The sequence below is a fragment of the Pongo abelii genome, chromosome Y (genome assembly GCF_028885655.2).
Source record: "Pongo abelii isolate AG06213 chromosome Y, NHGRI_mPonAbe1-v2.0_pri, whole genome shotgun sequence".
Taxonomy (NCBI): Eukaryota; Metazoa; Chordata; class Mammalia; order Primates; family Hominidae; genus Pongo; species Pongo abelii.
The window spans coordinates 15,553,664-15,625,752 of record NC_072009.2 but is presented as its reverse complement, the minus strand read 5'-3'; the positions used below and the strand labels follow the sequence as shown (position 1 = coordinate 15,625,752).

General features: G+C 44.2%; 3 pseudogenes; 2 read left to right on the top strand and 1 right to left on the bottom strand.

Moving 5' to 3' along the window:
* The window catches only part of LOC129053436 (RNA-binding motif protein, Y chromosome, family 1 member B-like), a 10,288-nt pseudogene extending 7,484 nt beyond the window's left edge, over positions 1 to 2,804 (top strand).
* Positions 2,805 to 27,743: 24,939 nt separating this feature from the next.
* LOC129053210 (troponin T, fast skeletal muscle-like) lies at positions 27,744 to 38,379 on the bottom strand (annotated as a pseudogene).
* A 3,234-nt stretch (positions 38,380 to 41,613) lies between these two features.
* Positions 41,614 to 51,898, top strand: LOC129053429 (RNA-binding motif protein, Y chromosome, family 1 member B-like; annotated as a pseudogene).
* The last annotated feature ends 20,191 nt before the right edge of the window (positions 51,899 to 72,089 follow it).

The following is a 72,089-nucleotide window of genomic DNA, read 5'->3' as shown; positions in this document are numbered from 1 at the left end:
GGAGATAAAGAAGAACTTTTGTGTACAGATTTCACATTCAGTAGTTCATGGGTTGCACTACTTGTGTGTGTGTGTGAGACAGATTGAACAAGATGGGTAAATGTACTTTCTTTGGCTGAGATAGGACACCATATGCAAACTTTAAAATCAGTGTAAATTTTGACGGTTTTATGCATTTTCCCTGTGTCATTAATAGTCATCAGTAATTCACATGAAAAGGAAGATAACAACTAACTAGTTATTTCCAGTTAAAAATGAACTGTTAACCTGAGAATTAATGTTTAGCTTAAACTGTGTTTAAGAGGAACTGGCCTTTTAGGAGCCAAGAGATTATACAAAGCTGTAAGCTATGCTGAAGGTGTCATGAATGTCTGGTAAATCAGGGAAAGAGAAGGAGAGTCATGGGAGAAATAATTTTTAAAGTTGTTTTAGAGTAGAAAAGATAGTTCTTCAAATTTTCTGTACTTTACGTAATATGTCATCATGTTAAATTAAAGGTCCCATTTCACGTGGAAGAGAGAACTATGCAGGTCCTTCACGCAGAGAGCCATCCTCCTCCCGGAGAAAGAACAGTACCTCAACAAGAGATGATGCTTATGCAACTAAAGATAGGTAAAGGAAAATTGAAAAAATAGTTGGTTTTTTGTTGTGGTGATGAAATGCACATACCAAAATTAAACATCTTTGGGTTAACAATTAAATGGCATTAAATGCATTCTGTGTTGTGTAACAACCACCTCTATTTAGTAAAAAAAAAAAAAAAAAAAAAAAAAAAAACATTTTCATGACTCCGGACTACAGCTCCACTATCAGTTAAGCAGTCCCTTTCCTTTTCTCCCTTCCCGCTGCCACCAGGAAACATCAATCTGTGTTCTGTTTATGAACTTACCTGTTGTGGGCATTTCCTTGTAATGGGCTCAAACACTACACGACTTTTTTGTCTGTCTCTTTTCTTTCTGCTGGATGTCCTGAAGGTTCGTTTACGTCATCGCACTTCACTCCTTACACAGGCTGTTAACCCATTATTTTGTTTGGGTTGTTTCCACCGCAGTATTTCTAGGCACAAATATTAGCTTGAGTACACTTACTCAATTCTGGCTATGTATGTGTGGAGTTGCTTGATCATATGATAATTATGTTTGTTTTCTTCAGGACCCACCACATGTCTCCATAGTAGCTGCCTCATTTTCCATTCCAGCAAGCACTGTATCAGGGTTCCAGTTTACCTACATCCTCTGAAAGACTTGATATTTCCAGCTTGTTACAATTTATAGGCATTCCAGTATGTGGGAAGTATGGTATCACATTTTGGCTTAGAAATGCATTTTCTGAATCCCTAATAAGGAGTATCAGTTCCCCGTACTTTTTGGGTATTTGAATATATTGTACTTGAAGAAATGTCTGTTTAGATGTCTGGCCTTTTTTTTTTTTTTTTTTTTTTAAAGTTGTAAACAGGTTATGTTTTGGATACTAGAAGTTGATCATTTAAAATTTGTTTCTTTAAAACTTATGCAAGCATAAATCATCGAAGTTCCCGAGACACCAGGTGTTATGCTCCGCCACGTAAAGACTGTGCATGGCGTGATTATGGTCGTTCTCTCCGTGATGAACATTCTTCTAGACGATATGGGTACTATAACATTTTCTTGTTTTCTCCAATATACGTCTTAAATTGTTCATTCTGACACTAACGAAGAGGTTTTTTGTTTTGTTTTGTTTTGTTTTTTGTTTAATAGTGATCATGACGGCCATGGTAGAGATGATTCAGAACGTCCAAGTGGAAGTTCCTACAGACATGCATGTCAGAGTTATAGTAAGCGTCCAGGTATGTTTTGTAAATTATACAATTATATTTAGTAGAGCAGATCATTGCTGTAACAAAATTTTAGGGAAAATTACAAAGGAAAACCATAACATGTTTAAATGTTGGGAAAGGTTAACAGTGTAAAGCCTAGGGATCTATAGGAAGGTTAGAACTTCAATTCATTTACAGAAAACGTGACTCAACCTTTATTTTAGAATAGACTTTCTTAAGCTTCAAAATACTACACTGACACTTCTTTTAAATAAAACATTTTGACTATTGCAGTCACAATTAATATCCTGTCAAGAGAGGCAGAGGAAAGCAGGTATTTCCAAATAGAACTTTAACTGATTCGTGGTTTAGTGATACCAGTAAAAATGTTTCAATGTAGTTCAACATAAGTGCTATTATTTTATCAACCCTGCAGGGACCTCTCGTGGTGTACCACCTGCACCAGGTCCTCGGATGACTTTCAGTGGAAGCAGTCGCCGTGATTATAACAATACACGAGATAGATATGACAGAAGCCGGGAGAGTTACTCAAGGAGCCATCGTGATTCCTATTCCAGTGGTCGTGAGCACAGTGGCAGAAAAGAACAAACCTATCCACCTTCAGTGGATAGGGTGCACCGTGATCCTCGTGAAGAATATGGGAGCTCAAGTTACAGGGCTTCTAGAAAAGGTGTTGGGGGAAGCCGATCTGAAAAAGGAGACTGAAGCAGATATTTAAAATAAGAGTTCTTCCGTGGGTATCGAAAATTACAATGTTGTTTCTGTATTATTACCTGAGTACCACTACTAGAAATAAGTTAGTTTTGTAGGGAGAGGTAGCTATTAACTTCCTCCATGAATTTTTTGAGCTGAAAAGGAATCTTTATCAAAGTAATTTCATTATTTTTAATACCATTTGAAAGCTATCTGTTTAGGTGTAATGTGTGTAGTAAAATTTTCAGAATAAATCTATACATGGAATGCAAAGTGCCTGATTTTATTGCTACACGTGCTCAAAAGCAAATTCAATAGCAGAGTAAACTGTGTTGTTTGTAAAAACTTGCGTTTGTTGGTTTGCACATAAAAACATACAAAAGTAGGCGCAATTGCAGTCTTCCTTGGAAGCTGCACAAGTTTCCTAATTAGGCTGCGTTTCTTTTAAAAAACTTACCAGCTTCAGCTGTGCAAGGTGGCTCACGCCCATAATCTCTTCTCTTTGGGGGACCTAGGTGGACAAATCACAAATTCAAGTTTCAGAAGCCCTCAGAAGCTGTCTGCCTCACCCTGAAACGTTTGTCCTTCAGAGGAATAGTAAAGGTCAAAAAGTAATAGATACTGTTGAAACTAGAGTTTAAAACATCCAGAACATTCTTCTTGAAGCATTCTGTGACTGAAGCGGGACAGTGGTAATGGAAACATATTTTCCACTGAAATCAAACTGAACCTGCTAAGTTTCCTAGGTACTTAGCTTAATGAAATTAAATGGTCCTAGTTTACATAGTGAAAAATGAGTGTTTAGTTTTGGGAGGTACTCACATTAATATTGTCTTCAAATATTTGACAATGAATGTTGTAAGCAATGTTTTAGCAATATATTCTTACAAATAGGAATAATCTAGGAGGGTTGGGAATTTATCAATTTTTTTTTTTTTTTTTTTTTTTTGAGATAGAGTCTGGCTTTATCACCTAAGCCATGGTGCAGTGACTGGACCTTGGCTCACTGCAACTTCCACCTTCTGGGTTCAAGCTATTCTCTTTTCTCAGCATCCCGAGTAACTGGCATTACAGGTGTGTGCCACCACAGCTAGCTGAAATTTTGTATTTTTAATACAGACAGCATTTGACTGTGTTGGCCAGGCTTCTCTAAAAGTCCTGATCCACCCTCTTCTGCCTCTCAAAGTGCTTGGATTACAAGCATGAGCCATCACGCTGAGCCTATCAGATATCATTGAAGGTATGAATAGGAATACCTTAAACCTTATGCTTTTTGTAAAGTGAAGTGTATAAAACAACAGCAAAAAATTTCAGATAGGGGATGGCTTAAAGATTTAATAAATTATCTAATGATAAATACATAAAGAATAGGAGCCAAACAGGTAAACCATTTAGCTTTCCTGAACAGGCAGTGTACAGAATGGAATATACAAAGTTCCATAAGTTTTATAGTCTGTAATTCTTCAAGTAGCAAAATAATCTGCGAAGAGGAAGCATCTTCATGAGAAAACGTTGACAGAATCATCAATTTTTAAAGGGAAAGGCTGCAAATAATTTTAAAGAGGAAGTTACCAACTTTGATTTTCAAGTGAGTTATTTATCTCATGAAGTTATGTTTTCCTTCACCTTTAATGTAGGACCGTGAGGATTAAATGAAAAGATGAAACTCCCTAGTATCTTCACAGTGGCCTCATAAGAAATAGTGTCTTTCAAGATGTGATGGTGAAGGTCTTTACTCCCCGCATTTAGGGAGGCTGAGGTGGGCATATCTCTTTAGCTCAGGAGTTTGAGACAAGCCTTGGCAACATGCAGCAGTCTTGTCCCTATAAAATAGACAAAAAATTGCTGGATGTGGTAGTGCATCAGTGCAGTCCCCTTCCCTCAGAACTGAGGAGGGAGGATCGTTTGTGGCCATGAGGACAAGGCTGCAGTGAGCATGTTTGCTCCACTGCATTTTTGCCTGGGTGACAAAGTGAGACCCTGTCAAAAAATAAAAATAAATAAAAGTGTCTATGATACTCTGACCCTGGGAACTTTTAACCCAAATTATCTTCTTGAGCCATTCTGTCATAATGACTTAAAGGAATGGGGAACAGAAGCACAACCTGTAAGATACAATTTATCAACCCTGGAATAGGGGCTGTGTTTCAGCAAGTTAGAGTAAATGGTGAAAAGCCTTCATATAACAAGAGCTAAAGACTTCTTCCTTAATTTTCATAGGAAAAGTGTACTTTTTAATGAATAATAGGATACATTTTACGATCTGTGTCTGCTAGGATTGCTATGAGAAAATACCTAGACTTGGTGGTTTATAACAAACATTTCTTATAATCTTAGAGCCTGAGATGCCCAAGATGAAGGCATCAGCAAATACAGTGTTCTGGCAAGGGCCCACTTTGTGGATTTTAAACAGCCGTCTTGCTGAGTCTACACATGGTAGAAGGGGCTTGGGACCTCTTGGGTTGCTTACAGGAGGGTACTAATATCATTTATGAGGGTGCTGTCTTCCTGACCTCATCAGTTCTAATCAAAGGCCCTGTTCCCCATCCAGAGGGCAGCCAATTGACATTTCTCTATGTTGAGCTTAATGTATATTTTAGATGGTGGAGTGAGGATGGCAGTGAAGACTGAATGAATTCCCTGGTTTGCAGTTTTTAGTGTCTCTGGTGTTGCCATCAGTTATTAGAGGCATGAAGATGATTTTTTAAAATGTTCATACATAGTCATCTGGCTTCAGGTTACAAGTTTTGGGGATAATTGGGCAGTTTTAGTTGTCAGTGATGCTAAATCATGAAAGGGGGACACAAAGTTGAAGTTTGAGTTTGGGGAGTTGTAGCTATGTATTGAATAAAAGAAGAATTGAAAATGGAGACTAATAAAATTTGTAAGACATCTCATGTGGATGTTCTGTAGTTTTCCACTGAAATATAATTCTCTCTGCAGTTACTTCTCCTGACTCTTATTCACAAAATAAGTCTGGTCTTACTAGTTTTGTCATTATTTATCTAAATGCAGTAAGAATGGTCATTGACCACCGAGGCCTTTATTTATTTATTTCTTCATGTATTCACTATTCCTTTCTAAATTAGAAACAGTGTCTGACTCATTTCAGCCTCCACCTCCTGGGCTCAAGTGGTCCTCCCACCTCAGCCTCCGAAGTAACTGAGACCACAGGCACACACCATCATACTTGGCTAATTTTGTATTTCTGTTTGTTTGTTTGTTTGGGGATATTGTCTTGCACCATGTTGCCTAGGCTAGATGTGAACTCCTGGGCTCAAGTGTTCCTCCCACCTTGACCTGTGGGAGTGCTGGTATTACGGGTGAGAGCCACCATGCCTGGCCACAGAGGCCTTTCCAGTTTGCTTTGTGAGAACCAAGTGTCTCTTTTTTTTTTTTTTTTTTTTTTTTTTTTTTCGCGACGGAGTCTTCCTCTGTCTCCAGGCTGGAGTGCAGTAGCTCAGTCTCAGCTTACTGCAAGCTCTGCCTTCCAGGTTCACGCCATTCTCCTGCCTCAGCCTCCTGAGTAGCTGGGACTACAGGTTCCCCCTACCACGGCTGGCAAAGTTGTTTTTTTTTTTTTTCTACTTTTAGTAGAGACGGGGTTTCACCATGCTAGCCAGGATGGTCTCAATCTCCTGACCTCGTGATCCACTCACCTCGGCCTCCAAAAGTGCTGGGATTACAGGCGTGAGCCACCACACCGGGCCTGTGACCTTTCTATAATTAGGCTCAGCTTATATTTTCTAAAGCCTTGAGACTAGATGCTAAGCCAGGAACTTCCCACCAGGCTTTTCTACGAGAACCTGTAGATTGGGTTGAATTCGTCTCCTCTCAGAGTCCCCAAATATCGTGAGGTTCCAGAACTTGCCCAGAAGTGACCTGTTTTCCTCATCTCTTGGGCTAGGAACTCTGTAACCGATTATGAGGCCGCTTTTCCCAAGAGGGCTTTATAAGTATTGTCCCCACAGTCAACTTTAGTTTTTAATGCTGCCTTGTTATGTCTGATTCTATGGAAATCATTCTTAAATGTGTTTGATATTTCAGACGAGGCTTGGCAATAAAACCAGTTCCCAAGAACATTCAGTTCAAAAAAGGACACTTTTGTACTGAACAGAAGAAATGCCTCTATTGTCATAAAAATATTTATAAAATATTAAACGTCCAGTGAATGTAATGCAGCTCAATTAGTGAATTAGTACATCCAAGAAGAATCCCAATGTATTCTCCTTTTTAAGGTTTTTTGTTTGTGTGTTTGTTTGTTTGTTTATTCTTTTCACTGGCAGAGTCACCCTCTTTCGCCCAGGCTGGAGTGCGGTGGTGAGATCTCAACTCAGTGCAACCCCTGCTTCCTGGGATAAAGGAATTGTCCTGCCTCAGCCTTCTGCATAGCTGGGATTGCAGGTGTGCGCCACCATTCCTGGCTGACTTTTGTATTTCTAGGAGGGATGGAGTTTTGCCATATTGCCCAGGCTGGTGTGGTCTCAAACTCCTGAATTCAGAGGATCCACCTGCCTTGGCCTCCCAAAGTGCAGGGATTACAGGCATGAGCTACCATGCCTGGCCCACAAATGTATCCCTGCACTTAATAATAACAGCAATTCGTAACATGTGGCTGTGTGCAATAAACCATTTTAAACTAATCTCATTTACTAAATATTTGCATGAATCATGTGAACTTGGCCTTCTATTTCTGGGATTTTTAAGAGTATGTAATTCACAATAGTGCTTACTTATCTCTAAGCCAATTAATATGGCACCCTTTTAAGTGATATTCAAAATTAACAGGGTAATCACATCCAGAGGTAGTAATATATCACACACACATAATGTATATGCAAAAAGTATAGATAGCGGAAAACAGAGTTTACAGCTCTCCTCAAATGTAGCCATGAATTAAGCAATAGGGTAATAGAAATCTCACTGGTTTATATCCATTTGATATTTAATCTAAACTGTGCTTCGGCAAAATGAGACAAGGTTACCTATTCCATAGGAGGTCTAATACTTTGCGTCCGTATTGGTAAAGAAGAATTTTCTGAGAATATTTTGCCATAGGATTGAATCTAGTGAGTCAGAGGACTACATTTTACTTATAATATACATCCAGTGACAGTCTGAATACCTCCAAAAGCTGGGCAATTAAAATGCTCAATCTCTTCTAATTAGCTATTTTTCTTTCCGCTTCAGTCAGATAATTTTTTGGAGGGTGGGGAAGATCGTTGAGTCCCTGAAGAGCCTCTGATTTAGAGAGCCTAAATTTCTTGTGACTATAGTGGGCTGAGAGGCTGAAATAGAAAAAGCCTTGTTTAGTGGATAGAAGGATGGACAATGAGAGGTTTAAAGTAGGATATGTCAAAGAATTCAAGGGAGCTGAATAGTAGATAGAAGATAGTAAGAGGACAAGCAAGGAACACGAGTAATAGGAAGGAAGACGTCAAAACGCACCAGTGTAGTGAGATGTTAAGTTTCTCAAAGATCATTGAAGTTCCAAAGTATCCTTACAAAAGCATCCCAACAACAAGGATGTCTATTTAGCAAAGCCTAAATTCACCAGGGTTCAAGAAGATGGGTTTTAGTTGACTAAGAGAGTCTCATGGCAGAGGCAAGTATCCAAATAAAGAACAAAGAGGTGTCAGACAGCTTTAATTGAGATAAAGAGAGAGAGATATAGAGATAGAGACAGAAATAGAGATAGAGATACCTACCGATACAGACAGAGACACAGACAGAGAGATAGAGATAGACATAGATAAAGACGTAGACTTGACAAAGACATAGACGTAGACATAGACATAGACATAGACATAGACCTTGACGTGGACATAGACATACACAGTCATAGACATAGTGATATAGAGAGAGAATCTTCCATAAAGACCAGGCAAATGGGAAAAATCCCCTTAAGGAAAATTGGTCTCCAACATAGGGACTCATTAAATAATGTCCACTGAGGAAATATGCTAGAAAGAAGGGAACCAAACACATGGTGTTGCCCCACTACTTGGATTGCTGGATCATATGATGGGTGGTTCTGCTTGTAGACTTCTTAGGACTCTCCATACTTAAATTGACATAAAGCTCTGTGTGAGGCCTGCACTAATTTACATTCTCACCAAAAGGGTGCACGTATATCCTTTACTCTGCATCCTCACCAGAAATGCATTTCTTTTGCCTTTTGGATAAGAGCCGTTCTGACTGAAGTGAGATGACATTTCACCGTGGGTTTGATTTGCATTTGCCTGATGGATTAGGGATGATGAGCACTTTGTAGTATGTGTGCTGGGCAACTGTATGTCTTACTAAAATAAATGAGTATTCACGTCATTAGCCCATTCATTTTCATGCTATTTAGTCATTTGAGTCGTGTATGTACTGTAAATATTCACTTATTGTAAGATGTATGGTGATCCAATAACTTCTCCCATCCTGTAGGATGTGTCCTCTTTCTGTTTAGTTTCCTGTGGCGTTCTGAAGCATCTTAGTTTGATATAACCCCATTCTCTATTTGTGATGTTCTTTACTGTGCTTTTGCAGTCACTTTGAAATCATCATTACAAACACTTGTCATGGAGCTTCTTCCTTCTTATTTCTTCTGGTATTTTTATCGTTGCATTCCTGACATTGGAGACTGGTGGGAGATTATCTACTCTTTTATTTTTTACATATTTATTCATTTATTTTTGAGACAGAGTTTTGCTCTTATTGTTCTAGCAGGACTTCAGTGGCGAGATCTTGGTGCCCTGCAACCTCGCCTGCCGGGTTGAAGAAATTCTCCTGCCTCAGCCTCCCGAGGAGCTGGGATTACCGTCACCTGCGGTCATGCCTGGCTTCTTTTTGGTATTTTTAGTAGCGACAGAGTTTTACCATGATAGGCAGCCTAGTCTCGAACTCCTGACCTCAGATGATCCGCCCACCTTGGCCTACCACAGGGCTGGAATCTCACACGTGAGCCACTACACATGGCCAAAATAATCTAATTTTAAAATCCTTTACGTAGATATTCAGATTCTTCCTCACCTTGTTTATGGAAGAAACTCGATTTTGCGTTGTGCGTTCTTGCTTCCTTGGAAAAAGGTCACGAGAAGCAAAAGCAGTGACTTAGTTCTGCTCCCCTATTGTTTTTCTTTAGCTCATCTGTCTTCTTTTCCTCCAGTGCTGTGCTATTTTGGTAAGTAAAACTTTGCAGAGTATTGTGAAGTGAGGTAGTGTGATGCCTCCAGCTTTGTGCTTTCTACTGGATTGCTCTGGCTCTGCAGCGTCTTCTTCAATTTCATAGGAAATTTAGGATTTTCAGTTTGCTTTTGTATGAGGAACGGTTGTTGATATTTTTAAAGGGTTTGCGTAGACTCTGTAGGTCACTTAGGTGGTACTGATGCAAATGTCGTTTAATCCTTGTGGCTGGGTGCACATGCTTAGGGACAAGTGACACTGGGTATTCACATCAGTGCTTAGGAGGGCCGTAACGTGCAGACAGCTTCCATCCCTGGACACACACAGATTGTCCCCTGACATTTGGACATCTCTTCAATTCCCTCCCTTCTGTGAGCTTAGTATGGTCACCCAGATTCCCTGTGCAGTGGCCTGACTTGTCTGCGTTGCCATGGCAGGGTGAGTGAGGATTGCAGCGGGGAGAAAACATGTTAAGAAAGCCTGGGGTCATTGTAAAAGTATATGACTGGCCTGGGAGAGCCATTCTGAAAGCACACAGACATAGAAGAGCCTGGGTTGGACATCAGCATAGAGGGTGAGAGGGCCCTAGTTGAACCCAAAGTAAGCCTCAGGTTGTAGCAGGCCTCAGGGCAAGAAAGGAAGCCTTTAAGGCATGATGAAGCAGCTATCCACTGACACTTGCTTATGCCTCTAAGGTGGCTGAAGGTTCCACAGTCCTGTCATGTGGACGTTACCGTTCCCTGATGGGCATTTCTGCCTCAGCCCGTGGATGGCCTGGGTTTGCTCACTGGAGTCTCTTCCCTGAGCTTTGCATTGTCCAGGAGTGTCCCAGCTCCAGCACCCACAGGCCTCTCAGCTCCCAGCCCTGGCCTCCCCTCTGTTCCCTATCTGAGGCCCTAACTCCCTCAGGTAGTGCTACAGGGGATTGAGCTACAGGCCCTGGGGGGACTGGGGAAAGGGTTCCAGGCCAGGTCAGTTCTTGCCTCAAAGCCAGTTCCCCAGAGGCCAAGGAATAACGCCCAAGCTCCTTTCATGTGAGGCCCCACAGCGGCCCCACCTTTGCAAGGCTGCCAGACCATGAGTAGTCACGGTCAGCCAACCAGCTGAAGAACTCAGTTAGGCGGTGTCCTGCCTGTAGCTGGGGGCTTGACCTTCATGATCCCAGAACCCCTAGACTGCAGTGGAAGGAGAAACCCTGCATCCTAGAGGGAGAGGAGTCCCAAAGGCTCGTGGCAGACATACCACCTTCCCTACCTTGCTGGGAGGCATTCCTTTAGGAGGACGCCAACGCGATGCTCCTTAACGATCACTTCAACGTAGGAGTAAGTGTTGTGACAAGAGGAGATCTTCATCCTGCCCTGGTACCTGGGATGGCTGAGTTCCTCCACCTGCCTGGCTAAGAAGGAGAAAGAGGAGAAACTCAAAGGGACCATTTCATCTAGATGGGCTGAGGTGGCCTGCTAGCTGGGGTGAAGCATGCTTTTCTTCTTCTCAGCTCTCCTGCTGAGACACCCCGAGGTACCAGGGTGGTGGTACCTCAGAAACCCGACCCCTTCCCCAGACCCAGTCTCCACGGCCTGACATGCAATTCCATCATGTAGCTAAGCAGGACTTCTTCATGCTCTGTGATCCGGGCCGACTTCTGGGCGTGCAACTTGGGTTTCTGGGGTGAGCCTGCTAGAAACAGACATGGGGAGTGAGGATGGTTTCATGGTTGGCATCCGCATGCAGACTCCCCTTCCTCCAGGGACCTTCCAAGAGAAAAATGCCCTTCGACATTGTGCTGTGTGCGAAGGGTCCTTGGTGCCATTATTCTCCATGGTTAGTGATGTTCTTGGCTACCCGTACCTACCACGTGCGCTCATGGCACCCGCAAACAAGCTGCCCTCCTATCTACAAGAGCCTGGACTTGGTTTCTCCTCTGTCCTCCATCCCCTGTCTTCTGGCTGACCCCCTATGGTTCCAGCGCGGCCTCACTCCATCTTGCCTTGGGAAGCCTAACACCCAGCCCCAGCTGCCAGCCGTACCGAATGGGCAGCTGCAAGGTTTAGGATCTGGTCCAGAAACCAGGGATGCCCTGGGGCCTGGGGTGTTCACATAGCCAACCTCCAAGAGATGGATGTCTAGAGAGTCTGTTGCCGGCTGGGGCCAAGGCCATGCTGTGGCCTCTGGTCCTTCTGCCACTTCTCATTGGCCTCCTCCCCGGCCACCAGCTTGACCATCGCCATTATGTTGTCCACCACCAGCACTGCATCGTCCCCCAAGGCTGCCTCTTTGTTTTGCACCCCGGGTGCCCTCCCCTGCCTCAGGGCTGAACGGGGCGCCCTCCTCCGGAGCTCCCGCATACCATGACCTACTCCTCCCACCCCACACCATCGCAACTCCTGGCCTCTGGGGGCTGCTCCCATGGAGGTCCGTGGGCGTCCCCTGATGACAATCCTTTGCCACACCTACGTTGACCCAGGTTTCCTGGGAAGCCCCGCCATGCCCGTGGCCTGCTGCACTGTCTGCGGGACCCTGGGCCACAGCACGGTCTGCTGCATACAGAAGTCTAAGAGCCATAGGCCAAAGTCCAGGTCTTGCAGAGCCCTCCCAGCAAGCATCGTAGGCACCTCTGTGCTTCCAGGAGCCTTGGGGGCGGCAAGGCAGTGCACAGCAGTGTCCACACTTGCCATCCATGGGCGTCCCTGGCTGCTGGCCTCCGGTGTTTCCAGGGCACTGGACAAGAGGTCCTTCAGGATGCTCCTGGGAGTTCAGCATGGTATCATGCTCAGGGAGGAACCATGGTACTGGGAGACTCTATTTGCCTAGACCTGCGAGAGTCCCCGCAGAGGTCTTGGCCTGAGGAGCTGGGGAATTCCACTGTACAAGGTGACTTTCCCGCCACACTCCTGCCCAGGTCCACTGCACCCAAGACGCCCAAGCAACCAGCGCTGGTCCCTCTCTCTCTCCTCTAGATCGGCAATTTTCAGTACCATCTGCCTGGCCTGCCTAAGGAAGGGAGATGTTTCATGTGTTCACTGTGGGACAATGGTTTGCAACTGTCAGGATGCCAGTTAGGGTGTAGGACTTCCAAGCACCCAATTCCAAAGCGCACGCTGCCGGCGCCGCCTGGTACAAGCTCTGATCTGATGCCTTCTCACAGGAGTCTTTCCCCAGGAGGGTGGAACAGCAGGCCACCAGGATGCGGACGCGGGGAGCCCCAGAAGATGCCCACTGCCCTCGCACGATCAGCCTCGGAGAGAGGGTGGATTTTCCAGCACTTTCGGCATCCTTTAGGTATAGTATGGCTGTGGCCCCCTACTCCGCAGTCGGCCAGCCGTGGTCCCCAAGCCAGATGCATGCGCCGTGAGGGCCCCGTGACCCAGAGGCTGTTTGTCCTACTCTAAAGCACCTTTATTTTCTATTTCTCTGTCAGGTTGTTCTCTTTGCAAAAATACAGAGACAGCAAGGTTTTTGGGTGTTGTCTACAAAACAGGATGGGTTTGTAATGTGTCTGTGTTGAATTATGGGAGGAGCCTATAGAGAAAGAAATAGCTAGTGACATTAAGAAACTTTTTTGTAAACTCATTGTCTGTTTCTTGAGGATTCTTCCTTTTACTGTTGGCCATATGTGACGGGTGGGCAAATTGTGGGACAACGAGTTATGGCGCCATCGTTTTCATGTGCACTTTTTATTAAGGTGGTTTTCCTTTGTGAATGTGGCCATAATTTAAATAGACAGGCAATCTACTTATCCACTGTGATTAAAAACTTGTCCTTTTAGTCAGCATTTGTCAAATTGCTGGTTTGCTTGACAGAAATTGTGGATTTTTGACGTAAATTGCATTCCGTTAGTGTACGTAGAAGTCTGGGACCATAAATAATCACAGTTCAAATTTGCCCCTGTAAAGCCTTGAATTGTCTCCCTCCTTATATGACAGTATTTGAAACGTGTTTCCTGTATCTCTGGTATCGTAAATGATTTAAACCGAATAAGTGAGTGTAATCAAGATAAACGGCGATAGACACCCTAAAACGGAAGCAAAATATACGTGCTTAAGTTATTTTATTAACCTGGCACACTGACTTACTCTTGTAATCCTGACATTTTGGGAGGTGAAGGTGGGAGGATGGCTTGAGGTCAGGAGATGGGGACCAGCCTGTGTAACATAATGAGCTCATTTAATCTGTTGCCATTTTGGCACCAAGGACTTGTTTAGTGGAAGATGATTTTTCCCCAGACAAGGGGTGGGTAGGGGGAGAAGGCTGCGAGTTGGACACGCTGGGGAGGGTGTGGGCATCAGGGTTCCAGTGCGCACAGCGTGTGGTGGGGCTGCGGGTCACAGCAGTGTGATGGGGGCAGGAATTGGGCAGGGGATCTGTGAGGAGCACAGGGTGTGGCAGCGGGAGGATAGGTAGGATGGTTTCCAGATGAAACTGTTCCACCTTAGGTCATCCTCAGACATTACATTTCCATAAGGAGATCGCCACCTAGACTTGTTGCATGCGCAGTTCACGGTAGGGTTCCTGTGAGAATACAACGCCTCCGCTAATCCCACAGGTGGCGGGGCTCAGGCAGTGCCAGTGGTTCACCACCTGTTCTGCATCCAGGTTGCTAAAAGGCCAGAGACAGGTACCCGTTGGAGGCCAGTGTTCGGGGATCCCTGATCTCTCGTATATTTCAAATCACTGAAAGTTTGTAAAATAGTTGAAATATTCTCCGCAAGAAAGCATGTACATTGATTAGGTAAATTTAATCATTTATCAAAATACCAGGCTTGGCGTGGTGTTTCACCCTTGAAATCCCATCGATTTTATAGTCCCATGCCAGCGGTTCATTGGAGCCCAGGAGGTTGAGACCAGCTTCGGCAACATGGGGAAACCTGTGTCTATTACAATATGCACACACACACACACACTCTCACACACTCACACACACACACACTCAGCTAAGGTAGCGAGAGCCTGTATTCCAGGCTACTTGGGAAGCTGAGACGTGGCATGATCACTTGAGGCTGGGCGGAGGACGCTTCAGCGGGCAGTGCACTTTGGCTGAAGGAAATTGAAGTCTCTAGGTGGGAAAAAAGAAAAAAAAAGAAAACAAACAAAATCACATTGTACCTTCTAAATGCATAATTTTCAAATTAAAGTATTTAAATGGGCTTCCTGTGTATTGCAACTTTAGAAAATCACAAGGCTTTTGTTGTCTAATTTGCACAAACAAGTTTGTGAGGTTCATAGTAAAATGCCGCACTTGTCCATGAAGTCAGTGCTTCTTTTGCTCCGTATGTTATCATCAGAGTGGTTTATGTAACATGCATACGTAATTACACAGTTTTCATATTTCAAGGAAGAAATACTAAGGAGATGTCAGCCTCTGTAAAGGTATTTCACTTGAGTTTTCAACACTCTATGTAATAAAATTTTATCTTTTGGGCTTCCTTATCGTTATCTAAATGTAGATAATTTTTTACCATTTACAGCAAAATGATGGAAGCGGATCAGCCTGGCAAGCTGTTTGTTTGTGGTCTAAGTAGAGAGGCCAATGAAAGGACACTTAAGGCAGTACTTGGGAAACAGGGTCCCTTGTCGGAAGGTAACTCTTAACACCAACATACATTTTCGTATATTCTGTATATGTTTTTTACCCCAGTAAACACATACTCAATATATTTGCTTGAATACATACATTCAAAGTGATTTTTTGTGTGTGCGTTTAAATTGCTGGTTTGAAGTTTCAATCTGATACTTGAAAAATTCTCGTGGCCTGCAGGTGAAGTGTCTGTGCTAAGAGTCACCTACTACTGCAAAAGGAAAACAAGAAAAAGTCCATTATTTGTGCAGGTAGCAAACAAAATGAAATAAAATATGCAGACTGTATGGGTGACTTAGTATTAAGAATCTTAAGAATCACACTAATGATGTAAAATGCATTTTTTTTTTTTTGGTTTGATGTAACTTTCAGATGGTTTTTCAGATGGTTAGTACTATAGTGATTCCGTTATATAAATGTAAAATGTTTTCATATATTTTAGTTCCTTTGAAGAAAGATCGAACCCACAAGTGCAGAGGCTTCACATTTATTAACTGTGAGAACCCTGCAGATACTAAGAATTCTGCCAAAGATACGAATGGAAAGCTAAGGGTCCCTAGTGAATAATATCCTAACTCTATCTTTCAATTAACAGTATTACTAGGTCTTTTTAGTATGACTGAACTTTTGAAGATAGCAGAATGCCATATGAACCGAAATGCTTTAGCCACCCTCTTCCTTTTGCTGTATAACTGCAGGTGTAGTTGAAAGGACATAGGAATAAACATTATATAAATTAGTATATGGTAATCCTGTTTCCATGTTTGTATTTCAACAGGAGTGTCAACAGGTTTTCAAAGCTTACAAAGAGCTTTAAAACTTGGAAGAAACCCTCAGGAAAATGAGAGAAATAAGTCAATCTTTATTAAATGCTAGTAAGGGAATTATTTCCAATTTACAGAAATAATTCTGTAGCATACACACACTGTGGATAGACACTGACTTACAAGAAGAAATGTTCTGCGGAAGACACCTAGACAGAATCACAAGGTGGTAACATTCTTTCCCACTCTCTGAAAATATATTCTAGAGAAAGTATATTTAATGAAGACATTTTCATTTAAGGAAGTGTTAGGAAATTGAAAACAGAAAATAATATGAGGACATTGAAGTTGGATAACAGAACAAGGAACCGGCATTTTTGCCCCATTGTTGCCCTTTTCTCCTAAGAACGTCTTTAGTCATCAGAGTGGTTTATGTAACATGCGTACGTAATTACTGCTTTTCCCAGTGTGTCCGATAACTTGTTTTGATACTATCAATGGTCCCTTGTCCTACTGAGTCTTAACATTCAAGGGACTGTTTGTTTATTACAGCTTTAAACTTTTCTGTAATACTATTAACTACGGAATTCCTTTACGTTGCTGTCAAGATCATTCCATTCTGGACCCTTAGGAGCTTTTTATGTTTTATAACGTTATCACAAACTGATTGTAGTTTCTGTTACCCCTCACGCCATCTTGAATATGCCTTCTTGAACTTCATGAGCATTACTGTTCTCTGTAAATGTCCCAGAAATAACAATTGATCCTTCAAACACAACCTAGAACTTATAGTTTCTTCCTCATTCAATATAAGAGGTATTTTGTATTCCCTGTACCATGCATAACGTATCTCTTGATTGTTAAATTGCCTTTAGTACATATTTAAATTTTCATAGTTGCTTTTATTTCTGTTACATGTAGCACAATTCCAGGTACACAGCAGACAGTACATTTTTATTCATTCTTACGCTTCTGCATCTGAAGGTGTGGTAGAACTTGAAAGTTACCTTTGGTTCACGGCATGGAGTCAGGACTGGAGGTAATTTTGATCTATGTATAGTAATCTATGATAATTTTTTCCACTAGTTTTCAAGCAGAATACAGGTAATTTGTGTAGATGTGATTTCTAAATTACTACATCTCACAAAGTTTATTGTATGAATATATATATATATATATGTATATGTTATATGTACCTAAGTATTAAGAATGGACATAAAGGTGGTACTTAGACTTTTCAAGGGGAATGAATAGTTTAAGAAATTTTGACTAACCTCAAAATACTAGGAAGCAAGCACCCATATGCAGATCTGGGGAAAATGGTTTAGGACCAGAAATAACAAAAGAAGTCTCAAGGTAGGGAAAATCGGCTAAGAGGCTGAAAGAGATCTTGGAAGGGATTTAAGATCTTCCACCAAGTAACAAAAGCCATGTAAATTTTAAATAGAGTTATGAGCTGAACTGTTTTTAAACATTACTTTGGCCTATAGAAAAGATTAAACTGAAGGAAGTTACTGTGATTTTAATTAGGACTTTCAAGCATTTCTGAGAAATGGCATGCAGTACTCACTAAGAGTTGTTTTTTAGGGACATGCTAAGGCCACATGAGAAGTAAGTAAGGCAGACGAGATCGGGCGCATTCAGGGTGGTATGGCCATAGTTCAACATACACAAATCAATAAACATTATGCAGCATATAAGCAGAACCAATGACAAAAACCACATGATTATCTCAACAGATGCAGAAAAAGCCTTTGACAAAATTCTACAACCCTTCACACTAAAAACTCTCAATAAATTAGGTACTGATGGGACGTATCTCAAAATATTAAGAGCTATCTATGACAAACCCACAGCCAATATCATACTGAATGGGCAAAAACTGGAAGTATTCCCTGTGAAAACTGGCACAAGACAGGGATGCCCTCTCTCACCACTCCTATTCAACATAGTGTTGGAAGTTCCGGCCAGGGCAATCAGGCAGGAGAAGGAAATAAAGGGTATTCAATTAGGAAAAGAGGAAGTCAAATTGTCCCTCTTTGCAGATGACATGATTGTATATCTAGAAAACCCCATTGTCTCAGCCCAAAATCTCCCTAAGCTGATAGGCAACTTCAGCAAAGTCTCAGGATACAAAATCAATGTGCAAAAATCACAAGCATTCTTATACACCAATAACAGACAAACAGAGAGCCAAATCACGAGTGAACTGCCATTCACAATTGCTTCAAAGAGAATGAAATACCTAGGAATCAACTTACAAGGGATGTGAAGGACCTCTTCAAGGAGAAATACAAACAACTGCTCAATGAAATAAAGGAAGATACAAACAAATGGAAGAACCTTCCATGCTCATGGGTAGGAAGAATCAATATTGTGAAAATGGCCATACAGCCCAAGGTAATTTATAGATTCAATGCCATCCCCACCAAGCTACCGATGACTTTCTTCACAAAATTGGAAAAAAATTACTTTAAAGTTCACATGGAACCAAAAAACAGCCCGCATTGCCAAGACAATACTAAGTCAAAAGAACAAAGCTGGAACCATCAAGCTACCTGACTTCAAACTATACCACAAGGCTACAGTAACCAAAACAGCACGGTACTGGTACCAAAACAGAGATATAGACCAATGGAACAGAACAGAGCCCTCAGAAATAATGCCACATATCTACAACTATGTGATCTTTGACAAACCTGACAAAAACAAGCAATGGGGAAAGGATTCCCTACGTAATAAATGGTGCTGGGAAAACTGGCTAGCCATATGTAGAAAGCTGAAACTGGATCCCTTCCTTAAACCTTACACAAAAACTAATTCAAGATGGATTAAAGACTTCCATGTTAGACCTAAAACCATAGAAACCCAGAATAAAACCTAGGCAATACTATTCAGGACATAGGCGTGGGCAAGGACTTCATGTCTAAAACACCGAAAGCGATGGCAACAAAAGCCAAAATTGACAAATGGGATCTAACTAAACTAAAGAGCTTCTGCACAGCAAGAGAAACTACCATCAGAATGAACAGGCAACCTACAGAATTGGAGAAAATTTTTGTAATCTACTCATTTGACAAAGGGCTAATATCCAGAATATACAATGAACTCAAACAAATTTACGAGAAAAAAACAAACATTCCCATCATCAAGTGGGTGAAGGATATGAACAGACACTTCTCAAAAGAAGACATTTATGCAGCCAAAAGACACATGAAAAAATGCTCATCATCACTGGCCATCAGAGAAATGCAAATCAAAACCACAATGAGATACCATCTCACACCAGTTAGAATGGTGATCATTAAAAAGTCAGGAAACAACAGGTGCTGGAGAGGATGTGGAGAAATAGGAACACTTTTACACTGTTGGTGGGACTGAAAACTAGTTCAACCATTGTGGAAGTCAGTGTGGCAATTCCTCAGGGATCTAGAACTAGAAATACCATTTGACCCAGCCAACCCATTACTGGGTATATACCCAAAGGATTATAAATCATGCTGCTATAAAGACAGGTGCACACGTATGTTTATGGCGGCACTATTCACAATAGCAAACACTGGGAACCAACCCAAATGTCCGAGAATGATAGACTGGATTAAGAAAATATGGCACATATACACCATGGAATATTATGCAGCCACAAAAAATGATGAGTTCATGTCCTTTGTAGGGACATGGAAGAAGCTGGAAACCATCATTCTCAGCAAACTATGGCAAGGACAAAAAACCAAACACCGCATGTTCTCACTCATAGGTGGGAATTGAACAATGAGAACACGTGGACACAGGAAGGGCAACATCACACACCGGGGCCTGCTGTGGGTGGGGGGGAGGGGAGAGGGATAGCGTTAGGAGATATAGCTAATGTAAATGACGAGTTAGTGGCTGCAGCACACCAACATGACACTTGTATACATATGTAACAAACCTGCACGTTGTGCACATGTACCGTAAAACTTAAAGTATAATTTAAAAAAATAGGGAAAAAAAGAAATGAGTAAGGCAGAAAAATGAATGAGACCAACGAAGGATCACATTTAAGGAAACAGAAGTAGAGTAAATATAGAATTTTAAATCATATATATATTGTACGTATTTTAAATCATAAGTATAGAATTTTAAATCACACATACATCGTACGTATCTATAAGCAAAATAAACAAGAAATAATACAAAATCGATAATGTGACTAATCATTTTGACTAAATAACCTCCCCTCAATTTTTTTTTTCTTTTCTTTTCTCTTCTTTCTTTCTTTTATTTTTTTTTTTGAGAGGGGATCTCCCTCTCGCCCAGGCTGGAATGCAGTGGCGTGATCTTGGCTCACTGAAAGCTTTGTCTCCCAGGTTCACGCCATTCTCCTGCCTCAGCCTTCCCTAGCAGTGGGACTACAGGCACCCGCAATCACGCCCCGTTACTTTTTCTTTTCTTTAGTAGAAATGGGGTTTAACTGTGTTAGCCAGGAAGATCTCGATCTCCTGACCTCATGATCCGCCTGCCTCAGCCTTCCAAAGTGCTGGGATTAGAGGCCTGAGCCACCACGCCCACACAATAACCTTACTTTTCTATTGAGACGTTCTTTCATATACACCTGAGACACTGAAGTTTTTAAATAAGTGATGTGGATGCAAAGATGAAGTAAATTATGTATTGTAAGGCGCAGATGTGCTACATTGTCTTACAGAATTTATGATAGGTTAATTTTTCTTGAGGTGTTATTTTTTAATACTGGAGGCCTTTCAAGTAATTTGAATAATAGAATATGTGTGAATTTCTTCAAGGAAGGCATGTACTCAGTAAATGTCTCAAGTTTCACCTTGTGAACGATGTGGTCATTTCAGGAAAAAAAAATAGAAAAAAGTGTATTTCAAAGAAAACATCTAGAACTGAAACACAGTTGTTGAAAAAATGTTTGTAAAATATGTTTAGGTTAAATGTAACAATTCTATTGATAGTATACCTAGTACTTTTAGTTTTGGTATGGAAAAGTAATACAAGTAGAACAAGGCAACAAACCATCTTTTCAAAGTGGTGGTATGCGGAGAACACCACCTCCTTCAAGACACATAAGCCCTTTAGGAAGTCTCAGATTGAAAAGAGAAAGTAGTGGAGGAACAAGAGGATGGCATCCCTCAGGTGGAGGACACTGGGATAATATTTTAACATATAAAGATGAAACCATACGAATGAAAGACAGTGTTTGAAGATGTAGAAATTTCTGAATTATATTGACTTCCTATGAAAAGTAAAAATTCTTGTTAATGAGCAAAATGATTAGCAAGCACTAAAGAAGTATTATAAGAATGATTGAACTTATATCTAAAAATTGTTTTCAAATTTGAATTACTTTGCATAGAAATAATGCAAATTTCAAACTGAATTGAGTTTATGATTGCTGATTTTCTGTACTCAACAGGATTTCTGCAGAACTCATTCCCACTCATAATACTTTAGAGTTTCTTACTTTGGGGCCCCCAAGTTCATAAAAGTTACACTGTCAAAATACGCCGAAATCATGACAACCTTCCAAAAGAACATTCGTAACTCAGTATTTTGGAATCGATTTCACAATATTTGTTTTCCTGTGAATATACGTGCATACACATACACAAATCTATTCCTTTTTCACTTTGACGTGGAGAAGATGCACATTGGCCTGCCGTGCAGAATCTTTCATTTCAGGAATGTAGAACTTTAATTTCTCCAAAGAGTCTGTGACTCAGGAAAAGTCTAAAAACCACTGCTTCACAAATAAGTTTGTAGTTCCTCACTGGAAGATGAGTCACTGAAAATGGTTTTTATGAGAGATTAACTTGATAGGAATGAGGGGTCAATTTTTACTTAAAAAAAAAAAGCGAATCATGCATTAAAACTATACCTATTGGTTGCATTGTATTGTCTATTAACCAACCTTCAAAAACCTAACGTGTCATTTGGAGTTTGAACAACTAGATGTGTAATTCATTGGAGATGTTTTCTCGGGTTGAAGTTGCAGTGTATGTTCCATTCTAAGAGAGAGCTTTGTGTCCTTTTTAGTCTCAACTGATCTTGAAGGTGAAGTTTAATAATACTCTGCCATGTACGAGAATGTCCCTGTTGATATCTGTGACACCACAAGGGAACTGGAATATTTCTACATTTTTTGTAGACATATAAAACATTTTTCGTTATTTAAAATGCAATTCTTAAAGATTATCAAAATGAACATAGCCACGCTGAAAATTACTATCTCATAAAGGAACTGTAGGAATTCTAAATTCTGTTAACACATTTTACAGCTAATCTATTTTTCTGAGGTGTCACTTTTTGATTCTGTAACTATTTGATTTCCTTTGAGTGGAATTTGGTTTAACATTCTGATGTTCTGAAGAAGCTTTCTTCATACCATAATGATATGAGCAGCCATTTATCATTGATCTCCTAATAGGTTTTTCTTGATCTAGATTATAATTAGATATTTAACTGATAGATTTCTGCTTCCCATCTCTCACACACCAATGTGTAATGATTCCTGATGATTTTTGTAGATTTTCTAAACAGAATTTTATTGCTTGAATTACACTAATTTCATACACAAATGCTAAGTTTTATTTAGAGAAATGTGCAATTTTAAGATTACAATATGTAGGAAAGATTTGCAGACATCTAAAATTTAGCCATTTAAGAAACAGTGATATTTCTCAACTGAAAAGATTTTGTTTGAAATACAGATGAGGGCGGACACACTCTTGATCTCAACATGAGTTCTTCTAAGGGAACATTTGGGGTTAAAAGAGGTCCATCTTCAAGAATTCGGAGTCCTCCTCCTAAAAAATCTGCTCCTTCCACTATGGCAAGAAGAAATGGTGGGATGGGAGGTCAAGGTAAATGCTACCTGAGAGGCAGCCCGTAGGTTTTGTATGACTGAAAATGAGCTATTTACCCGAATGCTTAACTTTAAGATTGAGAAACATATTAGAATTGTCACATACATGACAAATTTTTGATCCATAGCTTTTATTACACTTTCCATCTCACCAGGTGAATTTCAGATCCATGGTGAAGAAATACTTGCAGATCAAAGAAGTGATTACAGTGAGGCAAACACTCCATTTAATGGTTTGCTTCCTAGAGAATTCCTCTTAAGTTTTCTTAAAGTTCCTGGTAGTATTGTCTGATGATAGGCCTCTTAACCTAATCAAATCCTCCATTTCCTAGGTCCCTTTATATTGGACCCCTGGTGTTCCAATCTAAAAATTGCATGTTCAGTTTCTTTGTCAGTTTGGAGTCTTGCTCTCACCAGGGCAGAGTGCATTGGTGAGATGATGGCTCACTGCAGCCTCAAATTCCTGAGCACTTCTTCTGTTTTTCAGTCTCCTGAATTGCTGTGACTAGTGCAATTCTTCTGTTTCAGTCTCCTGAACTGCTGTGACTAGTGGCATGCACCACCACACCTATCCAATTGTATGCTTTTTTTGGTCTATAGTTTTGTAGAGACAGCATCTCACTACATTGTCATAGCTGACATTAAAGCCCTGGCTCAAGTAGTCCGTCTGCCTCAGCCTTCCACACTGGCTCCAGCGCGAGCCACTTTGCCTGGCCATACAGTTGCTGTGACTTTGGTAATGCTTACATGCAAGGCAGTCTTACTGGTTATGTGAGGATACTAAGAAGTACAAGAGCATTGCTCAGAAAAGCGGTCACTGGGCTTAAATACTATTTGAAATGGAAAGTAAGTCGTCAACGGTAGACACGGAAGAGTCCAAGATTTTTCAGTTAAGAGGATATCACAGCAACGCAGAGTTGTGAAACCCAAGGGGGCTGTATATTTATCATTAAGATTGTACAGGGAAGTTTACACCTTAACACAAGATCCTTAGTGCAGGATTTGAAATTATTTGAGGAGAGAATTTAGAGCTAAGCAACATGAAGTGAGCAGTAGGATAGAATAGAAGGAATACTCTTGAGAAAGAGAAGAGTAAGATTTTGGACTGAGCAGAAAAAAGGAAGACACAAAAGTCACAGTTCTCAGCCAAGAAGTTTAAGCAGAACAAATTAAAATTCTGACTCAAGCCTGCATCATAATATGGAGGAAATGGAAACCTTCCATTTTCAGTTTTACATTTCCTATTAGAGGACTGGTGAAGTTAGGTAATAATTGAGTTCACAATACACAGGCTAGCACATTTCCACTAAAAGATTAGCCAGTGAACACACTGGTGAAAGACTGACCTCCAAGAAATAGCACGGAGAACCTTTAACAGATGTTGTGTGTGTGTGTGTGTGTGTGTGTGTGTGTGTGTAAATTACATGGTCACTCACCTGGGATGATGTTTCCCTCTGTGTGTGTGTTGTGGGGTCACACACCTGGGATGATTGTGTGTGTGTGTGTGTGTGTGTGTTGGGGGTTCTCACACACCTGGGATGATGTTTCTGTGTGTGTGTGTGTGTGTGTGTTCTGCAGTCACACACATGAGGTGACATTTGTATGTGTGTGTCTCTGTTGTGAAGGGGTGATGTTTTGTATGTGTGTGTGTCGTGGGATCTCACGCACCTGGGACTGTGTTGCTGTGTGTGTGTGTGTGTGTGTGTGTGTGTGTGTGTGTTTTGGAAGGGTGATCCTTTGTGTGTATGTGTTGTGGGGTCTCACACCTGGGATGTTGCTGTGTGTGTGTGCTGTGGGGTCACACACCTGGGATGATGTTTCCATGTGTGTGTTTGTGTGTTGTGGGGTCACACACCTGACATGATGTTTCTGCATGCGTGTGTGTGTGTGTTGTGGGGTCACACCCCTGAGATGATGTTTCAGCGCGCGCGTGTGTGTGTGTGTGTGTGTGTGTGTGTGTTGTGGGGAGTGTTGTGTGTGTGGGTTTCAGGGTCTGCACACGTGTGTGATGCTATCTGGAAGTTCTGTTTTGTCCTCCGGTTCCTGGCCTTGTCCCCATCCCCATCGCAGACCAAGGGGGGCTGCGCTGCCACCCACCCTGCATTTTCCGGTCAACCGCAGCAGCAGAACTCCCAGAGGAGGCTGCCGGGCCCTGAGACTTTCTGGGCCGCCTTCTGTACTCCATACTTTCCTCTATGAAAATTTTTCTGTACAAGTCAGTGTCTTGATCCAATTGCTGTGTTGTTGTGATTTATACTTTCCATAATTCTCTCTGGTCAGGATTTTCAGATTTATGACCCGCATGCGCTCTGCTGTCATGCATTCCAGAGAAGGCCGTCTGTGTCTGGCCTGCCTGCTGTCTGCTGGGAGTGCGCTGCTCTCTTGCACTGCTCTTCCCTGACCAGGGCCTGGGGTGCACCCCTGACATGGCATCCCCTCCTGCCTGGCTCCGCCTTTCTTGGGGGCGGCAAAATCTCCCTCACAGCCCTGTATTCCTCCCTCACCTCCTCCCGAGGCAATGGATTGAGAGCTGTTACTGACGGACAGGGTGGGGGGCTGGGGGTGAAGCCTGCAGATCCCTCCTGCATGAAGACCCCATGGAAGTGGACAGCAGAGGGGTCCTATAGGCTCTGGTGGGGATGAAGCCCGCGTTTTAGAAGGAAAAGCCATGGGCAGCGTCTGATGGGCATCCGGGCACCGCCCTGGCTGTAGCAGCAGGTGGCCTGTGCTGGCCAGTCCTCTCCTCAGCTAGCCTGCAGGTGGCCAGGATGCTCTGAGCTTGGGCAGCCCCTACCCTCCCTCAGACCATGTTCCCTGGGGCCCACATGCAGAAACAAGAGCACACTGTGGAGGGGGGTCTGAGTCTTTATTCACAGGCCCCAGGGGATGGAGGCAGCAAGGACAGAGACGACGGGGATGGGATGGTGCTCCAGGATGGCCTCTCCACCCCCAGGATTGTCAGGGAGCCCCTACAAGACTGTGGGGGCTGGAGGATGTGGAGTCCCACGAGTGGTGGAGGGTCTCTGCCTCGAGGGGCCTCTCTGGCCTCTCTACTTCCAGCGCCCACCCACTTTTCCCTTGGCCCAGGAACCAACCTTCTTGCTGCTGCAAATGGGAAGCAAGTGGTCCTTGAGGTTCAGGGCCTCTGGCCGTGTCCCTCCTGCTCCCCCACACTGGGAGGACTGTCAGCCCGACGCCAGGGTGCTCTCAGGGCACACCCCCGGCTTCAGTCCAGGTAGTGCACACTCACCTGTGCCTGGCAGACAGAGGTCATTAGTGTGGTTAGGGGGCTGGCACGTGAGCCTGGGACACCCTCCCTCTGTCCTCCCTTCCTTGCCTGAGGTACCACTGCAGACAGAGCCCCGAGCTGGGAAAGACGATCTTTGCAGATAATGATAATCCTCCCAGGCCTCAAAAGAGCTCATGCCCCTCCAGGCGGTGGCCTCCGAGGTCTGGCAGTCCCAGGAGCCTGCCCCATTTGTCTGAGCCCTTCACATGGCCGTGAGTGAGGCAGAGCTGGGTGCCGGTGAGCCATGGAGGCAGGCAGGGGACAGGAGTGCACCAGCCTGCCAGGCGGGCCCCTTACAGACAGGCTGTTCAGCAGGACACATGGCTGGCAAAGGCTGTGCCTTCTCACGTGTTCCTGAGCACCCTCAGCACATGGACACAGGCAGGCGCCTGCCCACCATGTCAACTGCCTGCCATCAGAGGGACCTGCAAGGATCCCTGATGACACAACAGGGAAGCTCTGAGGTCACGTGCACCATGGAAGACACTGCCCTGGGTGCTGCAAGGAAGCCAGGGCCACAGGAGGAGGGAGAGGGATCCCAGAAAACATCAAAACCCCAAGTAGCCCCAAACACTGCAATCCTTGGGGAAATGGAACTGGCTGCACCGCTGGGCTCGGTGACAGGACCCCCAGAGTGGCATCACTGGAAGCACCTGGGTGCAGCCCCATGCAGGTGATCGAGTAGCTATGCCAAGGGATGCCACAGCCTGCAGGGACACGATTTTATGGAAGAGGCATCATCATCATCCTGAGGAGTCCATGATTTTGGCCAGTGTAACAGAGGGGCTGGTGATGAAGCCCTGGCTGCTTAATTTCCTGTCCTAGGTCCCTTGGAGGGTGGGACGCTCGAGGGATGACCCGGGGCCCAGGTTGGCCACACCAAAGGCCGCCGTTGCAGCCCCATCTGGAGGTTCCCTGGCTACCTTCTCCCTGCAGCCATTGCCAGACTCAGGGTGAGGGCATGATGGGCGAGTCCCACTGGGCACCCTCCTCCTGGCTTTGCTATCCCCTAGGGCTCCTCTGGGTGCAGGAGAGGAAGGAGGCTCCGGGTCCCTGGCCACAGGCCTGCACATGCTGTCCCAAGTGACCTGGCCAAATTAGTCTCAATTCTGTCCTACTGAGGCCAGCCACCACCAGCCGTTGTTAGGGATTGGCTACAGCAGCTGGTCCGGAGGGCCCCTGTGTGCAGCACGGAGCAAGGACGGCAGGGCTACTCACTGGTTCTGGGCCTGGTAGATGCCGCTCCTGAGCGTGGTGATCTGTGAAAAACACGAATGAGTCACTGTGGTGAGCCGAGGGCCAGGCCTGCGTGTGTTGGGCAAAGGCCCATCTCCACCGCAGGGTGGGTGGAGCTGCTGGGACACCACTAGGGCTCCTTGGCTCCCTTACTGCCTCCTGGCTCTTTGTGCAGGGGGACACTATCCTTTGGCCCTCTGGCTCGTGCCTGGACTTACTCTCACCGGCCTGTACCGGACTGGGCTGCCACACATGGAAGCCTGGACCTGGCCACTTACCGTTAGCCTGTGGCAGGATGTGGGGCCGGGGCCTTGGAGCATGGATGGGGAGAGGGTGCAGGTGAGGCCTGTGGACACCTCCTTACGAACTCTGGCTCCCTTCAGCCTTGTCTTTGGGGCAGAGGAAATGGTGAGGCTTTGTTAAATAAGCCCCAAAGGTAAGGCCAGGCGCCTGGTGTCCTCCTCCCGCCATGGACAAACAGGGACTTTGGTAGCCTGGGTAGCAGTCGCCAGGTCCTGCAGGGCTACACCCTGGCGCTGAGTCTGGCAACACCTACCCCTCACCTCAGTTTGTCTTCACTGAGGTGGTTGATCTTGAGCGGCTTGCATCTCTCAGTGAGAATCTTCAGTTTGCGGGCTGTCTGCTTCTCGCCTTTCTTCTGGTCAGCCTGTAGGGGACAGGCCCAAAGAGAGGGCTTGCATCTCTCAGTGAGAATCTTCTTCATTTCGAAGGCTGTCCGCTTCTTGTCCCTCTTCTGGTCAGCCTGTAGGGTGCAGGCCCAAAGAGAGGGGCCCAGTCTCTGGAGGTCACTGGGTGCAGCCCACACTGAAGGCTGCCACCATGCTCCTAGCAGCGGTATGCACCTTTGCCAGATAGCTGCTCTAGTTGGCTCCCATGGAAGACAGAGCCTTACTCTTCTTCAGATCGTCCTCTGCCCTCCTCGTGGTGTCCTCCTCCTCCCTTCTGGCCTTTTCCTCCAGTGGACACCCTGTCCCCAAGATGCTCAGGGATGGAGGGAGTGCTGTGCTTCCTGGGCAGTTTTTAGGGACCCATCCTGGGCTTAGAACTGTCTGGAAGGAAGCTCCAGGTCTTGGCCAGGACTCGTTCTCTTGCACGGGTTTCTGCAGGGTGTGGAGGCCTTAGTCACTGGCTCTGATCAGCTGCCAATGACAATGGGAAACCCAGGAGAAGGAAGGTCGCAGCACCCTGCATTTCTCTGGGCCTGGGTCTCGTTTGCTGATGAGGCACGGGTGGGGACGGTGCACTCCTCACCGCCAGTCTGCTCTGGCGTTCGCTCTCCTACTCTGCACGAGTCCTCTGCTGCTCTGCTCTCTCTGCACGGTGCTTCTGGTGTGGCCAGAAAAGGGGGTCTGCTGGGCCTTCTCCCCAACTGCTCCCATGGTTCCCCCCAGTCCCTGCTGCAACCTGAACTGCCCCACTGACAATTCTCTCCTTGAGAGCGATCAGCTTCTCTTCCTCCTTCTTCTGAGCCTCAAAGTGTCCATCAATGAGGGCCTGGAGCTCCATTAGGTCTTTGTTCTGACACTTCTTCTGGATGTCCTGTGGGCAGGGGCAGTGGGCATCAGCCCCACCCCTCTCTCCAACCTCTGCCCTGCCTGGCCTGCCTTGCAGCAAGAGGCCCCTTCCTTTGCTCCAGCAGAGAAGCCCTGTCTCCCTCGGCCACCATGAAAATGGCAAGTGGCAAGGAATGCTTTGCCTTCTTCACATTGCCATGGCTGCTATCCTCATAGGGGCCAAGGGTGACCTGATTTCAGAGCCACACGGCCGGGATGGTGCCCAGCCACAAGGTCCTCAGCATCACTGGGGTGGACTGGCTCAGACTTGGCTCTGTCATCAACCTCAGAGATTCCCTGAATGGACCTGTCAGAGAAAAGACTGCTGAGTGACAGAAATTCGTTGGATAAATAGATGGGAATGTGAACAGATGAACTCACGGATGGGTGGATGAATGATACAGGATGGACACAGATGAGTGAGTGGATGGATGGATGGATGATTGGAGAAATGGGGGATGGACAGGTGGATGGATAGGTGAATGGATACAACAGTGGGTGGATAAGTTGGGTGAGTTTATGCATGGGTGATTGGGTGTGTGGATGGATCCATGAATGAGTGAGTGGATACGTGGCTGGTTGGGTGGATGGAAGTAAGGGTCCATGGATGGATGAATGGGTGGATGAGTGGGTGGGTGGGTGATTGCATAGGTGAGTGGATAACGGATGGATGAATGAGTTGAAGGGCGAATGGGTTGGTGGATGGGTCAGTGGATGGATGGATGGAGAGATCAATGGTTAGGGGGTTGCATGGGTGGGCAAGTTGGTAGGTGGATGGACGGATGAATGAGGGATAGATGGTTGGGTGGATGGATGGGTGGATGGGTGAGTGTATTGATGGGTAGGTGAATGGGAAGGTGCTTATGTGGGTGGGTGGATGGATGGATAGAAGGATAGATGGAGGAGAAGGGTAGAGAGATGTTTCTTTTTAGAGGGGTTTCTTCTGGTCCAGGAATAGGTTACGGTAGAATTGCCCAGACCCAGGGGTCCCTAGCTCTGAGTACTTGGGAGGAAGTGACCTCCTGAGGCCTGGCCTGGAGCCCAAAACCTGGGTGGTGGGGAAATTGTGGCCATGTTGACCAGAGTCCTATAAACTTACATGGAAGTCTCCTTTCTCCTTTTCTGGGATCTTAGGAGCTGTGAGTCTCAAGAGCAGACAGAGAGGCCGATGAGCAGAGACACGGGAAGCCAACCCAGAGGGTCAGCCTGGTGCCTTTCTCTGCCTGGCTCCTCCTGACCCTGGTGCCCTCCTGCTCTGGCCTCCAACTGAGGATGCCCTGCCTAACGGCAGGTTTGCCCCAGCTTTATGCTTCTGAGGTTTGTAGCCCACCATCCTGAGAGTGGCTTGAGCCTCGTCAAGAAGGCCTCACCTTCCAGCGCCCCTGTCTGCCTTTCAGCTTCTTTCCATTGCAAGTGTCGCTGCACCACAGATACCAGGGAGGGTACCTCTGTTTCCTTCTCAAACAGAAAAACAAAGGCAGCCAGGTCGTGTGAGAAGCCACGGTGCGGTGGCCTCCCTGGGCAAGAATGGCTGCTGCGAGCCTGGGCATTTCCCCAGCCCCTCTTTTTCTCCAGCCCCTCCTTTTCCCAAGCCCCTCTTTCATCTTCCTCTCTGGGGTCCAAAGGAAAGAGGAGTCGAGGCTGGGAAGGAAGCAATCTGAAGGGGAAATGAGGCCCCCTCTCCGGTTCAGTGTGCGATCCCCTCCTCTAACCAATATACTGCAGTTGCAGTAAAGAGTTAAAACAACACTTTTTTTTTTTTTCAACAATATCAATCAAAAACTGGAGCAGTAAAAGGTTTCCTAGGCTCAGAAGCAGCAGAAGGTGGCTCTAAGGGAAGGAAGGCCACATGATGCCACACAAATGAAAAACTTCTGTACCTGAAAAAAAAGAACAATATGTAGGCCAAAAAAAAAAAAAGACTCAAAATATATTTTCAGCAAATACAGAGAAGACTTATAACCTTAGGCAAGCTGATGACTAAGAAAACACAGAGACACCTCTACCATGAGGCAAATGAGCATCGGCCATAGCTACCAGTTCTCAGAGAAGAGACCACCCATCCACAAACAGAGGGAATCGTTGGCCCCGAGTGACTACTGGGGCTCAAAGCCAAACAACCACGAGGTGCCCTTTCTCATCCATCCGAGGCTGCGACATCAAAGCACATTTCTGTCCTTGGGTGAGGAGGGTGTGGGACACAGACCTGCTCACATCCCACGGTAGAAGACAGTGTTGGCCAGGCCTTGTGGGAAGCAATTTGGCAGTGGATGTCACAGACTTAAGATCATTCATCGTCTTTCACGCTGTAATTCCAGTTCTGGGAAATAACCCTAAAGATGGAAAATGCTTTCCAACCGGCGTTATTTATGATAGTAAAATATTGGGGAAAGCCTGCAATAGGGGAATGGTTAGGAAAATTATGGTTTGTCCATTGGTGGAATATCATGTGGCTATTCAAAGTATTTAAGAAGACAGTGTGAAAACTTGGAAAAATACTTATGAATAGTGCTAAATTTTTTAAAAAGCAGAATTCAAGGCTGTATAGACAGTATGATGTTTGAAAAACAGCGCCAAGTTGAAATCTTTTTTTCCCAGCCCTATGTATGGAAGAAAGGAAGAGATAAGGCTTTTTAGTTCCTTCTGCTCTTTTCCACAGTCGGGCTGGCTGGGTGGGAGAATTATAGGTGACTTTTCTTTTCTCCTTTGACTTTTATATATTTCCAAATGTTCCTTCATGAGGTGTTTTATTTTCTTAATGAATAAACAAACGTTTTCTCTAAAAGGAGAAAATATCTCGTGATCTGGCATTACTTTTCTTAAAATCACTGACAAATAAAACGCAAAGGATGGAAATAGGCCGGCTATACCCTTTAGATGCGCTCACTCTTCTTCTGAGACTCTGCAGTGCTCCCCAAGTGGGAGCCAACAGTGAGTGTGTGCTAAGATGCTCTAAGATTGCTCCTCGTGCAGAGAAAAACGACGGCAAAAGCACTCAAGAGATGAATCATATAGTGAGTGCTGTGGCTTCTGAGTACTGATCAAAAGCAGAAAATTCGCAAGAGCTGCATTAAAAAAACAAATCTACGAAGTGCTGACAAGCAGCTACGCTGAGGACGAGAGCCTCCAAATTTGCCCAAAAGGGGAACAGGGGCCCCTGCACAGCCAAAGCTATTTTAGACACGGTCAAGGTGTCATTCTGCAGTGAGTTTCTGGGGTGAGTCCCCCACCTTTCTCCCACTTCCTGACTCACTTTCCTGTCGATTTTCACATCTAGGGCTCTGGGAGTCCTCAAAGTATAGTGGGGCATGGTGCAGTCCACCGAAGGCCGTGGGGTGTTGTGGTGGCCCGACTCCCTGCACCCCGCCTTCCTTCCTCGACTCTCTCCCACCCCCGTCTCCTCCCTTCTTTGTCTGTAGCCTCCTCCTGCAGGAAGCCCTCCTTGTTTGCACCGCATCACCTTGGGCAAAATCACACCCTTCTGGGACTCCCAAGCCCATCTTCCAGGTGAGCCTCATCCCTCCCACCTTGCAGTCTGAGCATCCCTCCGAGCATCTCTCTGAGTGCAGGCTCCAGGCAGCGGGCCCTGGCCTGCTCCCCTACCTCCACCACGGAACACACTCAGCACCAGGTCTGCCAGGACCCCACACTCACTTGGGCCTTGGCCTCTCCTTTGGTCAGCACACCATCAGCGTGGGGAGAGGGAGAGAGAAAGCTCGCGTGAGACTCGGAGGCCGGGGGCCTTGGGATCCCCCTGCTGAAGGCGGCCCTCCTTTTCAGCTGGGTGTACCCCCACCCCCCAGAAATAAGACAGCCCAGTTTCTGCTCTAGGCCTCCAAAAGCCCCTTTGAAGGGCTTTGAAGGGGAAGAGCACAGGGCCTGGAGCCGGGAGGGAGGGTGAGGAAGAGGAAGGGAAGAAATAGGAGCTAGACAGGCAGAGTCTTTGAAGGCTGGGAAGGGAGGAGTGGGAGGAAAGAGGATAGGGGCTTGGAAAGAAGATGGGGAAGGAAGAGGCTCGGGAGAAAGGGGAGAGGGGGCGCACCTGCCGGGGCTCTGGCGCTGCCGGGTGGTCCTGCCACTTCCCCCTCTGCTGTGTGGCAGAAGCTCAGAGCCTTGGCATCTGCGAGGCCCTGACAGCCCGAACCCGGTGGCACCATGTGGAGCAGCAAGGCCTGGCCTTCCGAGGCCCAGGCGTCAGGGGAAGAGAAAGATGCCCTCGGCCCTCCGAGTCTGAACCAACGCCCTCCTCTGCAGTTGGCTGATGCCAGCAGGCCTGGGCCCGGGGGTGGGGGTAGGGATCCTGCCTTGCCAGTGCCCAGCCCGGGGCCCGGTGGCCCTCGAGTGTCCAGGCTGGCAGATCCCTCGGTTGCCTGGGAGCCCCCTGCACATCACAGAGAGCCTGCCAGCACTCTTGGTTTTGCCGGGGGCCCTGAGGTCCCCCGTTCCAGATACCTTGGTGGGTGCGTGTGCATGGGGAGTGAGCACTGGGATATCCTGAGCGCCAAAGTCTGGCCAAGGGCCCAGAAGGAATGGTGTGGTGAGGACGATGAATGGGATGCCGGCCCTGGCCTTGCTGACTTAGGGGTTTTGCTGGACGCAGCGCCTGGCTGAGGAGGAACCCCTCGGGGTGGGAAGGCCAGCCAGAAAGAAGGGCAGGATGTGGTGGGAGGCTGAGTGCCTGAGTGCTTGGGGGGAGCGACCACATAGCCAAGCAGCAAAGCTCTCCTGGCGGCCCTGCCTCCTCTGCTCCTGCGCCACTCTGCCTTGCTGTCTATCTGTCGGCCTCAGTGCTGCTTCCAGAGTGACCTGGCAGCCCTGTCACCCCCACAGGCCATCTCCTGGGCACCCTCTCCCTGCACAGCTGGAGCCCCATCCCCCGCCTAGCATGCACTTTCTTGTTCAGGGGACTCTCTGAGGCTGGAGTCATGCAATAGCTCAGTCCCAACAGGGAGGAGCCCCTCAGCCCCACAGGCTCATGAACGGCGGAAGCTGAGAAGCATTCCCCAGCTGGGGCCCCTGACTTGAATCTTCAGCTTTCCAACCTCCACCCAGGGGTTCTGCCAGCCCCACTGCCAGCGAGGCCAGGCCCACCCAGGGGGCGTCCTCACACCGGGTGTGTCTGGCTCGGGCCCAGGCGCTGGGTGGGATGCTGGGACCTGACTGGGCCTTTGCACACATGGCCCACAGCTGTTTCGGGTCCCCAGCGTTCCCAGCTTGGGCCTCAGCCTGCCTTTCTGCTTCACTCCACTTGCCCCTCCACAATCCCTTCCACGTCACCCCTCCCTACCTTCCTGCTTCTGGCTTGCTAACCGGGGCAGGGTGGAGGCCTCTCGTCCTGAGCTCTTCCCACCCCACTCCGGTGGATCCAGAGAGTCCCAGTGGACCCCAGCACCGTCCTACCAAGGCCTGCTCTGCCTTAGACTCAAGGCTGGCCACCCCCACCTCCCATCTTCCTGTTGGCGGCCCAGGAACACCCTCCTTGTCCCCAAGCTACAGAATGAATCCTCTCTGCCTGGGAGACCCAGAGGAAGTCTGCATTCCATCGGCCAGCCCTTCCTAAGCCAGGGTCCTCACTCTGTCCCGAGCCCAGAGGCCAGATCGGGTTACGTTGTTGGTCCAAACTGCACAAGGGGTGGGCAAGAGGGAGGAAGCGAGAGAGGACAAAAGGGAGGACGGGGGCTCTGGCCTGGAGGCTGAGGAGCGCCGGCGTACCTTCTTGAACTTCCTCTGCAGACGCAGCATCATGGTAGGCAGAAAGGGCAGGAGGGAGGGAGAACCAGTGTGAGCGGTGGCAGCACACAGAGGAGGGGAGGGGAGGGTCGAGGTGATGGGGCAAGCAGGCCAGGCCGTGCGGGGTTACACGGCCCCTCTTGTTCCTTCTTGGGTCCTGCACCCCCCAGATGGCCACACCTGCGCCCACATGGCATTGAAGTCACGCAAGTACCTGGTACATGAACTTCATGGGACAAGGAGGCCACTGAACAAGAGGCAAAACCGTGGGTCAGAGGTCAAAGGAGAAGGGTCCCAGGTGAATGGAAAAGCGGCCCGTCACCACTGCAGCCCGAGGGTGGGGTGTGTGCGGGGAGCCAGCAGGACACGGTCAGAATTGGCCCAGGCACCAGCACGGCCCCAGTCCCATGTCCCCAAACCCTGCTCTCAGCATCCGGGAGAACCCTAGATGGGAAAACGGAGCCTCAGAGGGTGGCCAGGAGCTGTGGCTCTTGCCCTGGGTGGAGGAGGCTCGGCACTGGGGCTGGACCTTCCTTTGCTAGACCCCATCCCCTTTCTGTCCGGGGGTGCCCCCAGAAGGGGGTCCGTGCCTTTGGCCGGGGCGCCAAGGCCCATGCATGAGGTTCTAACCTGGCTGGGCAGCACCAGGGGCCCACAAGGGCAGGGCTGGTAGCCCTGGGAGGCAGAGCCACAGATGGGCTATGGGAGGTGTCCCCAGGACCCCCACTTCCTCCTGCCATCCCAAGAGCTGAGGGCCCACTCGTTCAGTCCCTGATGGGATTCTTTCCACCCTCCGAGGGTACTGGCAGCCCAGGGTGCTAATGACATCTCTGCCTGCTGATCTGGGCATGAGACCCCAGCCCTCTTATCTGCCCCCAGGCCGTGTGCACCACAAGGGTCTCACAGCAGAAGGCTGTGAGGGGGCCTGGCGACAGGGGGGTGGCAAGGGCATGTGCACAAGGGACCCGACAGTGGCTCTGCCCCCAGCTGCCTTCCCTCCCCCGACCCTGTACTGTCCCACGATGTGGCTGGGGTCCCGGCCAGGCCCAGGGCTCAATGCCACCACGGGTTCTCGGCTTCCCGCCCTGGGGTGGAAGCTGGGGTGGGCCTACTTCTGGCCATGAAGCGTCCCCTCTGGCCCATGCCTGCGGATGCCCTGGTGACAAAGAGCCTAGCCTACACCTGCCTGGGGAGTCCCTGGCCCTGCTACTTCCTGGGGGACTGCGTGGAAGGCGTCCCACCCTCGAGACTCCATGCTGTCTCTGGTCAAGCATTGGCCATGGTTAGTGGGTTACATTAGGTCCACTTGTGGGGACCCCTTGGCTGGCTGGTACCTCGTGGCTTCCCCACCCTCTCCCACACCCCCACACGGGCTCAAGCCAGGCCCTGGGCCCCTCTTGGGGACCAGAAGTCCTGTGTTCTCGTACCTTCCTCATGGATTTCTGCAGTGGATGAGAGCTGGGGGTTGCGGGTGGCAGGGGGAGATAGGAGAGGGTTAGACAGGGACACGTGGCAATTCTTAGAGGTGGCGTGGAGGTCAACGTCTTCTGGAGCAGGAACGCTGGGGAGGAGACATGGGGGCCAGGGCCTCGCATCCCACTTACCTTCCTCCTGGGCTTCCTCTGAGAGCTGGAGAAGCCTGGAGCAGGAGAAGGCAGGGATGGGGGAGAGAGGAAACAGAGACAGTGATTAGCGCATACTCGGGCCGCAAGGACAGGAGGCTGGCCGGCTGAGAGAAGAGGGCCTGGGCTCGCTTGGCTGCGGTAAAAGATGGGGGTCAGTCCTTCATCTCTGGTCAGCCCCGGTGAGCTGGGACTGCCACCAGAAGAGCTGTTCACTGTCAACTGGGCTGGGCCAGAAAGCCTGGGGTCATCGGAAAAGTACACGAGAGGGCTGGGAGAGCCATTCTGAAAGCACATAGACATAGACGGACATGGGGTGGACATCTGCCTAGAGGGTGAGGGGGTTCTAGTGGAGCCCAAACTGAGCCTCAGGTTGTAGCAGGCCTAAGGGTGGGTTTAGGAAGCCGGTAAGGGATGCTGAAGCAGCTATCCATTGAGACCTGCTTCTCACACACTGAACTTAGCCACCCAGGCCACTTAGGCGGCTTAAGGTTCCACAGCCCTGAAATGTGCGTGTTACAGTTCCCTGATGGGTATTTCTGTCTCAGCCCATGGATGGCCTGGGTTTGCTCACTGCAGTCTCTTTTCGGAGCTTTGGGTTGTCCATGTGTGTCCCAGCGCCAGCACCCACAGGACTCTCAGCCCCCAGCCCTGGCCTCCTCTCTGAGGCCCTAACTCCCTCAGGTAGTACTAGAGGGGATTGAGCTACAGCCCCTGGCTGATGATCCAGGGGACTGGGGAAAGTGTTCCATGACAGGTCAGGTCTTGCCTCAAAGCCCGTTCCCCAGAGGCCAAGGAACAACCCCCAAGCTCCTTTCACATGAGGCCCCACAGCGGCCCCACCTTAGCAAGGCTGCAGACCTGGGCATTCATGGTCAGCCAACCAGCTGAAGAACCTCAGTTAGGCAGATTCCTGCCTGTAGCTGGGGGCTTGACCTTCATGATCCCAGAACCCCTAGCCTGCAGTGGAATGAGTAACCCTGTATCCTCCAGGGAGAGGAGTCCCAAAGTCTTATGCCAGGTGTACCCTTCCGCATACCACCTCCTCTACCATGCCGGGAGGCGCTCCTTTAGGAGGACGCCGACACGATGCTCCTTCATGATCCCTTCCATGCAGAGATAAGTGTTGTGACAAGAGGAAAGCTTCATCCTGCCTCCGGTAGGTACCTGGGATGGCTGAATTCCGGTCACCTGCCTGGCTAAGAAGGAGAAAGAGGAGAGACTCAAAGGGACCTTTTCATCTAGATGGGCGGAGGTGGCCTGCTAGCTGGGGTGAAGCTGAGAAGCTCTTCTTCTCAGCTCTCCCCGTAGACACCTTGTGGTACCAAGGTGACACCAACCTGACTCGGAAACCCCACCCCTTCCCCAGACACAATGTCCACAGCCTGAGGTGAAGTTCCCTCAGGTAGCTAAGCAGGACGTCTTCACGCTTTGTGATCCGGGCCGAATTCTGGGTGTGCACCTTGGGTTTCTGGGATGAGCCTGCTAGAAACAGGCATGGGCAGCCGGAATGGTTTCATGGCTGGAATTGGCATGCAGACTCCCCTTCCTCCAGGGACTTTCCAAGAGAAAAGTGCCCTTCAACATTGTGCTGTGTGTGACGGGTCCTTGGCGCGGATATTCTCCCCACTTCCTGATGAGCTTGCCTACCCGTCCCTACCACGTGCTCTGATGGCACCCACAAACAACCTGCCTTCCTATCTACAGGAGCCTGACCTCGGTTTCCCTCCCGTTCTCCATCCTCTGTCTTCTGGCTGAGCCCCTGCGGCTCTGGCCTGGCCCCACCCCATCTTGCCTTGGGAAGCCTAACACCCAGCCCCAGCTGCCAGCCAGCCCGAATGGGCAGCTGCAAGGTTGAGGATCTGGCCCAGAAACTGGGCATGCGCTGGGGCCTGGGGTGTTCGTGTAGCCCAGCTCCAAGAGAAGGATGTCCAGAGAGTCCTTTGCCAGCTGGGGCCAGGGCCAGGCTGTTCCCTCTGATCCTCCTCCTGCCACTTGGCGTCGGCCTCCTCCCTGGCCACCACCTGGACCACCGCCATTATGTTGTCCACAACCAGCACCGCATCCTCCCTCAAGGCCGCCTCCTCCCTCTGCACCGCTGCCGCCCTCTCCTGCCTCAAGGCTGACCACGGGAGCCCTCCTCCGGAGCTCCCACAGACCACGGCCTACTCCTCCCTCCCCACACCTCCGCAACACCTGGCCTCTGGGGGCCGCTTCCCCGGAAGCCCGCGGGCGTCCCCTGCTGACAATCCTTTGCCACACCTACGTGGACACAGTGTTCCCGGGAAGCCCCACCGGGCCCGCAGCCCGCCTTACTCGCCGTGGGCCATGGGCCACTGCAGGGTCACCTGCGTGCAGGAATCTAGGAGCCATAGGCAGAAGTCCTGGTCTTGCAGAGCCCTGCCAGCGGGCATCGCGGCCGCGACTGCGCTTGCGGGAGCCTCTGGGTCAGTAAGGCAGTACACAACAGCGTCCACGAAGGCAATCGATGGGCATCCCTGGCTGCTGGCCTCCAGCGTACCCAGGGCACTGGATGAGAAGTCCTTCGGAATGCTCCTGGGAGAACAGCATCCTCAGGGAGGAAGCATGATACTGGGAGCCTGCATTTGCCTAGACCTGCGAGAGTCCCTGCAAGCGTTCTGTCCTCAAGAGCAGGGGAATTCTTGTACTTCTGTAAAAGAAGGCGACTTTCCTCCCACGCTCCCGCCCGGCCCCACCGTGCCTAAGCCGCCCAAGCCGCCGGCGCTGGTCCCTCTCTCTATACACTAGATCGGCAGTTCTCAGTAATATCTGCCTGGTCCGCCTAAGGAACAGAGATGTTTCATGTGTTCACTGTGGGTCAACGGCTTGCGACAGTCAGGATGCCAGTTAGGGTGTAGGACTTCCAAGCACCCACTTCCAAAGCGCACACTGCCGGCGCCCCCTGCTACAAGCTCTCGCGGCTTCTCGCGGAAGGCCTTCCCCGGGATGGTGGAGCTGCGGGCCACTGGATGCGGGAAACCCCGGAAGACGCCCTCCGCCCACGCACTGATCAGCCGCGGAGAGTGGCTGGCTGTTCCGGCACTTCCGGCGTGCTTGGCGCACGGTCCGGTTGTGGCATCTTAGGCCGCGGTCGGCCACCCGTTGTGCGGCAGCCAGATGCATGCGCCGTGAGGGCCCCGCGACCCAGAGGCCGTTTGTCCTACTCAAAAGCATCTTTATTTTCTGTTTCTCTGCTCAGGTTGGTCTCTCAGCAAAAATACAAAGACAGCGAGGTTTCTGGATGTTGTCTGTAAAAGCAGATGGGTTTTCAATGTGTCGGTGTTGAATTACGGGAGGACAAAGGAGGGAAAGAAATCGCTAGTGTTATTAAGAAACTAATTTTCATGAACTCGTTGTCTGTTTCTTGAGGAGTCTTCCTTTCACTGTCGGCCATGTCTGACCGGTGGGTAAGGTCGTGTGGGACAGCGAGCTAGGGCGCCATTGTTTTCGTGTGCACTTTCTATTATAGCGGTTTTTCTCTCGGTATGTGGTCATAATTTAAATATGCAGGCACTTTAATTTAACCACTGTGATGAAAAACTTGTCCTGTTAGTCAGCACGTGTCAAATTTCTGATTTGTCTGGCAGGAATGATCAACATTGGACATAAATTGCGTTACTTTAGTGTATGTAGAAGTCTGGGGCCATAAATAATCACAGTTTAAATTTGTGTCTGTAAAGCCTTGAAATGTCTCCCTCCTTGTAAGACACTATTGGAAATGTTTCCTGTATCTCTGGTATCGTAAATAATTTAAACCGAGTAAGTGAGTGTAATCGAGGTAAATGGCGATAGATAGCCTAAAACGGAAACGAAATAATCGCGCTTGAGTTACTTTATTAACCTGGCATGCAGACGTACTCTGGTAATCCGGGCAATTTGGGGAAGTCAAGATGGGAGGATGGCTTGTGGTCAGGAGATGGAGACCGGCCTGTGTAACATAATGAGCTCCGTTAATCTGTTGCCATTTTGGCACCAAGGACGGGCTTAGTGGAAGATGATTTTTCCCCAGACAAGGGGTGGGTAGGGGGAGAAGGCTGCGAGTTGGACACGTTGGGGTGGGTGGTGGGTGTCAGGGCCCCAACGGGCACCGGGTGTGGCGGGGCTTCGGGTCAGAGCGGTGTGACAGGGGGCAGGGACCGGGCAGGGGATCTGTGAGGAGGACAGGGTGTGGCAGCGGGAGGATAGGTGGGATGGTTTCTAGATGGAACTGTTCCACCTTAGGTTGTTCTCAGGCATTACGTTTTCGTAAGGAGAGCGCCACGTGGATTTTTCGCATGGGCAGTTCACAGTAGGGTTCCTGTGAGAATGCAATGCCTCTGCTGATCCCACAGGTGGCGGGGCTCAGGCAGTGCGAGTGGTTCACCACCTGTGCTGCGTCGGGATTACTAACAGGCCAGAGACAGGTACCCGTTGGAGGCCCGTGTTTGGGGATCCCTGATCTCTCGTATATTTCAAATCACTAAAAGTTTGTAAAATATTTAAAATATACTCCCCCAAGAAAGCATGTACTTTAATTAGGAGAATTTAATCATTTATCCAAATAGCAGTCTTGGCGTGGTGTTTCACCATTGAAATCCCATCGGTTTCATAGCCTCATGCAAGCAGATCACTTGAGCCCAGGAGTTCGAGACCAGCTTCGGCAACATGGGGAAAGCTGTTTCTATACACACACAGACACCCACACACATGCCCAGCTGAGATCGCCAGCCCCTGTACGCCCAGCTACTTGGGAAGCTGAGATGTGGCACGATCACTTGAAGCTGGTTGGAGGACGCTTCAGTCCTCCTCTCAGGAATATGAGAGAAGGAAGACAGTATTTATTAAATGCTATTAATGGACGTACACTTTGCCTAAAGGAAATTGAAGTCTCTGGAAAAAAAAAAAAAAGAAAACAAACACACAAACAAACAAAATCACATTGTACCTCCTAAATGTTTAGTTACCAAATCAAAGTATTTAAGTGCGGGCTTCCTGAGTATTGCAACTTTATAAAATCGCAATGGCTTTTGTTATCTAAGTTTTATAAAGGAGTTTTTGTGAGGTTTGTAGTAAAATGCAGCGTTTTCCCATGAAGTCAGTGCTGCTTTTGCTCTGTATGTTACACATTTTTCATATTTCGAGTAAGTAATACTAGGAAGATGTCAGCCTCTGTAAGGGTATTTCACTTGAGGTTTCAACACAGTATGTAATAAAATTTTATGTTTTGGGCTCTCTTATTGTTATCTAAATATAGATAAATTTTCATCCTTTACAGCTAAATGATGGAAGCGAATCAGCCTGGCAAGCTTTTCGTTGGTGGGCTAAGTAGAGAAGCCGATGAAAAGACGCTTAAAGCAGTATTTGGGGAACATGGTCGCGTGTCGGAAGGTAACTCTTGATGCCAACATATATTTCTGTATATTTTATATTTATTTTTTTACCAAAGTAGACATACACTGAAAATATTTCCTTGAATTCTTAAATTAAAATGATTTTTTTTGTTTGTTTTTAAACTGTTGTTTTGAAGTTTCTGTTTGATATTCGGATAATTCTCATGGCAGCAGCTGAAGGGTCTGTGGAAAGGGTCACCTACTACTTCAAAAGGAAAATGAGCAAAAGTAAATTATTTGTGCAGCTGGAGAGCAAAATGAAATATAATAGGCAGGTTATACGGGTGACTCAGTATTAAGAATCGTAGTAATGATGTGAAATGTAATTATTTTCTGATTTCATGTAACTCTAAGATGTGTGTTATTATGGTGAGTTAGTTATGTACATGTAAAATGTTTTCATGTATTTTAGTTGTTTGGAAGAAAGATCGAAAAAACAAGTGTAGAGGCTTCGCATTTATTACTTTTGAGAACCCTGCAGATGCTAGGAATGCTGCCAAAGATATGAATGGAAAGGTAAGGGTCCCTAGTGAATAATGTTTTAACTTTGTTTTTCAATTAGCAGTATTAGTAGGTCTTTCTAGTATTACTAAACTTTTGAAGATAGCAGAATGCCGTGTGAACTGAAATGCTTTAGCCATCCTCTTCTTTTTGCCTCATAGATGCAAGTGTTTTTGAAAGGATATAGAAATAAACGTTGTATGAATTACTCTATGGTAACCCAATTTCCATGTTTGTACTTCAATATGAGCGTAGGTAGATTTTCAGAAGCTTACAAAGAGGTTTAAAACTTAGAAAGAACCGTCAGGAATATGAGAGAAAGAAGTCAATATTTATGACATGCTATTAAGGGAGTTACGTCCGATTCCTGGAAAGACTTTTGTAGCGTAGACAAACCGTGGATATATACCTAGACACACTTACAAGAAAGAAGTCTTCCGTAAAGAGACACCTAGACAGACTCACTAGACGGAAACATTCTTGTCCATTCCCTGAAAATGTATTCTAGAGAAAGTATATTTAAAGAGGACCTTTTCACTGAAGGAAGTGTTAAGAAGTTGAACATAGAAAATAATATGAGAACATTGAATTTGGATAACAGAGCAACTAACTGACATTTTTGTCCCATCGTTGCCCTTTTCTCCTAAGCACATTTTTAGTCTGTCACCAGAGTGATTTATGTAACACGCATACCTAATTCCTGATTTTCCCAGTGTGTTGTTGGACTTGTTTTGATCCAATCCATGGATTCTTGTCCTATTGAGACTTAAATTCCAGGGATTGTGTGTTTACTACGGCTTTAAACTTTTCTGTAATACTGTTAACTACCGAATTCCTTTGTGTTGCAGTCAAGATCATTCCATCCTGGACGCTTTGGAGCTTTTTGTGTTTTATAACATTATCACAATCTGATTGTAGTTTCTGTTACCCTTTGTGCTATCTCGAGTATGCTTTCTTGGACTTGGTGAGCGTTACCATTCTCTGTAAATGTCTACGAAATAATAATTTATTCTTCAAAAACAACTTAGATTTTAGAGTTTCTTCCTCATCGTATATACTAGGTATTTTGTACTCCCTGTACCATGTATTAATCTCTCGATCGTTAAATTGTCTTTAGTGCATATTTAAACTTTCCTAGTTGCTTTCATTTCTGTTATATCTAGCAGACTTCCTGGTACACAGCAGACAGTACATTTTTATTCACTCTTATACTTCTGTGTTTGAAGGTGTGGTAGAACACGAGAGCTGCTTTCTCTTCATGGCATGGTGTCAGGACTGGAGATAATTTTGACTTTTGTATAGTAATCTATGATAATTTTTTCCGCTAGTTTTCAAGCAGAAGAAGAGGTAGTTTTTGTAGCTGTGATTTCTAAATCACTTCATCTCCCATATTTTATTGTATAAAAATAAATATAAGTGTTATATGCACATAACTATTAAGAACGGAAATAAGGAGGTACTTAGAGTTTTCAGGACGAATGAGGAGTTTAAGAAATTTTGGCTGACCTTGGAATACTGGGAAGCGAGCAGCCATGTGCAAATCTGGGGAAAATATTTTTGGCCCAGAAGTAGCAAAAGAAGTCTCAAGGTAGGAACAACTGGCTACGTGGCTGCAAGAGATCTTGGAAAGTATCTAAGATCTTCCCCCAACTACCAAAAGCCATGTGATTTTGAAATAGAGTTCTTAGCTAAACTGTTTTGAAACATTGCTTTGGCCTATAGAAAAGATTAAATTGAAGAAAGTTATCGTGAATTTAATTAGGACATTTAAGCATTTCTGAGAAACAGCATGCAGTACTCTACTACGAGTTGTTTTACAGGGACACGTCTAAGGCCAAATAAGAAATTAGTAAGGCAGAAGACATGAAGGAGACCAACCCTATATCACATTTAAGGAAACAGAAGTAGAGTAAATACAGAATTGTAAATTATACTGGGACCTTGTATGTGAGTATGAGCACAATAAACAGGAAACAATTCAAAATGAATAATGTAACTAATGCCTTTGAATAAATAACCTTACTTTTTAAAATGACACATTCTTTTATATACACTTGAAACACTGAGGCTTTTAAATAAGTGACGTGGATGCAAAGGTGAAGTAAATTATGTATTGTAAAGAACATGTGCCACATTGTCTGGCAGAATGTGTGATGGGTTAATTTTTTGAGGTGTTATTTTTTAATATTGGAGGCCTTTCAAGGAAACTGAATAATAGAATTTCTGTTTATCCCTTCATGGAAGGCATGTGCTCAGCAAATGTCTCAAATTTCACATTGTGAAGGACGCGATCATTTCAGGAAAAAAAAAAAAAAATTAAAAAAAAAAAGAAAAATGTTTGTCTTTGGTGAAAACGTGTAGAACTGAAATAGAGTTGATGTAAAACATCTGTAAAATGTGTTTAGGTTAACTGTGACAGTTTTCTCGATTGTATACTTTATTCTTTCAGTATTTGTATGGAAAAGCAATAAAAGTAGAAGAAGCCAATAAACCATCCTTTCAACGTGGTGGTACGCGGAGAACACCACCTCCTTCAAGACACAGAAGCCCTTCGGGAAGTCTGAGGTCTACAAGAAGAAGCAGTGGAGGAAGAAGAGGGTGGCATCACTCACGTGGAGGACACTTGGGTAATGTTTTACAATATAAAGATGGAACCATAGGACTGAAAGACAGTGTTGGAAGATGTAGAAATTTCTCAATTTTATTTACTTCCCAGGAAAAGTAAATTCTTGTTGATAAGCAAAATCATTTGTAAGTGCTAAAGACGTATTATAGGAAAGATTGAACTAATATCTAAAAGTTGTTTTAAAATCTTAATTACTTTGCACGGAAATAACATAAATTTCAACTGAACTGAGTTTATGAATGATGATTGTGTGTACTCCACAGGTTTTCTGCAGAACTCATTCACATTCGTAATACTTTAGAGTTTCTCTCTTTGGGGCCCCGTAGTTCGTAGATGTTGCATTGTCAAAATACAGTGAAATCTTGAAAACCTTCCAGAAGGACAGTAGAAACTCAGTATTTTAGGATTGCTTGCACAACATTTATTTTTCTGTGTATACACGTGCACACATGGATGCAAATATTTTGATATGGATAATTTGCATAGTGGGCTGCCATAAAGCATTTTCCACTTAAGGAATGTAGAACGTTAATTAGTCAAAAGAGTCTGTGACTCAGGAAATATCTAAGTTTAAGTCTTTCTTAGGCTTCAAAATCCTACTCTGACACTTCTTTTAAATAAAACCTTTTGACTATTGCAGGCATAATGAATATCGTGACCCCAAAGACAGAGGAAAGCAGATATTTCCAAATAGTACTTTAACTGGTTCATGCTTTAGTGATACCAGTAAAAATGTTGAAATGTAGCTCAACGTACTTTCTATTATTTTATCAACACCGCAGGGACCTCCCGTGGTACACCACATGAGGGAGGGCCTCTGATGACTTAGGGTGGAAGGAGTCACCACGGTTATAACAATACATGAGATAGACATGGCAGAAGTCTGGAGAGTTACTCAAGGAGCCGTGGTGATTTCTGTTCCCGTGATGGTGAGCACGGTGGAAGAAAGGAACAGATAGGGTGCACCATCCTCCTTGTGAAGCACATTGTAGCTCAAGTTACAGGGCTTCTAGAGGTGGTGGTAGGGAAAGCTGATGTGAAGGAGGAGACTAAAGCAGATCTTTAAAATAATAGTTCTTGCATACCAATTCTTTCTCACATATCGAAAATTAAAATGTTGTTTCAGCATTATTAGCTGAGTACCAGTAAAAGAAATAGGTTGGTTTGTGGGGAGAGGTAGATACTGTCTTATTCCATGAATTTTTTGAGGTATACTGATGAAAATGAATTTTTTCAAAGTAATTTCATAATTTTGAATGCTATTTGAAAACTGTCTGTTAAGATGTAATGTCTGTAATTCAGTTTTGTTTTGTTTTTTTTTTTTTGAGACGGAGTCGCGCTCTGTCGCCCAGGCTGGAGTGCAGTGGTGCGATCCTGGCTCACTGCAAACTCCACCTCCTGGGTTCATGCCATTCTCCTGCCTCAGCCTCCCGAGTAGCTGGGACTACAGGCCTCCACCACGACACCAGGCTAATCTTTTTGTGTTTTTAATTGAGACGGGGTTTCCCCGTGTTTGCCAGGATGGTCTGGATCTCCAGACCTCGTGATCCGCCCGCCTCGCCCTCCCAAAGTGCTGAGATTACAGGCGTAAGCCACCGCACCTGGCTGTAACTCAGTATTTTAGGATTGATTCAACTATATTTGTTTTTCTGTCTATACATGTGCAAGCATCTAAGCAAATCTATTTTATTTTTCATTTCATATGGAGAACTTGCGCATTGGCCTGCCATATAGCATCTGCCGTTTAAGGAATGTAGAACTCTAATTTCTTCAAAGAGTCTGTGACTCAGGAAAAGTCTAAAGATCACATATAAATCATATTTATATATGTGTGTATATATACACACATATATTTATATGTGTGTATATATACACATATAATTATGTGTGTGTATATACACATATATTTATATGTGTGTGTATATATACATATATTTATATGTGTGTGTATATATACATATATTTATATATGTGTATATATATACACACACACATATATAAATTTTTTCATTATTTATTATGCAATTCTTAAAGATTATTAAAATTGAGCATAGCCCAAGCTGAAAATTACTATTACATAAGGGAAGTTTAAGAATCTAAATTATGTTAACAAGTTTTGGAGATCATGTACTTTTCTAAGGTGTCACCTTTTGATTCTGTAATTATCTGAGTTCCTTTGAGTGGAATTTGGTTTAATTTTATGATATGTTTTCACGAAGCTTTCTTCATACCAGAATGATATGAGCAGCCATTTATTACTGATCTCCTAATATGTTTTTCTTGATCTAGATTATATTTAGATATTTGAATGATAGATTTCTGCTCTCTCTTCACTCTCCACTTATCCCACATCTCTCTCTCACACCAATATATGAAATGATTCCTGATTATTTTTGTAGATTTTCTAAATGGACTTTTATTGCTTGAATTAAACTAATTTCATATAGAAATACTAAAGGTTATTAGTTTAGATAATTGTGCAATTTTACAATTACAATCTGCAGGAAAGATTTATACACATCTAATATTTAGCCATTTAAAAAACAGCGACGTTTCTCAACTAAAAAGATTTTGTATGAAATACAGGTGATGGTGGATACACTCTTGATCTCCACATGAGTTCTTCTAGGGGAACGTTTGGAGTTAAAAGAGTTCCATCTTCAAGAATTGGAAGTCCTCCTCCTAAAAAATCTGCTCCTTCAACTGTGGCAAGAAGCAATAGTGGGATAGGAGGCCAAGGTAAATGCTACCTGAGAGCCAGACCGTAGTTTTTGTATGACTGAAAATGAGCTATTTACCTGAATGCTTAATTTAAGATTGAGTAACACATTAGAATTGACACATACATGGACATACTTATTGATTGATAGCTTTTATTTTAGTTTGAATCTCGCTAGGTGAATTTCAGATTTATGGTGAAGAAATACTTGACCTTTTAACTGCAGATCAAAGAAGCGATTACAAAGAGGCAAACGTTCCATTTAATGCTTTGTTTGCTAGAGAATTCCTCTTAATTTTTCTCAAAGTTCCCAGCAGTATTCTTTGATGGGAGGCTTCTTAGTCTAATGAATCCTTGCATATCCTAGATCCCTTTCTATTTGACCCCTGGTGTTCCAATCTAAAAATTGTGTGTTCAGTTTCTTTGTCAGGTTAGAGTCTTGCTGTCACCAGGCCAGGCTGCAGTGGTGAGATGATGGCTTGCTACAGCCTCAAATTCCGGAGCTCATGCAGTCCTCCTGTTTCAGCCTCCTGAGTTGCTGTGACTCATGGCATGCACCACCACACCTATCCAATTTTTCTTTCCCTATTTTTGTAGAGACAGGATCTCACTACATTGTCATAGCTGACACTAAAGCCCTGGGCTCAAGCAGTCCACCTGCTTTAGCCTTCCACAGTGGCTCGAGGCGTGAGCCACTGGGCCTGGCCAGACAGTTTCTGTGACCTCGGTAATGCTTGTGTGCAAGGTGTTCTTGCTGGTTCTTTGAGGATACTACAAGAGCATTTAGCAGAAAAGCAGTCACTGGGCTTTAATACTGTTTAACAAGATAAGTAAGGATTGAAATGTAGACATGAAGGAGTCCAACATTTTTCAGCTAAGTTGATATCACAGAAATGCAGAGTCGTGAAGTTCAGGGGCTGTACATTTATCATTAAGATTGTACGGGGATGTTTAAACCTTAACGCGAGATCCTTAGTGCAGGATTTGAAATTATTTGAGGAGAGAATTTAGAACTAAGCAACACAAGGTGAGCAGTAGGATTGAATAGAAGTAATAATCTTGAGAAGGAGGAGAAGGGTAAGATTTCAGATGGAACAGAAGAAAGCACGATAAAAAAGTCACCGTTCTCAGCAAAGAAGTTTAAGCAGAGCAAATTAAAATTCTTACTAAGGCATGCATCATAATATGGAGGAAATGGAAACCTTCTGTTTTCAATTTTACATTTCGTATTAGAGGATTGGTGAAGTTAGGTAGTAATTGAGTTCACAATACTTAAGCTAGCACATTTCCACTTAAAGATTAGCCAGTGAACACATCATAGGTGAGAGACTGACCTGTCAGAAATAGCACGTGAAGCCTGTATTAAAGGAAAAACTGTTCTATTTTGAATGAGGCACAATGATGTAATGACTCTTTTACCAGTATTTCTTATTCCATGTAAAATAAATCTTAGCCATCGTTAGAAAAGCTGGAGGAGCATATTTTAATTTGTCCTCATTTAAGATAGAGCCAACCACTTGGAGATAAAGAAGAACTTTTGTGTACAGATTTCACATTCAGTAGTTCATGGGTTGCACTACTTGTGTGTGTGTGTGAGACAGATTGAACAAGATGGGTAAATGTACTTTCTTTGGCTGAGATAGGACACCATATGCAAACTTTAAAATCAGTGTAAATTTTGACGGTTTTATGCATTTTCCCTGTGTCATTAATAGTCATCAGTAATTCACATGAAAAGGAAGATAACAACTAACTAGTTATTTCCAGTTAAAAATGAACTGTTAACCTGAGAATTAATGTTTAGCTTAAACTGTGTTTAAGAGGAACTGGCCTTTTAGGAGCCAAGAGATTATACAAAGCTGTAAGCTATGCTGAAGGTGTCATGAATGTCTGGTAAATCAGGGAAAGAGAAGGAGAGTCATGGGAGAAATAATTTTTAAAGTTGTTTTAGAGTAGAAAAGATAGTTCTTCAAATTTTCTGTACTTTACGTAATATGTCATCATGTTAAATTAAAGGTCCCATTTCACGTGGAAGAGAGAACTATGCAGGTCCTTCACGCAGAGAGCCATCCTCCTCCCGGAGAAAGAACAGTACCTCAACAAGAGATGATGCTTATGCAACTAAAGATAGGTAAAGGAAAATTGAAAAAATAGTTGGTTTTTTGTTGTGGTGATGAAATGCACATACCAAAATTAAACATCTTTGGGTTAACAATTAAATGGCATTAAATGCATTCTGTGTTGTGTAACAACCACCTCTATTTAGTAAAAAAAAAAAAAAAAAAAAAAAAAAAAACATTTTCATGACTCCGGACTACAGCTCCACTATCAGTTAAGCAGTCCCTTTCCTTTTCTCCCTTCCCGCTGCCACCAGGAAACATCAATCTGTGTTCTGTTTATGAACTTACCTGTTGTGGGCATTTCCTTGTAATGGGCTCAAACACTACACGACTTTTTTGTCTGTCTCTTTTCTTTCTGCTGGATGTCCTGAAGGTTCGTTTACGTCATCGCACTTCACTCCTTACACAGGCTGTTAACCCATTATTTTGTTTGGGTTGTTTCCACCGCAGTATTTCTAGGCACAAATATTAGCTTGAGTACACTTACTCAATTCTGGCTATGTATGTGTGGAGTTGCTTGATCATATGATAATTATGTTTGTTTTCTTCAGGACCCACCACATGTCTCCATAGTAGCTGCCTCATTTTCCATTCCAGCAAGCACTGTATCAGGGTTCCAGTTTACCTACATCCTCTGAAAGACTTGATATTTCCAGCTTGTTACAATTTATAGGCATTCCAGTATGTGGGAAGTATGGTATCACATTTTGGCTTAGAAATGCATTTTCCGAATCCCTAATAAGGAGTATCAGTTCCCCGTACTTTTTGGGTATTTGAATATATTGTACTTGAAGAAATGTCTGTTTAGATGTCTGGCCTTTTTTTTTTTTTTTTTTTTTAAAGTTGTAAACAGGTTATGTTTTGGATACTAGAAGTTGATCATTTAAAATTTGTTTCTTTAAAACTTATGCAAGCATAAATCATCGAAGTTCCCGAGACACCAGGTGTTATGCTCCGCCACGTAAAGACTGTGCATGGCGTGATTATGGTCGTTCTCTCCGTGATGAACATTCTTCTAGACGATATGGGTACTATAACATTTTCTTGTTTTCTCCAATATACGTCTTAAATTGTTCATTCTGACACTAACGAAGAGGTTTTTTGTTTTGTTTTGTTTTGTTTTTTGTTTAATAGTGATCATGACGGCCATGGTAGAGATGATTCAGAACGTCCAAGTGGAAGTTCCTACAGACATGCATGTCAGAGTTATAGTAAGCGTCCAGGTATGTTTTGTAAATTATACAATTATATTTAGTAGAGCAGATCATTGCTGTAACAAAATTTTAGGGAAAATTACAAAGGAAAACCATAACATGTTTAAATGTTGGGAAAGGTTAACAGTGTAAAGCCTAGGGATCTATAGGAAGGTTAGAACTTCAATTCATTTACAGAAAACGTGACTCAACCTTTATTTTAGAATAGACTTTCTTAAGCTTCAAAATACTACACTGACACTTCTTTTAAATAAAACATTTTGACTATTGCAGTCACAATTAATATCCTGTCAAGAGAGGCAGAGGAAAGCAGGTATTTCCAAATAGAACTTTAACTGATTCGTGGTTTAGTGATACCAGTAAAAATGTTTCAATGTAGTTCAACATAAGTGCTATTATTTTATCAACCCTGCAGGGACCTCTCGTGGTGTACCACCTGCACCAGGTCCTCGGATGACTTTCAGTGGAAGCAGTCGCCGTGATTATAACAATACACGAGATAGATATGACAGAAGCCGGGAGAGTTACTCAAGGAGCCATCGTGATTCCTATTCCAGTGGTCGTGAGCACAGTGGCAGAAAAGAACAAACCTATCCACCTTCAGTGGATAGGGTGCACCGTGATCCTCGTGAAGAATATGGGAGCTCAAGTTACAGGGCTTCTAGAAAAGGTGTTGGGGGAAGCCGATCTGAAAAAGGAGACTGAAGCAGATATTTAAAATAAGAGTTCTTCCGTGGGTATCGAAAATTACAATGTTGTTTCTGTATTATTACCTGAGTACCACTACTAGAAATAAGTTAGTTTTGTAGGGAGAGGTAGCTATTAACTTCCTCCATGAATTTTTTGAGCTGAAAAGGAATCTTTATCAAAGTAATTTCATTATTTTTAATACCATTTGAAAGCTATCTGTTTAGGTGTAATGTGTGTAGTAAAATTTTCAGAATAAATCTATACATGGAATGCAAAGTGCCTGATTTTATTGCTACACGTGCTCAAAAGCAAATTCAATAGCAGAGTAAACTGTGTTGTTTGTAAAAACTTGCGTTTGTTGGTTTGCACATAAAAACATACAAAAGTAGGCGCAATTGCAGTCTTCCTTGGAAGCTGCACAAGTTTCCTAATTAGGCTGCGTTTCTTTTAAAAAACTTACCAGCTTCAGCTGTGCAAGGTGGCTCACGCCCATAATCTCTTCTCTTTGGGGGACCTAGGTGGACAAATCACAAATTCAAGTTTCAGAAGCCCTCAGAAGCTGTCTGCCTCACCCTGAAACGTTTGTCCTTCAGAGGAATAGTAAAGGTCAAAAAGTAATAGATACTGTTGAAACTAGAGTTTAAAACATCCAGAACATTCTTCTTGAAGCATTCTGTGACTGAAGCGGGACAGTGGTAATGGAAACATATTTTCCACTGAAATCAAACTGAACCTGCTAAGTTTCCTAGGTACTTAGCTTAATGAAATTAAATGGTCCTAGTTTACATAGTGAAAAATGAGTGTTTAGTTTTGGGAGGTACTCACATTAATATTGTCTTCAAATATTTGACAATGAATGTTGTAAGCAATGTTTTAGCAATATATTCTTACAAATAGGAATAATCTAGGAGGGTTGGGAATTTATCAATTTTTTTTTTTTTTTTTTTTTTTTGAGATAGAGTCTGGCTTTATCACCTAAGCCATGGTGCAGTGACTGGACCTTGGCTCACTGCAACTTCCACCTTCTGGGTTCAAGCTATTCTCTTTTCTCAGCATCCCGAGTAACTGGCATTACAGGTGTGTGCCACCACAGCTAGCTGAAATTTTGTATTTTTAATACAGACAGCATTTGACTGTGTTGGCCAGGCTTCTCTAAAAGTCCTGATCCACCCTCTTCTGCCTCTCAAAGTGCTTGGATTACAAGCATGAGCCATCACGCTGAGCCTATCAGATATCATTGAAGGTATGAATAGGAATACCTTAAACCTTATGCTTTTTGTAAAGTGAAGTGTATAAAACAACAGCAAAAAATTTCAGATAGGGGATGGCTTAAAGATTTAATAAATTATCTAATGATAAATACATAAAGAATAGGAGCCAAACAGGTAAACCATTTAGCTTTCCTGAACAGGCAGTGTACAGAATGGAATATACAAAGTTCCATAAGTTTTATAGTCTGTAATTCTTCAAGTAGCAAAATAATCTGCGAAGAGGAAGCATCTTCATGAGAAAACGTTGACAGAATCATCAATTTTTAAAGGGAAAGGCTGCAAATAATTTTAAAGAGGAAGTTACCAACTTTGATTTTCAAGTGAGTTATTTATCTCATGAAGTTATGTTTTCCTTCACCTTTAATGTAGGACCGTGAGGATTAAATGAAAAGATGAAACTCCCTAGTATCTTCACAGTGGCCTCATAAGAAATAGTGTCTTTCAAGATGTGATGGTGAAGGTCTTTACTCCCCGCATTTAGGGAGGCTGAGGTGGGCATATCTCTTTAGCTCAGGAGTTTGAGACAAGCCTTGGCAACATGCAGCAGTCTTGTCCCTATAAAATAGACAAAAAATTGCTGGATGTGGTAGTGCATCAGTGCAGTCCCCTTCCCTCAGAACTGAGGAGGGAGGATCGTTTGTGGCCATGAGGACAAGGCTGCAGTGAGCATGTTTGCTCCACTGCATTTTTGCCTGGGTGACAAAGTGAGACCCTGTCAAAAAATAAAAATAAATAAAAGTGTCTATGATACTCTGACCCTGGGAACTTTTAACCCAAATTATCTTCTTGAGCCATTCTGTCATAATGACTTAAAGGAATGGGGAACAGAAGCACAACCTGTAAGATACAATTTATCAACCCTGGAATAGGGGCTGTGTTTCAGCAAGTTAGAGTAAATGGTGAAAAGCCTTCATATAACAAGAGCTAAAGACTTCTTCCTTAATTTTCATAGGAAAAGTGTACTTTTTAATGAATAATAGGATACATTTTACGATCTGTGTCTGCTAGGATTGCTATGAGAAAATACCTAGACTTGGTGGTTTATAACAAACATTTCTTATAATCTTAGAGCCTGAGATGCCCAAGATGAAGGCATCAGCAAATACAGTGTTCTGGCAAGGGCCCACTTTGTGGATTTTAAACAGCCGTCTTGCTGAGTCTACACATGGTAGAAGGGGCTTGGGACCTCTTGGGTTGCTTACAGGAGGGTACTAATATCATTTATGAGGGTGCTGTCTTCCTGACCTCATCAGTTCTAATCAAAGGCCCTGTTCCCCATCCAGAGGGCAGCCAATTGACATTTCTCTATGTTGAGCTTAATGTATATTTTAGATGGTGGAGTGAGGATGGCAGTGAAGACTGAATGAATTCCCTGGTTTGCAGTTTTTAGTGTCTCTGGTGTTGCCATCAGTTATTAGAGGCATGAAGATGATTTTTTAAAATGTTCATACATAGTCATCTGGCTTCAGGTTACAAGTTTTGGGGATAATTGGGCAGTTTTAGTTGTCAGTGATGCTAAATCATGAAAGGGGGACACAAAGTTGAAGTTTGAGTTTGGGGAGTTGTAGCTATGTATTGAATAAAAGAAGAATTGAAAATGGAGACTAATAAAATTTGTAAGACATCTCATGTGGATGTTCTGTAGTTTTCCACTGAAATATAATTCTCTCTGCAGTTACTTCTCCTGACTCTTATTCACAAAATAAGTCTGGTCTTACTAGTTTTGTCATTATTTATCTAAATGCAGTAAGAATGGTCATTGACCACCGAGGCCTTTATTTATTTATTTCTTCATGTATTCACTATTCCTTTCTAAATTAGAAACAGTGTCTGACTCATTTCAGCCTCCACCTCCTGGGCTCAAGTGGTCCTCCCACCTCAGCCTCCGAAGTAACTGAGACCACAGGCACACACCATCATACCTGGCTAATTTTGTATTTCTGTTTGTTTGTTTGTTTGGGGATATTGTCTTGCACCATGTTGCCTAGGCTAGATGTGAACTCCTGGGCTCAAGTGTTCCTCCCACCTTGACCTGTGGGAGTGCTGGTATTACGGGTGAGAGCCACCATGCCTGGCCACAGAGGCCTTTCCAGTTTGCTTTGTGAGAACCAAGTGTCTCTTTTTTTTTTTTTTTTTTTTTTTTTTTTTTCGCGACGGAGTCTTCCTCTGTCTCCAGGCTGGAGTGCAGTAGCTCAGTCTCAGCTTACTGCAAGCTCTGCCTTCCAGGTTCACGCCATTCTCCTGCCTCAGCCTCCTGAGTAGCTGGGACTACAGGTTCCCCCTACCACGGCTGGCAAAGTTGTTTTTTTTTTTTTTCTACTTTTAGTAGAGACGGGGTTTCACCATGCTAGCCAGGATGGTCTCAATCTCCTGACCTCGTGATCCACTCACCTCGGCCTCCAAAAGTGCTGGGATTACAGGCGTGAGCCACCACACCGGGCCTGTGACCTTTCTATAATTAGGCTCAGCTTATATTTTCTAAAGCCTTGAGACTAGATGCTAAGCCAGGAACTTCCCACCAGGCTTTTCTACGAGAACCTGTAGATTGGGTTGAATTCGTCTCCTCTCAGAGTCCCCAAATATCGTGAGGTTCCAGAACTTGCCCAGAAGTGACCTGTTTTTCTCATCTCTTGGGCTAGGAACTCTGTAACCGATTATGAGGCCGCTTTTCCCAAGAGGGCTTTATAAGTATTGTCCCCACAGTCAACTTTAGTTTTTAATGCTGCCTTGTTATGTCTGATTCTATGGAAATCATTCTTAAATGTGTTTGATATTTCAGACGAGGCTTGGCAATAAAACCAGTTCCCAAGAACATTCAGTTCAAAAAAGGACACTTTTGTACTGAACAGAAGAAATGCCTCTATTGTCATAAAAATATTTATAAAATATTAAACGTCCAGTGAAGGTAATGCAGCTCAATTAGTGAATTAGTACATCCAAGAAGAATCCCAATGTATTCTCCTTTTTAAGGTTTTTTGTTTGTGTGTTTGTTTGTTTGTTTATTCTTTTCACTGGCAGAGTCACCCTCTTTCGCCCAGGCTGGAGTGCGGTGGTGAGATCTCAACTCAGTGCAACCCCTGCTTCCTGGGATAAAGGAATTGTCCTGCCTCAGCCTTCTGCATAGCTGGGATTGCAGGTGTGCGCCACCATTCCTGGCTGACTTTTGTATTTCTAGGAGGGATGGAGTTTTGCCATATTGCCCAGGCTGGTGTGGTCTCAAACTCCTGAATTCAGAGGATCCACCTGCCTTGGCCTCCCAAAGTGCAGGGATTACAGGCATGAGCTACCATGCCTGGCCCACAAATGTATCCCTGCACTTAATAATAACAGCAATTCGTAACATGTGGCTGTGTGCAATAAACCATTTTAAACTAATCTCATTTACTAAATATTTGCATGAATCATGTGAACTTGGCCTTCTATTTCTGGGATTTTTAAGAGTATGTAATTCACAATAGTGCTTACTTATCTCTAAGCCAATTAATATGGCACCCTTTTAAGTGATATTCAAAATTAACAGGGTAATCACATCCAGAGGTAGTAATATATCACACACACATAATGTATATGCAAAAAGTATAGATAGCGGAAAACAGAGTTTACAGCTCTCCTCAAATGTAGCCATGAATTAAGCAATAGGGTAATAGAAATCTCACTGGTTTATATCCATTTGATATTTAATCTAAACTGTGCTTCGGCAAAATGAGACAAGGTTACCTATTCCATAGGAGGTCTAATACTTTGCGTCCGTATTGGTAAAGAAGAATTTTCTGAGAATATTTTGCCATAGGATTGAATCTAGTGAGTCAGAGGACTACATTTTACTTATAATATACATCCAGTGACAGTCTGAATACCTCCAAAAGCTGGGCAATTAAAATGCTCAATCTCTTCTAATTAGCTATTTTTCTTTCCGCTTCAGTCAGATAATTTTTTGGAGGGTGGGGAAGATCGTTGAGTCCCTGAAGAGCCTCTGATTTAGAGAGCCTAAATTTCTTGTGACTATAGTGGGCTGAGAGGCTGAAATAGAAAAAGCCTTGTTTAGTGGATAGAAGGATGGACAATGAGAGGTTTAAAGTAGGATATGTCAAAGAATTCAAGGGAGCTGAATAGTAGATAGAAGATAGTAAGAGGACAAGCAAGGAACACGAGTAATAGGAAGGAAGACGTCAAAACGCACCAGTGTAGTGAGATGTTAAGTTTCTCAAAGATCATTGAAGTTCCAAAGTATCCTTACAAAAGCATCCCAACAACAAGGATGTCTATTTAGCAAAGCCTAAATTCACCAGGGTTCAAGAAGATGGGTTTTAGTTGACTAAGAGAGTCTCATGGCAGAGGCAAGTATCCAAATAAAGAACAAAGAGGTGTCAGACAGCTTTAATTGAGATAAAGAGAGAGAGATATAGAGATAGAGACAGAAATAGAGATAGAGATACCTACCGATACAGACAGAGACACAGACAGAGAGATAGAGATAGACATAGATAAAGACGTAGACTTGACAAAGACATAGACGTAGACATAGACATAGACATAGACATAGACCTTGACGTGGACATAGACATACACAGTCATAGACATAGTGATATAGAGAGAGAATCTTCCATAAAGACCAGGCAAATGGGAAAAATCCCCTTAAGGAAAATTGGTCTCCAACATAGGGACTCATTAAATAATGTCCACTGAGGAAATATGCTAGAAAGAAGGGAACCAAACACATGGTGTTGCCCCACTACTTGGATTGCTGGATCATATGATGGGTGGTTCTGCTTGTAGACTTCTTAGGACTCTCCATACTTAAATTGACATAAAGCTCTGTGTGAGGCCTGCACTAATTTACATTCTCACCAAAAGGGTGCACGTATATCCTTTACTCTGCATCCTCACCAGAAATGCATTTCTTTTGCCTTTTGGATAAGAGCCGTTCTGACTGAAGTGAGATGACATTTCACCGTGGGTTTGATTTGCATTTGCCTGATGGATTAGGGATGATGAGCACTTTGTAGTATGTGTGCTGGGCAACTGTATGTCTTACTAAAATAAATGAGTATTCACGTCATTAGCCCATTCATTTTCATGCTATTTAGTCATTTGAGTCGTGTATGTACTGTAAATATTCACTTATTGTAAGATGTATGGTGATCCAATAACTTCTCCCATCCTGTAGGATGTGTCCTCTTTCTGTTTAGTTTCCTGTGGCGTTCTGAAGCATCTTAGTTTGATATAACCCCATTCTCTATTTGTGATGTTCTTTACTGTGCTTTTGCAGTCACTTTGAAATCATCATTACAAACACTTGTCATGGAGCTTCTTCCTTCTTATTTCTTCTGGTATTTTTATCGTTGCATTCCTGACATTGGAGACTGGTGGGAGATTATCTACTCTTTTATTTTTTACATATTTATTCATTTATTTTTGAGACAGAGTTTTGCTCTTATTGTTCTAGCAGGACTTCAGTGGCGAGATCTTGGTGCCCTGCAACCTCGCCTGCCGGGTTGAAGAAATTCTCCTGCCTCAGCCTCCCGAGGAGCTGGGATTACCGTCACCTGCGGTCATGCCTGGCTTCTTTTTGGTATTTTTAGTAGCGACAGAGTTTTACCATGATAGGCAGCCTAGTCTCGAACTCCTGACCTCAGATGATCCGCCCACCTTGGCCTACCACAGGGCTGGAATCTCACACGTGAGCCACTACACATGGCCAAAATAATCTAATTTTAAAATCCTTTACGTAGATATTCAGATTCTTCCTCACCTTGTTTATGGAAGAAACTCGATTTTGCGTTGTGCGTTCTTGCTTCCTTGGAAAAAGGTCACGAGAAGCAAAAGCAGTGACTTAGTTCTGCTCCCCTATTGTTTTTCTTTAGCTCATCTGTCTTCTTTTCCTCCAGTGCTGTGCTATTTTGGTAAGTAAAACTTTGCAGAGTATTGTGAAGTGAGGTAGTGTGATGCCTCCAGCTTTGTGCTTTCTACTGGATTGCTCTGGCTCTGCAGCGTCTTCTTCAATTTCATAGGAAATTTAGGATTTTCAGTTTGCTTTTGTATGAGGAACGGTTGTTGATATTTTTAAAGGGTTTGCGTAGACTCTGTAGGTCACTTAGGTGGTACTGATGCAAATGTCGTTTAATCCTTGTGGCTGGGTGCACATGCTTAGGGACAAGTGACACTGGGTATTCACATCAGTGCTTAGGAGGGCCGTAACGTGCAGACAGCTTCCATCCCTGGACACACACAGATTGTCCCCTGACATTTGGACATCTCTTCAATTCCCTCCCTTCTGTGAGCTTAGTATGGTCACCCAGATTCCCTGTGCAGTGGCCTGACTTGTCTGCGTTGCCATGGCAGGGTGAGTGAGGATTGCAGCGGGGAGAAAACATGTTAAGAAAGCCTGGGGTCATTGTAAAAGTATATGACTGGCCTGGGAGAGCCATTCTGAAAGCACACAGACATAGAAGAGCCTGGGTTGGACATCAGCATAGAGGGTGAGAGGGCCCTAGTTGAACCCAAAGTAAGCCTCAGGTTGTAGCAGGCCTCAGGGCAAGAAAGGAAGCCTTTAAGGCATGATGAAGCAGCTATCCACTGACACTTGCTTATGCCTCTAAGGTGGCTGAAGGTTCCACAGTCCTGTCATGTGGACGTTACCGTTCCCTGATGGGCATTTCTGCCTCAGCCCGTGGATGGCCTGGGTTTGCTCACTGGAGTCTCTTCCCTGAGCTTTGCATTGTCCAGGAGTGTCCCAGCTCCAGCACCCACAGGCCTCTCAGCTCCCAGCCCTGGCCTCCCCTCTGTTCCCTATCTGAGGCCCTAACTCCCTCAGGTAGTGCTACAGGGGATTGAGCTACAGGCCCTGGGGGGACTGGGGAAAGGGTTCCAGGCCAGGTCAGTTCTTGCCTCAAAGCCAGTTCCCCAGAGGCCAAGGAATAACGCCCAAGCTCCTTTCATGTGAGGCCCCACAGCGGCCCCACCTTTGCAAGGCTGCCAGACCATGAGTAGTCACGGTCAGCCAACCAGCTGAAGAACTCAGTTAGGCGGTGTCCTGCCTGTAGCTGGGGGCTTGACCTTCATGATCCCAGAACCCCTAGACTGCAGTGGAAGGAGAAACCCTGCATCCTAGAGGGAGAGGAGTCCCAAAGGCTCGTGGCAGACATACCACCTTCCCTACCTTGCTGGGAGGCATTCCTTTAGGAGGACGCCAACGCGATGCTCCTTAACGATCACTTCAACGTAGGAGTAAGTGTTGTGACAAGAGGAGATCTTCATCCTGCCCTGGTACCTGGGATGGCTGAGTTCCTCCACCTGCCTGGCTAAGAAGGAGAAAGAGGAGAAACTCAAAGGGACCATTTCATCTAGATGGGCTGAGGTGGCCTGCTAGCTGGGGTGAAGCATGCTTTTCTTCTTCTCAGCTCTCCTGCTGAGACACCCCGAGGTACCAGGGTGGTGGTACCTCAGAAACCCGACCCCTTCCCCAGACCCAGTCTCCACGGCCTGACATGCAATTCCATCATGTAGCTAAGCAGGACTTCTTCATGCTCTGTGATCCGGGCCGACTTCTGGGCGTGCAACTTGGGTTTCTGGGGTGAGCCTGCTAGAAACAGACATGGGGAGTGAGGATGGTTTCATGGTTGGCATCCGCATGCAGACTCCCCTTCCTCCAGGGACCTTCCAAGAGAAAAATGCCCTTCGACATTGTGCTGTGTGCGAAGGGTCCTTGGTGCCATTATTCTCCATGGTTAGTGATGTTCTTGGCTACCCGTACCTACCACGTGCGCTCATGGCACCCGCAAACAAGCTGCCCTCCTATCTACAAGAGCCTGGACTTGGTTTCTCCTCTGTCCTCCAGCCCCTGTCTTCTGGCTGACCCCCTATGGTTCCAGCGCGGCCTCACTCCATCTTGCCTTGGGAAGCCTAACACCCAGCCCCAGCTGCCAGCCGTACCGAATGGGCAGCTGCAAGGTTTAGGATCTGGTCCAGAAACCAGGGATGCCCTGGGGCCTGGGGTGTTCACATAGCCAACCTCCAAGAGATGGATGTCTAGAGAGTCTGTTGCCGGCTGGGGCCAAGGCCATGCTGTGGCCTCTGGTCCTTCTGCCACTTCTCATTGGCCTCCTCCCCGGCCACCAGCTTGACCATCGCCATTATGTTGTCCACCACCAGCACTGCATCGTCCCCCAAGGCTGCCTCTTTGTTTTGCACCCCGGGTGCCCTCCCCTGCCTCAGGGCTGAACGGGGCGCCCTCCTCCGGAGCTCCCGCATACCATGACCTACTCCTCCCACCCCACACCATCGCAACTCCTGGCCTCTGGGGGCTGCTCCCATGGAGGTCCGTGGGCGTCCCCTGATGACAATCCTTTGCCACACCTACGTTGACCCAGGTTTCCTGGGAAGCCCCGCCATGCCCGTGGCCTGCTGCACTGTCTGCGGGACCCTGGGCCACAGCACGGTCTGCTGCATACAGAAGTCTAAGAGCCATAGGCCAAAGTCCAGGTCTTGCAGAGCCCTCCCAGCAAGCATCGTAGGCACCTCTGTGCTTCCAGGAGCCTTGGGGGCGGCAAGGCAGTGCACAGCAGTGTCCACACTTGCCATCCATGGGCGTCCCTGGCTGCTGGCCTCCGGTGTTTCCAGGGCACTGGACAAGAGGTCCTTCAGGATGCTCCTGGGAGTTCAGCATGGTATCATGCTCAGGGAGGAACCATGGTACTGGGAGACTCTATTTGCCTAGACCTGCGAGAGTCCCCGCAGAGGTCTTGGCCTGAGGAGCTGGGGAATTCCACTGTACAAGGTGACTTTCCCGCCACACTCCTGCCCAGGTCCACTGCACCCAAGACGCCCAAGCAACCAGCGCTGGTCCCTCTCTCTCTCCTCTAGATCGGCAATTTTCAGTACCATCTGCCTGGCCTGCCTAAGGAAGGGAGATGTTTCATGTGTTCACTGTGGGACAATGGTTTGCAACTGTCAGGATGCCAGTTAGGGTGTAGGACTTCCAAGCACCCAATTCCAAAGCGCACGCTGCCGGCGCCGCCTGGTACAAGCTCTGATCTGATGCCTTCTCACAGGAGTCTTTCCCCAGGAGGGTGGAACAGCAGGCCACCAGGATGCGGACGCGGGGAGCCCCAGAAGATGCCCACTGCCCTCGCACGATCAGCCTCGGAGAGAGGGTGGATTTTCCAGCACTTTCGGCATCCTTTAGGTATAGTATGGCTGTGGCCCCCTACTCCGCAGTCGGCCAGCCGTGGTCCCCAAGCCAGATGCATGCGCCGTGAGGGCCCCGTGACCCAGAGGCTGTTTGTCCTACTCTAAAGCACCTTTATTTTCTATTTCTCTGTCAGGTTGTTCTCTTTGCAAAAATACAGAGACAGCAAGGTTTTTGGGTGTTGTCTACAAAACAGGATGGGTTTGTAATGTGTCTGTGTTGAATTATGGGAGGAGCCTATAGAGAAAGAAATAGCTAGTGACATTAAGAAACTTTTTTGTAAACTCATTGTCTGTTTCTTGAGGATTCTTCCTTTTACTGTTGGCCATATGTGACGGGTGGGCAAATTGTGGGACAACGAGTTATGGCGCCATCGTTTTCATGTGCACTTTTTATTAAGGTGGTTTTCCTTTGTGAATGTGGCCATAATTTAAATAGACAGGCAATCTACTTATCCACTGTGATTAAAAACTTGTCCTTTTAGTCAGCATTTGTCAAATTGCTGGTTTGCTTGACAGAAATTGTGGATTTTTGACGTAAATTGCATTCCGTTAGTGTACGTAGAAGTCTGGGACCATAAATAATCACAGTTCAAATTTGCCCCTGTAAAGCCTTGAATTGTCTCCCTCCTTATATGACAGTATTTGAAACGTGTTTCCTGTATCTCTGGTATCGTAAATGATTTAAACCGAATAAGTGAGTGTAATCAAGATAAACGGCGATAGACACCCTAAAACGGAAGCAAAATATACGTGCTTAAGTTATTTTATTAACCTGGCACACTGACTTACTCTTGTAATCCTGACATTTTGGGAGGTGAAGGTGGGAGGATGGCTTGAGGTCAGGAGATGGGGACCAGCCTGTGTAACATAATGAGCTCATTTAATCTGTTGCCATTTTGGCACCAAGGACTTGTTTAGTGGAAGATGATTTTTCCCCAGACAAGGGGTGGGTAGGGGGAGAAGGCTGCGAGTTGGACACGCTGGGGAGGGTGTGGGCATCAGGGTTCCAGTGCGCACAGCGTGTGGTGGGGCTGCGGGTCACAGCAGTGTGATGGGGGCAGGAATTGGGCAGGGGATCTGTGAGGAGCACAGGGTGTGGCAGCGGGAGGATAGGTAGGATGGTTTCCAGATGAAACTGTTCCACCTTAGGTCATCCTCAGACATTACATTTCCATAAGGAGATCGCCACCTAGACTTGTTGCATGCGCAGTTCACGGTAGGGTTCCTGTGAGAATACAACGCCTCCGCTAATCCCACAGGTGGCGGGGCTCAGGCAGTGCCAGTGGTTCACCACCTGTTCTGCATCCAGGTTGCTAAAAGGCCAGAGACAGGTACCCGTTGGAGGCCAGTGTTCGGGGATCCCTGATCTCTCGTATATTTCAAATCACTGAAAGTTTGTAAAATAGTTGAAATATTCTCCGCAAGAAAGCATGTACATTGATTAGGTAAATTTAATCATTTATCAAAATACCAGGCTTGGCGTGGTGTTTCACCCTTGAAATCCCATCGATTTTATAGTCCCATGCCAGCGGTTCATTGGAGCCCAGGAGGTTGAGACCAGCTTCGGCAACATGGGGAAACCTGTGTCTATTACAATATGCACACACACACACACACTCTCACACACTCACACACACACACACTCAGCTAAGGTAGCGAGAGCCTGTATTCCAGGCTACTTGGGAAGCTGAGACGTGGCATGATCACTTGAGGCTGGGCGGAGGACGCTTCAGCGGGCAGTGCACTTTGGCTGAAGGAAATTGAAGTCTCTAGGTGGGAAAAAAGAAAAAAAAAGAAAACAAACAAAATCACATTGTACCTTCTAAATGCATAATTTTCAAATTAAAGTATTTAAATGGGCTTCCTGTGTATTGCAACTTTAGAAAATCACAAGGCTTTTGTTGTCTAATTTGCACAAACAAGTTTGTGAGGTTCATAGTAAAATGCCGCACTTGTCCATGAAGTCAGTGCTTCTTTTGCTCCGTATGTTATCATCAGAGTGGTTTATGTAACATGCATACGTAATTACACAGTTTTCATATTTCAAGGAAGAAATACTAAGGAGATGTCAGCCTCTGTAAAGGTATTTCACTTGAGTTTTCAACACTCTATGTAATAAAATTTTATCTTTTGGGCTTCCTTATCGTTATCTAAATGTAGATAATTTTTTACCATTTACAGCAAAATGATGGAAGCGGATCAGCCTGGCAAGCTGTTTGTTTGTGGTCTAAGTAGAGAGGCCAATGAAAGGACACTTAAGGCAGTACTTGGGAAACAGGGTCCCTTGTCGGAAGGTAACTCTTAACACCAACATACATTTTCGTATATTCTGTATATGTTTTTTACCCCAGTAAACACATACTCAATATATTTGCTTGAATACATACATTCAAAGTGATTTTTTGTGTGTGCGTTTAAATTGCTGGTTTGAAGTTTCAATCTGATACTTGAAAAATTCTCGTGGCCTGCAGGTGAAGTGTCTGTGCTAAGAGTCACCTACTACTGCAAAAGGAAAACAAGAAAAAGTCCATTATTTGTGCAGGTAGCAAACAAAATGAAATAAAATATGCAGACTGTATGGGTGACTTAGTATTAAGAATCTTAAGAATCACACTAATGATGTAAAATGCATTTTTTTTTTTTTGGTTTGATGTAACTTTCAGATGGTTTTTCAGATGGTTAGTACTATAGTGATTCCGTTATATAAATGTAAAATGTTTTCATATATTTTAGTTCCTTTGAAGAAAGATCGAACCCACAAGTGCAGAGGCTTCACATTTATTAACTGTGAGAACCCTGCAGATACTAAGAATTCTGCCAAAGATACGAATGGAAAGCTAAGGGTCCCTAGTGAATAATATCCTAACTCTATCTTTCAATTAACAGTATTACTAGGTCTTTTTAGTATGACTGAACTTTTGAAGATAGCAGAATGCCATATGAACCGAAATGCTTTAGCCACCCTCTTCCTTTTGCTGTATAACTGCAGGTGTAGTTGAAAGGACATAGGAATAAACATTATATAAATTAGTATATGGTAATCCTGTTTCCATGTTTGTATTTCAACAGGAGTGTCAACAGGTTTTCAAAGCTTACAAAGAGCTTTAAAACTTGGAAGAAACCCTCAGGAAAATGAGAGAAATAAGTCAATCTTTATTAAATGCTAGTAAGGGAATTATTTCCAATTTACAGAAATAATTCTGTAGCATACACACACTGTGGATAGACACTGACTTACAAGAAGAAATGTTCTGCGGAAGACACCTAGACAGAATCACAAGGTGGTAACATTCTTTCCCACTCTCTGAAAATATATTCTAGAGAAAGTATATTTAATGAAGACATTTTCATTTAAGGAAGTGTTAGGAAATTGAAAACAGAAAATAATATGAGGACATTGAAGTTGGATAACAGAACAAGGAACCGGCATTTTTGCCCCATTGTTGCCCTTTTCTCCTAAGAACGTCTTTAGTCATCAGAGTGGTTTATGTAACATGCGTACGTAATTACTGCTTTTCCCAGTGTGTCCGATAACTTGTTTTGATACTATCAATGGTCCCTTGTCCTACTGAGTCTTAACATTCAAGGGACTGTTTGTTTATTACAGCTTTAAACTTTTCTGTAATACTATTAACTACGGAATTCCTTTACGTTGCTGTCAAGATCATTCCATTCTGGACCCTTAGGAGCTTTTTATGTTTTATAACGTTATCACAAACTGATTGTAGTTTCTGTTACCCCTCACGCCATCTTGAATATGCCTTCTTGAACTTCATGAGCATTACTGTTCTCTGTAAATGTCCCAGAAATAACAATTGATCCTTCAAACACAACCTAGAACTTATAGTTTCTTCCTCATTCAATATAAGAGGTATTTTGTATTCCCTGTACCATGCATAACGTATCTCTTGATTGTTAAATTGCCTTTAGTACATATTTAAATTTTCATAGTTGCTTTTATTTCTGTTACATGTAGCACAATTCCAGGTACACAGCAGACAGTACATTTTTATTCATTCTTACGCTTCTGCATCTGAAGGTGTGGTAGAACTTGAAAGTTACCTTTGGTTCACGGCATGGAGTCAGGACTGGAGGTAATTTTGATCTATGTATAGTAATCTATGATAATTTTTTCCACTAGTTTTCAAGCAGAATACAGGTAATTTGTGTAGATGTGATTTCTAAATTACTACATCTCACAAAGTTTATTGTATGAATATATATATATATATATGTATATGTTATATGTACCTAAGTATTAAGAATGGACATAAAGGTGGTACTTAGACTTTTCAAGGGGAATGAATAGTTTAAGAAATTTTGACTAACCTCAAAATACTAGGAAGCAAGCACCCATATGCAGATCTGGGGAAAATGGTTTAGGACCAGAAATAACAAAAGAAGTCTCAAGGTAGGGAAAATCGGCTAAGAGGCTGAAAGAGATCTTGGAAGGGATTTAAGATCTTCCACCAAGTAACAAAAGCCATGTAAATTTTAAATAGAGTTATGAGCTGAACTGTTTTTAAACATTACTTTGGCCTATAGAAAAGATTAAACTGAAGGAAGTTACTGTGATTTTAATTAGGACTTTCAAGCATTTCTGAGAAATGGCATGCAGTACTCACTAAGAGTTGTTTTTTAGGGACATGCTAAGGCCACATGAGAAGTAAGTAAGGCAGACGAGATCGGGCGCATTCAGGGTGGTATGGCCATAGTTCAACATACACAAATCAATAAACATTATGCAGCATATAAGCAGAACCAATGACAAAAACCACATGATTATCTCAACAGATGCAGAAAAAGCCTTTGACAAAATTCTACAACCCTTCACACTAAAAACTCTCAATAAATTAGGTACTGATGGGACGTATCTCAAAATATTAAGAGCTATCTATGACAAACCCACAGCCAATATCATACTGAATGGGCAAAAACTGGAAGTATTCCCTGTGAAAACTGGCACAAGACAGGGATGCCCTCTCTCACCACTCCTATTCAACATAGTGTTGGAAGTTCCGGCCAGGGCAATCAGGCAGGAGAAGGAAATAAAGGGTATTCAATTAGGAAAAGAGGAAGTCAAATTGTCCCTCTTTGCAGATGACATGATTGTATATCTAGAAAACCCCATTGTCTCAGCCCAAAATCTCCCTAAGCTGATAGGCAACTTCAGCAAAGTCTCAGGATACAAAATCAATGTGCAAAAATCACAAGCATTCTTATACACCAATAACAGACAAACAGAGAGCCAAATCACGAGTGAACTGCCATTCACAATTGCTTCAAAGAGAATGAAATACCTAGGAATCAACTTACAAGGGATGTGAAGGACCTCTTCAAGGAGAAATACAAACAACTGCTCAATGAAATAAAGGAAGATACAAACAAATGGAAGAACCTTCCATGCTCATGGGTAGGAAGAATCAATATTGTGAAAATGGCCATACAGCCCAAGGTAATTTATAGATTCAATGCCATCCCCACCAAGCTACCGATGACTTTCTTCACAAAATTGGAAAAAAATTACTTTAAAGTTCACATGGAACCAAAAAACAGCCCGCATTGCCAAGACAATACTAAGTCAAAAGAACAAAGCTGGAACCATCAAGCTACCTGACTTCAAACTATACCACAAGGCTACAGTAACCAAAACAGCACGGTACTGGTACCAAAACAGAGATATAGACCAATGGAACAGAACAGAGCCCTCAGAAATAATGCCACATATCTACAACTATGTGATCTTTGACAAACCTGACAAAAACAAGCAATGGGGAAAGGATTCCCTACGTAATAAATGGTGCTGGGAAAACTGGCTAGCCATATGTAGAAAGCTGAAACTGGATCCCTTCCTTAAACCTTACACAAAAACTAATTCAAGATGGATTAAAGACTTCCATGTTAGACCTAAAACCATAGAAACCCAGAATAAAACCTAGGCAATACTATTCAGGACATAGGCGTGGGCAAGGACTTCATGTCTAAAACACCGAAAGCGATGGCAACAAAAGCCAAAATTGACAAATGGGATCTAACTAAACTAAAGAGCTTCTGCACAGCAAGAGAAACTACCATCAGAATGAACAGGCAACCTACAGAATTGGAGAAAATTTTTGTAATCTACTCATTTGACAAAGGGCTAATATCCAGAATATACAATGAACTCAAACAAATTTACGAGAAAAAAACAAACATTCCCATCATCAAGTGGGTGAAGGATATGAACAGACACTTCTCAAAAGAAGACATTTATGCAGCCAAAAGACACATGAAAAAATGCTCATCATCACTGGCCATCAGAGAAATGCAAATCAAAACCACAATGAGATACCATCTCACACCAGTTAGAATGGTGATCATTAAAAAGTCAGGAAACAACAGGTGCTGGAGAGGATGTGGAGAAATAGGAACACTTTTACACTGTTGGTGGGACTGAAAACTAGTTCAACCATTGTGGAAGTCAGTGTGGCAATTCCTCAGGGATCTAGAACTAGAAATACCATTTGACCCAGCCAACCCATTACTGGGTATATACCCAAAGGATTATAAATCATGCTGCTATAAAGACAGGTGCACACGTATGTTTATGGCGGCACTATTCACAATAGCAAACACTGGGAACCAACCCAAATGTCCGAGAATGATAGACTGGATTAAGAAAATATGGCACATATACACCATGGAATATTATGCAGCCACAAAAAATGATGAGTTCATGTCCTTTGTAGGGACATGGAAGAAGCTGGAAACCATCATTCTCAGCAAACTATGGCAAGGACAAAAAACCAAACACCGCATGTTCTCACTCATAGGTGGGAATTGAACAATGAGAACACGTGGACACAGGAAGGGCAACATCACACACCGGGGCCTGCTGTGGGTGGGGGGGAGGGGAGAGGGATAGCGTTAGGAGATATAGCTAATGTAAATGACGAGTTAGTGGCTGCAGCACACCAACATGACACTTGTATACATATGTAACAAACCTGCACGTTGTGCACATGTACCGTAAAACTTAAAGTATAATTTAAAAAAATAGGGAAAAAAAGAAATGAGTAAGGCAGAAAAATGAATGAGACCAACGAAGGATCACATTTAAGGAAACAGAAGTAGAGTAAATATAGAATTTTAAATCATATATATATTGTACGTATTTTAAATCATAAGTATAGAATTTTAAATCACACATACATCGTACGTATCTATAAGCAAAATAAACAAGAAATAATACAAAATCGATAATGTGACTAATCATTTTGACTAAATAACCTCCCCTCAATTTTTTTTTTCTTTTCTTTTCTCTTCTTTCTTTCTTTTATTTTTTTTTTTGAGAGGGGATCTCCCTCTCGCCCAGGCTGGAATGCAGTGGCGTGATCTTGGCTCACTGAAAGCTTTGTCTCCCAGGTTCACGCCATTCTCCTGCCTCAGCCTTCCCTAGCAGTGGGACTACAGGCACCCGCAATCACGCCCCGTTACTTTTTCTTTTCTTTAGTAGAAATGGGGTTTAACTGTGTTAGCCAGGAAGATCTCGATCTCCTGACCTCATGATCCGCCTGCCTCAGCCTTCCAAAGTGCTGGGATTAGAGGCCTGAGCCACCACGCCCACACAATAACCTTACTTTTCTATTGAGACGTTCTTTCATATACACCTGAGACACTGAAGTTTTTAAATAAGTGATGTGGATGCAAAGATGAAGTAAATTATGTATTGTAAGGCGCAGATGTGCTACATTGTCTTACAGAATTTATGATAGGTTAATTTTTCTTGAGGTGTTATTTTTTAATACTGGAGGCCTTTCAAGTAATTTGAATAATAGAATATGTGTGAATTTCTTCAAGGAAGGCATGTACTCAGTAAATGTCTCAAGTTTCACCTTGTGAACGATGTGGTCATTTCAGGAAAAAAAAATAGAAAAAAGTGTATTTCAAAGAAAACATCTAGAACTGAAACACAGTTGTTGAAAAAATGTTTGTAAAATATGTTTAGGTTAAATGTAACAATTCTATTGATAGTATACCTAGTACTTTTAGTTTTGGTATGGAAAAGTAATACAAGTAGAACAAGGCAACAAACCATCTTTTCAAAGTGGTGGTATGCGGAGAACACCACCTCCTTCAAGACACATAAGCCCTTTAGGAAGTCTCAGATTGAAAAGAGAAAGTAGTGGAGGAACAAGAGGATGGCATCCCTCAGGTGGAGGACACTGGGATAATATTTTAACATATAAAGATGAAACCATACGAATGAAAGACAGTGTTTGAAGATGTAGAAATTTCTGAATTATATTGACTTCCTATGAAAAGTAAAAATTCTTGTTAATGAGCAAAATGATTAGCAAGCACTAAAGAAGTATTATAAGAATGATTGAACTTATATCTAAAAATTGTTTTCAAATTTGAATTACTTTGCATAGAAATAATGCAAATTTCAAACTGAATTGAGTTTATGATTGCTGATTTTCTGTACTCAACAGGATTTCTGCAGAACTCATTCCCACTCATAATACTTTAGAGTTTCTTACTTTGGGGCCCCCAAGTTCATAAAAGTTACACTGTCAAAATACGCCGAAATCATGACAACCTTCCAAAAGAACATTCGTAACTCAGTATTTTGGAATCGATTTCACAATATTTGTTTTCCTGTGAATATACGTGCATACACATACACAAATCTATTCCTTTTTCACTTTGACGTGGAGAAGATGCACATTGGCCTGCCGTGCAGAATCTTTCATTTCAGGAATGTAGAACTTTAATTTCTCCAAAGAGTCTGTGACTCAGGAAAAGTCTAAAAACCACTGCTTCACAAATAAGTTTGTAGTTCCTCACTGGAAGATGAGTCACTGAAAATGGTTTTTATGAGAGATTAACTTGATAGGAATGAGGGGTCAATTTTTACTTAAAAAAAAAAAGCGAATCATGCATTAAAACTATACCTATTGGTTGCATTGTATTGTCTATTAACCAACCTTCAAAAACCTAACGTGTCATTTGGAGTTTGAACAACTAGATGTGTAATTCATTGGAGATGTTTTCTCGGGTTGAAGTTGCAGTGTATGTTCCATTCTAAGAGAGAGCTTTGTGTCCTTTTTAGTCTCAACTGATCTTGAAGGTGAAGTTTAATAATACTCTGCCATGTACGAGAATGTCCCTGTTGATATCTGTGACACCACAAGGGAACTGGAATATTTCTACATTTTTTGTAGACATATAAAACATTTTTCGTTATTTAAAATGCAATTCTTAAAGATTATCAAAATGAACATAGCCACGCTGAAAATTACTATCTCATAAAGGAACTGTAGGAATTCTAAATTCTGTTAACACATTTTACAGCTAATCTATTTTTCTGAGGTGTCACTTTTTGATTCTGTAACTATTTGATTTCCTTTGAGTGGAATTTGGTTTAACATTCTGATGTTCTGAAGAAGCTTTCTTCATACCATAATGATATGAGCAGCCATTTATCATTGATCTCCTAATAGGTTTTTCTTGATCTAGATTATAATTAGATATTTAACTGATAGATTTCTGCTTCCCATCTCTCACACACCAATGTGTAATGATTCCTGATGATTTTTGTAGATTTTCTAAACAGAATTTTATTGCTTGAATTACACTAATTTCATACACAAATGCTAAGTTTTATTTAGAGAAATGTGCAATTTTAAGATTACAATATGTAGGAAAGATTTGCAGACATCTAAAATTTAGCCATTTAAGAAACAGTGATATTTCTCAACTGAAAAGATTTTGTTTGAAATACAGATGAGGGCGGACACACTCTTGATCTCAACATGAGTTCTTCTAAGGGAACATTTGGGGTTAAAAGAGGTCCATCTTCAAGAATTCGGAGTCCTCCTCCTAAAAAATCTGCTCCTTCCACTATGGCAAGAAGAAATGGTGGGATGGGAGGTCAAGGTAAATGCTACCTGAGAGGCAGCCCGTAGGTTTTGTATGACTGAAAATGAGCTATTTACCCGAATGCTTAACTTTAAGATTGAGAAACATATTAGAATTGTCACATAC